This window comes from Peromyscus leucopus, chromosome X (assembly GCF_004664715.2).
Source record: "Peromyscus leucopus breed LL Stock chromosome X, UCI_PerLeu_2.1, whole genome shotgun sequence".
NCBI classification, from domain to species: Eukaryota; Metazoa; Chordata; class Mammalia; order Rodentia; family Cricetidae; genus Peromyscus; species Peromyscus leucopus.
Window position 1 is genome coordinate 8,399,165 of NC_051083.1, and position 72,089 is coordinate 8,471,253.

The window sequence follows — 72,089 nt, forward strand, 5'->3', positions numbered from 1 at the left end:
GCTTATGAAGTCATAGATGCTGCAACCCTTCCAGAACTATATTCATATCTTCTCAGGGTCTTCCTCCATGGATGTTCAAGCCTGGGTAAGGACCACTCAGGTAGCCAGCCTTAAAAGCTACTGCAACTACCTCATCTACTGGTGGTGTTTGGAGGAATAAATGTAGCTTTGATATTGAGGTGAAAATCACAATAAAAGGAGAGCAAATGGGAACATTATGAACAATATGCAACATATTGAAAGCATGCTATTCTCTAAACAGTATTTCCTATCTCAGTGGCACAGTTCAGCAGGATATCTTGAAAGAGATGTTGAATCACCCCTGACTTCTTAATATTCCTGTGGTGAACAAGAAGGGCACTTTTTGTCCATATGCTTGAAGACCCAAGGGTCCTCAACTGTGCCAGATCATAACAGGTTTTAATTTGCACCTTGCAACACTGCCTCCAACCAAGATGTCTTCAAAAGCCTTGAACCTTGGCACTGAGTTGGTTTCTTTGTGGATAAAATGTCTTTCAGACATTTGTATCAAGAGTAGAGTTGTCTTATTCTTACTGAAGATTTGCTCTGGTAAGTCATTTTCCTCCACAATTGGTTATCTATGGTTTGCAAAACTTCTTTGGCTGCCTTGACATCAACATTTGTAGTCACCACACACTCCTACATGTACTGAACAGCAATTCTTAAATCATTTCAACTAGCTAGTCTCATGAGCTGGACGTCCAGTTCAGTGGCAGAGTATACATAAGGCCCTGAGTTCAATTGCTATGACTGTAAATAAAAGTTTGTTTGGATTTCTCTGTGAACAAACAGCAGTAGATAGAATGATTAAAAAAAAACTTAGTATGGTGCCTGTAATCCTAGCACTTGTAGGTAAACAAAACAAAGCAAAATTGCAAACAAAGAAACAAAAATCTACTCAGACCTAACGATAAATTCAATATGATCATTGAATACATCCTTTTCTTTTCTTTTTTTTTTTTCAGACAGGTTTTCTTGTAGCTTTGCCTCTCTGAATCATTGTAGCCAGGCTGGCTCGAACTCACAGAATCCCTGCTCTCCATGCTGATTAAAGCGTGTGCACCACGCCCGAATACATCCTTTTCTTTCAACATGGCAAACAATTTTTTTTTGCCATGATAGTCATTGAACTGAGAAGGATATCCTTCAGTTTTCAGTTAAAATGATTGGAAGTTTCTCCTTCAGTATTTTCTAAAAAGAAAGAGAAAGAAATGGCATGGAGTTGGGTACATGGGGTGGTAGGAAGGATCGGGGAGGAGGAATTGGGGGAAGGGAAAAGCATGATCAGAATACATTGTATGAAAAAAATTAAAATAATTCTTTTTCTTTATAATTTTAATTTTTATTGAAAATAGATTTTTCCCATTAAATATATTTTGATCATGGTTTTCCCTCCCCACCTCCTCTCAGATTCTCCCTAACTCCCCACCCACCCAAATCCAAGCCCTTTCCTTCTCTCATTAGAAAACAGATAACTAAAAAACAATTTAAAAAGGCAGAATACAACAAAACAAGCAGAAAAAATTATGAGTCAAAGAAAAAGCATAAGAAACACACTCAGACATAAACAACCACACAGACTTGTACACACAAGAATCTCATAAAAACATAAAATTAGAAAACATAATATTTAAGCAATGACCAATAACATTTAAAAAATTGCCCAGACATTATGAGACAAAAAATCCTCCAAAAATGCCATTTAAATTTTCTTTGTGTTGGTCATTTATTTTTAGACATGGGGCCTTCCCTTACATGTGGTTTATATACCCAGTGAGACTCTGTTGGAGAAAAATAAATTGTCCTTTGCAAGTGGTTATCAATTGAAGAGAGCTTCTGGGTTGGGGCTGGGGGTTTGTGTTCACTTTCCCTCTCAGTACTGGGACCTCATCTTGCTTAGACTTGTGCAGTCCTCATAAAATTAATTAACTAATTAATTAAAAAGAAAAGAGCCTTAGAAGTTTTTCCTTATCTGGTAAAGGCCCTTCTTAAATTTTTCTTAGTTTCATAGCCTTCAATGAAGGCCATTCTTTAGCAGCTTGTGGTGGGATGAGTCATGTAATGTTTGATTGCCTTTAATTTTATGTTCAGGTCTCTCTTTCAACATGGCCTCTTTCTAGCAATATCCCCAGTAGATTTTGTATACTTAGCAGCTATGACAGATCAAACAGCATGAGATTAAATCAAGCACAAGAGAAAATGCTGTAATCGAGAACTATGGTAATCATGAAGTATAAGCCTGCTGCCAGAGTAATCCAGCATACTAATTTATACTAAACTGTTAACAAGTAGGAGTAACTTTAAAATAATGACCAAAGTAGTAAATATACAAGCCAGAAACAGTTACTTATTACTATCAAGAATTATGGAAGATACATAATTGCATATTTGCATATATGCATAATTGCATATCTGGCAGCATAGTAGGTTTGTGTACATGAGCATCGTCTTAAACACATGAGACATTAGGACAGCTATGACAACTTAAACTCCAGGAAAATTTCAGCTTCATTATATTCCTAGAGAACTGCCATCATATAGGTGGTTTATCGCTGATCAAAGAGTGATCATGGAGTGCATGACAACATCCAAGTCTATCATTTGTGAGTTCTGTCCTCATAACTTCAGGACAAATTTTTACTAGATCTCTGCCATGCCATAATTCCCTCCAATTTCTAATAACATGCGTCTTGCTTCCTTTGGAGCTGTTATAAGTTAGTTTCTTCAAAGTCCAGATTCCTAGCAATCCGTTCAAGCTGATTGAGGCATTCTCTGCCATGAACCTTAAAATTCTTCCAACCGTACTACCTAATTCCAATGCCATTTTCACAGTGTTCACAGGTACCTATGACAACTGTACCCACTTCCAGGTACAAAAATCAGCACTAGTTTTCTATTGCTGTCCAACAAATCAGCACACATTTATTGTCCTTCAATTCTGTGGGCTGGAAATCTGGGCATTGTTTACCTAGATGTTCTGCCGAGGGTCCCACAAGCGGCAATCACGAGGTTCACAAGGCTTTTAACCAGAGACTCATTTACTTCTACCTTTCTGTGCTGGTTGGCAGCATTCAATTCTGAGTGGTGATTATAGGAGTCACAGCAACTTGCTATTTGAAAGCAAGCAAAAGGAGAGAGTGCAATTCTAGTCTCAAGAAAAATCTGCTAGCAAAATGAGTTATATAATGAAACATAATCACAGTAGTGACCTCTGGTCACCTTAACCATAGTCTGTTAATTAGACAGACATCAGAGGCCCCATACACTCTCAAGGAGATGAGCAGGTACAGGAGTAAGGAGAGTAGGTGAGGGGGTGGATGTCTCTCTAAGACTGTCATAATTACAGTGAGAAACCAAAAGACATTAAACTTAGTCTATAAAGAGTTGTATATTTTTCTTTAAAACATCTCCAACATAAGAAAACTGGAAAATCAACATATACTGTACAAATATAATCAAACATCACAGGAATGAAAGAAAGGGAGTGCATCTGTGAGTGGATCTACTATTTAGGAAGTGAGATCTTGTAGCAATTCAAGGTCTAAGTTTCCTAATGTAGTTTATTAATGTGAGACATCTTTTATGTGTGCTTTTAGATTCTAACCCCTTTGATTTAGGGACTCTCTATGTTCTTCATTGCTATACTATTCCACTAGCAACCTTTCAGTAGGCAAAGCCATAAAGCAACCATATTTTGGATGACTTTCTACAATTCTTTCCAGCCTCTTGACTCCTAAATCCCCCATCTGTTTTGTGGGCCAAGCATAGATAAATCTACATGTGCATGTTATATTGGCCTAAAGTGTAGAATCAATTTTGTTTTTGTGTTTTAGTTTCATTTTTCCTTTTAATGTAAGTGCAATTCTTTACCCAAGTAAATAATTGTGTTACTATTGCCTTCTCTGAAGACAAATTCTTTTAATTTGTTTACCATTTAAAACTCCCAGTGACAAAATGGATCTTTGTATTTTGTTTATTGCTTCTGCTATTATGATGCAATCTGCATTTACTGAAAACACCAAATAACTTGTAGCAAAAGTGAAATAGCATGGCAAATAATATCAATTCTGAGTTAAAATTCTATTGTTGCCCAGTTTTCTTTATTAGTATGTTTAATGATTTTTAGAGAAAAGAGAAATAATTTTCACCTATCCAAATTTGAACTAGTTCTCACATAAATTGTCTTGGGAAGACTTGCATCAGGGAATGGGGCTGTTGGCAGCCTTCCAGTCTCCTGACACACTCGGGGCTGGCTGCTCAGTCTGTAAAGTGTCTTGGGCTATATGGAACCCTGTTTCAAAACAAAACAACAGAAAAAGAAAGAAAAATATGATTTAGATCCTTACTATGTGCTGAGTAGTATGCTTATAAAATGAACATAAAAGTTGAATTCTAGGGGCTTGAGATATGGCTCAACTAATAACAGCACATATTGCTCCTTCAGTGGACCAGAGTTCAATTCCCAGAACCCATGTCAGGCAGCTCACAACTCCTTGTACTTCCAGTTCCAGGGGAATCCAATGCATCTGGCCTCTGTGGATACCTGTACTCAGTGCACATATCCACATAATCTGAAAAAAAAAATCAGTTTAAAATGAGGTTCACTTCTGATGCCACTTGTCTTAGAGTTTCTATTGCTATGATAAAACACCATAACAAAAGCGACTTGAGGAGGAAAGGGTTTATTTCATCTTACATTTGTAGTCCATCATTAAAAGAGGTCAAGGCAGGAACTCAAGGCAGGAACTGGGAGGCAAAAACTGAAGCAGAGGGCATGGAGGGGGCTGTTTACTGGCTTGCTCCTCAAGGCTTGCTCAGCCTGCTTTGTTATACACCCCAGGACCACCTGCCATGTGTTGGGCACTCCCATATCAATCACTAATTTTGAAAATGTACCACAGGCTTTCCCATAGGCCAATCTGGTAGGAGCATTTTCTCAATTGAGGTTCCCTCTTCCCAAATGGCTCTTGCTTATATCAAGTTGACATAAAACTAGCCACTACATTACTTTATCAAGACAATAAATCAAGAGATAGAGCAACAGGAAAGGAAAACTCAACTCCAGGCTAATTAAGTGTCTTTTCTGGGAACAGAGAGACATTTTCCAGGAATTCAGATGCCACCTCTTTCACCTCTTTCACATTGTGATGGTTCCAGTCATGATGGCTATTGGAGCCAAAATAGAAGGTGGTAAAAGAAAGAGACATGAAAACAGAGATGTAAAGCCTGGTCATCTTGTTCCAGGCCCATAATGGACATCTGCAGGCCCAAGAGATGAGTCTGTGTCTTTAGTAAAAGTAAGCTTTAAGTCTCTGGAGAGTAACCTACATAACTGTTAGCACCATGACCCACCCGCCAGAGATGCTTGATACAGCAAAGCTAATGGGGAACGGCTGTGTGACCTCCCATTGCATGACTTTAAGTCAGCTAAGTGCACATGAAGCTAGGTTATTTAGGTTTATTGCCAGTAGCTCGTAGCAACTGTTTGTAAACTGGCAAACTTTTGACTGACATAATAATGCCAAGAAGTAGTCACAATAATCTTCCTTCTATGGAAGAAAACTGGGGCTCAGGAAAGTTTAAAAATACACCCCAAACCAAGTAGATAGTAAGTTGATGAATTGAGTTGAGTTGAGATCCGTCAGAATTCAAAGCTTGTGAGTTCTGAAGTGGTTCTGTTTCTTCTCATTGTGGCATTAATTTGCTATTTTGATTATTTATTAACTGGAAAGCAAACCACTCTCAAACCCAGTGGATTAGAACTTTCGATTTCTCCTGTCAGTGGGTTTGCTGGCCAGTCCTTCTCTTGACATTGTCTGCCTCACTTGTGCTGCTAAAGATCTCAGGTATTTGGAGTGTGTCGAAGAGGATGTTTCACAGAGACACTCCTCCCTCCTCACGGCAGCTGTTCACTTAAGGTTGTTCCTGCCACTTTGTGGTGACATCAATCAAGTACTTATTTATGATTGGTAAATCCTGTTGGCCCCCAAGCCATGCCATTCATGTATTCCTTGATATAAAGAAATAGTATATTCTTTGCTTAACAATTGGGAAAAAAAGAGAATTTGCATGGAGTACTTGGGAAATGTAAAAACCTTAGCTTATAAGTGTGTTACCAAGACTGGAAACTTTAGAAAGCTTTCTGGCTTACAATTCCTCAGGCATACTGCACATGTGGCAATCAGACTGGCCCTCAAGTGATAAATTGAGTCACCTTAAGAATGTGATTATTGCCGGGTGGTGGTGGCGCATGCCTTTAATTCCAGCACTTGGGAGGCAGAGGCAGGCGGATCTCTATGAGTCTGAGGCCAGCCTGGACTACCAAGTGAGTTCCAGGAAAGGCGCAAAGCTACATAGAGAAACCCTGTCTCAAAAAAAAAAAAAAAAAAAAAAAAAAAAAAAAAAAAAAGAATGTGATTATTTGGCCAGGTGGTGGTTGTAGCATGAATCTTAAAGAGTCTTATTAATAAGAACGAACCTGGGGCCAGTTATTGGGGTGAATGCTGGAAGGTCAGAGAGACAGAACAAGCCACAGCTAACCTCACCTGGCCAACTCCTCATCTGATCTTGTTTCCTCATACTGGAAGCCTCTGTGTCCTCATATCCGAATGGTTCTCAGCTGAACTGTGCTGCTCAAAACCTAAAAGCTTAACCAGCCAAATGCTTCTAGTTTCTGGTCCTCATACCTTATATACCGTTCTGCCTTCTACTGCCACTCCCTGGGATTAAAGGCATGTGTCACCATTCCTGGCTGTTTCCAATGTAGCCTTGAACTCACAGAGATCCAGAGGGATTTCTACCTCTGGAATGCTAGGATTAAAGGCTTGAGTGCCACCATTTTCTAGCCTCTGTATCTAGTGGCTGTCTGTTCTCTGATCCCAGATAAGTTTATTAGTGTGCACAATATTTTGGGGAACACAATACCACCACAGGTGGTGGCTCATACCTTTAATCCCAGCACTTGGGAGGCAGAAGCAGGTGGATCTCTGTGATTTCGAGGTCAGCCTGGTCTACAGAGCAAGTTCCACGACAGGCACCAAAGCTACACAGAGAAACCCTGTCTTGAAATACAAACAAACAAACAAACAAACAAAATGTGATTATTTGACTGAGGATGTACTATGTAAACAAGGCAGAAAGCAAATAACAGTGGGGTACCCAATCTCAACTGATACACCCACAATGCAATCTCGATACTTAAGGCTTAGGCAACACTGAGGAAGACAGGTATGCAAAGATTATAAGAGTCAGAGGACCACCAACACTTTTGAGAGGCTATGTCTTCTACATATGACAGGAAGGGGCACCCATGAAATCTCAGCAGTATGGTTGCCCAGATAAGACCTGCACAATGACAACATCAGCTGACATGCCAATGGGGATGGGGGATATACCACAAGGCCCCACCACTAGATGAAGGCTATAGGAAATCACTGACTGCTGAGAGAGAAAGAATCAGTCTTCTCCAGGGACAAACCTGCAGTAGGTTATCAAATACCAAGGGGTAAGCCCAGGACACATGTACATATGAACAATGCTAAATGGACTCTGTAAGTTATACATAAACATGTGTTCTATACATATAACAATAATAAAGAAGAAATTAAGAATTTTGGAGAGAAGGGACATGGAAGGAGTTGGGCAGTGAAGAAAGGGTGGGAATGATGACGATGTAGGGCTCATGTATGAAGTCCTCAAAAAGTTAAATTATTTTAAAAAAGCAAAAACAACCCATCTTAAATCATTCAAATAGCCCAACTGACATTGTCAATGTGTGAAAGAAATTATTTGTTCCTTCCTCATTTTCCAAACACTAGGCAATTTTTCTTTTTCCTGTTCCTGTGTGGGAAAGCAGACTTCTATCTTTTTATATACAGCAGTCTCTCCTATCCTAAGTTTTACTCTCCTCAATTTCAGAGCAGTTCCCTAGAGTTTAACAATCAGTATCACCCAAAGCATATGATCATCCCTATGATGTACAATCAGATATTCAATAGCTTCTGGACGATGCTTCATGATGCCTACATCATGTGCTTTACCTGGTCTCACCATTTCATTGCCTCAAAGCATCACAAGAAGTGTAAATGTGCCAGACGGTGGTGGCACACAACTTTAATCCCAGCATTCAGGAGGCAGAGGGCAGGTGGATTGCTGTGAGTTTGAGACCAGCCTGTTCTACAGAGCGAGATCCAGGACAGGCACCAAAACTACACAGAGAAACCCTGTCTTGGAAAACAAAACAAAACAAAACAAAACAAAACAAAACAAAACAAGAAGTGTGAATACAATATGGTTTGAAAAAGACCACATGCATATATCTTTCTTACAGATTACAGTTATAATTCTCTATTATTGTTGGTAATCCCTTACTATCTGTAATTTAGCAATTAAACTTCACTATAGGTATGATTTGTAGTAAAAACAACAACAACAACAAAAAGATAGCATAGATTTCATAGGGTTTAGTGTTATCGGTGGTTTCAGACTTGGGCTGGGGCCTCCCCATGGATCAGAGGAGACTGCTCTGCTACTCATTTCTTCACATGTGCCTCTGAAAAGCACACAATTTAATTATATGCAAAGCTTTTCACTTTTCTTGCAACCATCAATCAAAGTCAAGGGGTTCATTTCCTGAGGATTCTTTTCTGGGATTTGAATAGGGTGTGGATTGGCATCAAGCTGAATCTGCTCTATAAAGAAAGGCTGCTGTAGCTGAAGACTAATCCACATAATGTCCCATGTAAAACTTCGTTCTTGGCCAGGCTATATCATGGCTCCTAAAATAACCAGTAGTGAATAAAACATGTCTCCGATAGCATGATTTCTCATTATAATCAGAAAAGGGTGTCACCCAGCCCTTCCTCTTCATATATGTGGGGCATATTTGCTAAGTGCTGATTCATGCTTGCTACTTTGGTAATTTTACTTTACTGGAGAACAACACATCAACCAGCACATGATATTTTTTTACCAGTAGCTAACTGTGTTTTTCCTTTGAGCACAATATTGATCATTAGTTTTGAATGTTTTTTTGCAAGCTTCCAGAAGGAACAAGACTGATATGGTGTTTGCCAAAAGAAAGACAGTTTAAAGTTGCACTCCTTAGGTTGTTCTCTAATTTTAGTTAATAATTTTCATAATCAGAGGTATTATTTTATGATAATTTTCAATAAACACACCAAAGATACCTGAGAGGTCATTCTGGCTTTAGAGAGCAGAAATCTCAGTGCCTTCATCCTCTTATTTAATAAAGTTATATAACAGAATATACCCTGGAGAGTTTTAAATAAATCACAGGTCTAATAAAAATCTGATTTTCAAATATCAGTCATATTATTCCCAGTTTAAGCTTTTCTGCTTTAGAGACTTGTCAGGTATCTTCACAGATAGATTGGCTCCTACTTATATTTATAGACTCATAGTAAAAATTAGACTGGGACCCTGTTGATTGTATTTATGATATTATTTTACATTGGAACTTGCATGTCACTATTCTCATCACTATGTTTCAATAAACCACTTGTGAGTAATTTGCCCACTTTCATGAAGTACATATTCAACAAAACAATGCAACAGTAACTGAAAACGGTAAATTAAACCAGTGTGCTCAATAGCTTGGACACAATTGAGATAATATTAGTGGAACCCAATGACATTGTTAACTTAATGTTAACAGGGATGAATTGCTAAATTACAGGATAAGGGGATTCAAAGACATACAGTTCAGAGCTTGAAGGGAAGCATGGCTGAAGTGAGAGGAGTTTGGACCAATCTCTCTGAACTGTTGTTTGGATGTGATTTGACCACCGACCCCCAAACTTCATGTACTGTAAACTGGGTCCTCAGTGTAGAAATGTTGAGAGATCCTGGAACTCAAGAAGTGGGACAAAGTAGGAAGTAATAGGATTATTGGAGGAACAAACTCTTAGAAGAGATTAGTGTAGTTCTTATGGGACCTTTTCTAGTTCCTATGAAAGCAAGTTGAGGAATAAATGGTGCTATATATATAATATATATATATATAATATATATATATATATATTAAAACATCACATAGTATCCCACAAATATGTAAAACATGTGTGTACCAATAAAATATTGGTAAAAATTATAACAAAATACTATTTTTCCCACTCTCAGCATTCCTCGGTTGCCTGTAGTTCTTTGTCTAGGATTGAGGCCCAGTGAGATTTCCTTCTTCCACATTAGCATGTTTATTGATATCATTCTTGTTCAGGTCATGGTTAGGCACCAATGTTGGTGAGATTTTATGGGTACACAAAGAGCACACCAACTGTTTATCCAATACCTAATGGTGAGTCCTGAAAACATATACATACAAGTAACATTGTACAGATTGAGCACATTGTAATTATATATAATTAGGAGTACATACACACAACAACAACAACAACAATAAAAGAGAAAGAGCGTTATGTGAATCTTAAAATGGTCTTTTAATAAAAACCTGGAGCCAGATTGGTGTAAATGCTGAAAGATCAGAGAGACAAAGGAACAAGCCTTCTCTTACCTCTAGGATGACTGAGCCTGAAAAGCCTCAGCTGAAAGGCTTCTACTTCCTATCTCCTCATGTCTTATATACCTTTCTCCACCCAGCCATTAAAGGCATGTGTGCTTCCCAAGTACTGGGATTAAAGGTATGTGCCACTAGTGTCTGGCTCTGCTTCTTTTCTAGACTGAGTCAATCTCATGTAGTCCAGGGTGGCTTTGAACTCACAGAGATCCAGATGGATCTCTGCCTCCTGAGTGCTAGGATTAAAGGTGTGTGCCACCACTGCCTGGCCTCTAGGTTTAATCTAGTGGCTTGTTCTGTTCTCTGATCTTCAGGCAATTTTATTAGGATACATCACCACAAAAGAGGCAATGAATTTGAAGAGGAGGGTATGTGGGAGAGTTTGAAGGGAGGAAAGGGGTAATTTTATAACTATAACCTCTAAAGATTAAATTAGTAAAAAAAAAAAAAGTGACAAAAGAAAGAACAAGCCTGGCTCCTGAATTTCTCTGACTTCCAGTCTGAGCATGTGATGGTTCCTACTTGTGCATGATCCCACTATGATGGTAATAGTCATGTTGTAATGTAGCTAGAAGACCAAAGGCCAAACAGGTTATAACATCATGCTCTTGAATTACCAGAATGCAGAGCCAAATAACTTCTCTTCTGTCTAACCCTTGCTGTGGTACCAGGAATGGAATACAGGATCTTGTGCATGCTAGCAAGTGCTCTACAATGCATTTATATTCTCAACCTCAAACACCTTTTCTTTATATGTAACCCAGTCTCAGGTATTTTGTTATAGTAACAGAAATGGATTAAGAAACAATGGTTGGTGGGAAAGTGAGCACAATAATATGGCTTTGGATACCTGGTGTTTGTGCTGAGTTATAGCTTCTCTTTTTGCTGTGTCTAATTGCTTTTAATACAATTATCAACAACTGTCAAGCCAAGAAGGTACCTTAAATATTGCCAAGAAGTTAACTCCTGAAAGAATCAGGTTTGTATCCTCCCTCTCACTCTTTCCAACCCTGTACATGAAGCAAATAATCAAATAATGCTCATTAACATGATCGTGGGCAGGAAGGAGATTGGGAGTGTAGATTAATGGTAGATCATTCACCAGACTTGACTAGGATGTATGAGGCCCTGAGTTCCACCACCAAAAGAGAGAGAGAGACAAAATTCATAAGAGCTCTATGAAAACAACAGTTTCATATTTCAAATTTGACCAAAAATACCATATGAATAAAATTGTTTCATTCATTTTCCTTCTGAAGCCACCTCACCATTGACAGACATGTTGTCCCTTCTCCTGGTTGAGACTCAGAAAAATTCTTTGGAAGAATGGAAGACACTGGCAGACAAATATGAAGTGGTTATAAGATATGTAGAGACAGGAAGATGTGGTAGCAGAAGGAAGCCTTCCAGAGTTCATTCTCTCTATTTCTCAATCACAAGTGACAGCAAGACCTCAGAGTACCCAGATCCATCCCTTCACTTGACAGATGAAGAACTTAAACTTCAAACTCAACCTGTTACTATGTTTAATCATTCTGCAATGGCTTACTGAGTGCCAGGAATGATCTGGATGGATGTCCAGTACAAAATCTCTTAAATTCTTAGTCTTTGAGGAACACTGTATGCAGATGGGTGGCTTATATTGCCAAAGCAGTGACTATAAATTCTGTCACTGTTTTTTTCTCCCAAACTGTGAAACAAAGTATATCATTGAATTGGTCAGGGTTCTCGAGAGAAACAGAACCAACAGAACTTTATAGAACTATAACACTTGCTGGGGCTTCCTCCCTTTTCCACTTTTTATTCCATTGGGCTTCTATCATCTTGGATGGCACCATGTACACTCAGATCGGGTCTTTTGCCCTCAGTAATCTCTGGAAGCATCCCCACAGATGTACTCAGAGATGTGCTTTCCTAATTTCCTAGGTGTCTCTCACTCCAATCAAGCCAATAAGATTAACCATCATCATCATTTTTTCTGTGTATTAGGAACACATATGAGCCATTGCTTAATGGGCAACAGTATCTAACCTCTTCTGCTATAAAGGAAAGTCATGTCAGAGGACATGGAACCACAAATCAAGAATATTTGGAAGTCTAGTGGTGGTGGATACCCAAATAACTCATTAAAAGTGTTGCAAGTTGTCCCTTATAGTGAAATCAACTTGTGGGTTTGGGGGACTACTATTTTTTGCAACAATCCTGTTATGTACTATGCCATTATAATTTTTTTTTTTTTTTGGTTTTTTTTTTTTGGTTTTTTTTTGAGAACCATTATAATTTTTTAAGTTAAAAAAATCATTGTAGGAAATTTGGAAAGCAGTGAAAATTATAAAATAAAAACTCCACAGAAGAGCCCTAACCAACAGTAAATGGCTATATAAAGCCAGTAGATAAAAACAAATTGTGGTGGTACATGCCCATACTCCAAATATCGGGGGGGGGGGGGGTGGAGGTGAAGGTAGAGTCAGGAAAGTCAGAAGATCAAGGGCATTCTTGACTATGTAGTAAGTTTGAGGATAACCTGACCTAACTAAGAGCCTGTCTCAAAGAAAAAGAAAAAAAGAGGGAAAAAATACTGTTTTTTGTTACTTTTCTTGCTACTTGCAACTTGCACATTTATTCTGGCTCACAGCTCCAGGTCTATTACTATGGAGAGGAGCTTAAGCTAGCTGATCACATTGCATTTGCAGTAAACAAACAGAGATCAACGAATGCTTGTACTCACTTCCTTTTCTCCTTTTTGTTCAGTCTGGGATCCAGCCCAGGAAATGGTGCCACCCACAGTATTGCTTCTCCACACTTTAACTAACCTAATCAAGATAATTCCCAAGAGGCACAGCCAGAAGCTCATCTCCAAGGTGATTCTGGAGCTCATTGAATTGATTGAGATTAACCATCATAGACACTTTGTATATTAATATTTGAAATATTTTCCTGGCAAAAAGAACTAGTATTTGTTTTATTACTGTTCCTTCTTTTTCTATCAAAGTAGAATATCTGATTTAAAAAATAAGGTAACTATACTCTTATGTGTCAGTAAAAGATAATTAGATACTAGGATTCCTTTTAATGCCTGCAGTGATTTTTTTTTTAATTCCTTGAGCATAACAGGATATACATGGACTCCACTCATTGTACCTCATGAAACTGAGAGGTGGACATTTTCTTGAAGCTACCTTTCCAGCTGAGAGAATAAAGTCTGCATTGTTCAGCTCTTTCTTCCCACCAACTCAGCTTGCCACATCGCATTTGTGCAGTGTTTGGATCCCATTTTCCAAGTGAAACAGAGACCCTAGGTTATACCAATCAGTCGGTGAACTCTGCATCGTCTACTTTTCCTAGTGGAACTGACAAGCTTAAAAGACAGGACAGTTTGGGGAAGGGTTGAACTCTGAGGAAGTGAATAGTTATGGGTAGAGCAAGCTTCCCTGTAGTTCCAAACCTGGTAGCCATGCTAGAGCCTTTGGGGAGCTGCCTCTGGAGCCTCCCCTTAGCTTCCTGTCAAGGTCCTGTTTGCAATTCTAAGAGTTAATTCAAAATATTTAACTGAAACTCTGGCTGGGAATTGAATTGAAAATCAGTAGTGTTGGATAGTTTAAATTTTTTCCTCAGTAACCCAAAGTCATAATCAAACATTTGCCCAAAGCAGGAGAGCACAGCTGAGAGGCACAGTGAGAGGAGCAGAGGAATGATGAACTAATGTGTTATCCACTGGGATCTTGGTAAGTTAGCACAAGGTAAGTTATCACAAGGTAAGTTGAAGGAACAGTAAAAAGCCATTGAGATTGTTCACATTTATTTGTTCTGTCTTGTTGTTAATGGGCTTGATGTTCTGGATGCTTCTCTGTTGAATGTAGGACTCAAAACATTTTCAAAAGATGAGCTGCTAAAGTACCCTCAAAGAACCGGCCCATTTCCATCCATCCAAGAACTGTCAGCCTGCACTAGATGTTTTGGAGTGAGAAATGTTATTTTGAAATCTGCTTATGAGCAGGAAGGCTTGCATCAGGGAATGGGGCTGTTGGCTGCCTTCCAGTCTCCTGACACCCTCGGGGCTGGCTGCACTGGCCACGTGTTTGCTTTTCGGTCCCCCTAAGGAAGTGTGCTGAGTTATTTTAAAAAATAGCCAGAAAAGAGAAAGCCACAGAAGGATTTTTCCATGGACCAGCCAACAAGCTTTGGATACCCTCTGATAAGCCAGGTGCTGCAGCAAATTTTGCATGTGACTTTAAGGGCTTGCATCTGATGGGGTTTATTTCCTGTACTCTGCCATCTGACTAATGTGAACAATTTTCTCTCTGTGTACTCTTTAGTAAGAGCATGTTCACTGATCTGAGATGGGGACTGCTTTCTTTTTCCTTTTGTTACATAATTGGATGACATTATTACTAACCTCATCTTACTCCTGGGCCTTTCTTTGAAAAATGCATTGCCCCCCTCACAATCTGGGATGTGGGGGTCATAATAAGAGACTGTGGCCTCTCTTTCTCCTTCTTTCCCTTCCTTGCTTCCCTCCCTGTCTCTCTCTGAGATCATGGGGCATTAGAACCCTACTTTTTTTTTTGGAGGTATGAGGCAGTATGAGTTCAATTTCCGCAGCAATATTATTTATTTTGACAGAACTAAGAAAATTCTGTTTAAATTTTTCCTTTATGTCATTGGGATACTGACTTTTACAAGCACCATTCTGCTCCTATGGAGATTATAACCTGTAAAACAAGATAACATTATTGGCACAGCTATGCAATATTTAGATGAACAAGAACTGTCAGAACTATTAGGGATAAAAATCAGCAATAAAATGTGGCATTTTCACATATAGGAAAAAAGTAAACATTGTTCAATGAGTTAATTAAGCAACTTTTTTTTCTAGTGTTTTGAGAGAGGATCTTGCTATATAGACCAGGTTAGTCTGGGACTTGAGATTTTTCTGCCCCAGCCTTCCAAGTGCTAGGATTATAGGTGTGTGCCACCACACCTGGCTCTGAAAGTATTCTTTCCACACTTTGAATTTGTAAATACTTTACTAACCTAACAGTGGATAACTTGAGAGTCATGTCTTCTTTGCTTCTCTACCCTTCCCCATACACAGCTCTCAACTTCATTAATAGATCCTTTGATGGAAACTCAAGAATGGAAAATTAAGTTTTAGCTCACACAATACATTTAACAATATCGAATACTAAAACCATGAAAAGGTATACTTAAGAAGTTTTTCAATTTGTGTGGAAGCCCACAAAGGCTCCCTAGTAAGGCTTTACTCAAGGTCAGAAAGTTTGAGCTTGCTTTGCCCAGCAAGGCTGCATAATGGGATGATTTGGCCAGAGGCGTGGTTCCCAGGTATTTTGAAGGGTCTACACTTGGCTGTACATTGTGCTTTGATCTTGAAGGGGGAGGTCTTTGGCCTCTCCCCTTGGCATTGTACAAAAAGCCCATTAGAATAAAACTCAAGGCAACCAGGTATTTATTGACCCAGGGCCCTCCCAAAGCTATCCTGTGTCTCTGTCTTTCTCGTCGTCTCTGCCTATATTTCTATCTAATACTTCCTCATTCCTCCTTCCTCCCCCCAAGAACCCTTCAACAGGTGGGAGCTGGACTCCAACAAACTTGGTTATATTTATATTTATTATTGTGGGTGAAATGCACATATGCCACTGCTGTGTTGGATGTAAAGATATGTCGCTTTGGAAAGGAGGCTCTGCTTTTGTTTCCACAGAAAGCCAGAGGCTATGGATTTGTTCCAGATTAAGATACATCAGGTTTGACCAACCAAGACCCCCTGAAAGGTCTCTGATGACACCATGGCCCAGATGATCCAACATCCAGAATCGTTTCAAAGCAACTTGCTCAGACGATACAGTCTCACAGACTACTCCATGATCCTAAAATTTTCTTTGTGTCCCCATAAGATACAGCGCCCCCCTCCAGCAAAAAGTAGTAAGAGAAGCTACACCCAAATTCCCAAATTATATGTAATTTTACTATGTTAAGGTTAAACCCTTCCTTTAAAAAAAAACAGAAAAGGGGAAATGCTGTGGGATGGTCTGTATGTCAAATTGCTCTGATTGGTCAATAAATAAAACACTGATTGGCCAGTGGCTAGGCAGGAAGTATAGGCGGGACTAACAGAGAGGAGAAAAGAAAGAACAGGAAGGCGGAAGGAGTCACTGCCAGCCGCCACCATGACAAGCAGTATGTGAAGACGCCGGTAAGCCACGAGCCACGTGGCAAGGTATAGATTTATGGAAATGGATTAATTTAAGCTATAAGAACAGATAGCAAGAAGCCTGTCACGGCCATACAGTTTGTAAGCAATATAAGTCTCTGTGTTTACTTCATTGGGTCTGAGTGGCTGTGGGACTGGCGGGTGACAAAGATTTGTCCTGACTGTGGGCAAAGCAGGAAAACTCTAGCTACATGCTACAGAGGAGGACTGTAGTGGGTAGCCATTCCAGCTTTGACCTGGAAGTTCCAACCCTCATTGAGGCTTTGGTAATGGTCACGCCTACAAGGCAGGGCTGAGAGAGGATCCGGATATGTGGGCTCTCTTGGTTCCTGGACCCTGGACGCTGGAGCTAGACTGAGCAGAATTCTCCAGAGAACACCGCTGGACTGCGCCACACCTTTCCCAGACCCTGTAGCCTATCCCTTCACTTGTAAGTTACCCCACAAAATAAACCTCCATTTTAACTATGTGGAGTGGCCTTAATAATTTCATCAATAGAGGACTTTTAGGAGTCAGCCCTTTTCTTCCACCAAACTCTGGTCATCCAGATTATACAACAGGTATCTACCCACTGAGTCATCTCCCTGGCCCAAAGGAGTTATCTTAACTTTCCATCTCTTAGCCACTTTTGTTCATGTATTGTGTGTTCTTCCAACATTTCTGTAGACAAATACATGCTCGCTATAAACAAATATGTATTTGTTGTGACTAAATTACAAGAGTGATATACTGGCCAGGGACTTGAACAGTTCAGGATACTTGTATATTAGTGTTCATTTCAGGTTGGTGTACAATAGTCAAAAGAGTTTTTTTTTATCATACAAATATTTCAGTTCCATAGTAACAGATGCCCCAGAATACTTGATATTATTTGAGGCTATTGTGAAATGTATTGTTTCCCTGATTTCTTTCTGAGAACATTTGCCATTAGTATATAGGAGGGCTATGATTTTTATGGGTTAATTTTATTATCCAGCTACTTTGCTGAAAGTGTTTATCAACTGTAGAAGTTTCCCAGAGGAACTTTTAGGGTACACTTATGTATACTATCATGCCATCTGCAAACACGATACTTTGACCTCTTTCTTTCGAAGTTTATGTTTTTTATCTCCTTCAGTTGTGTTGCTAAAAGTTTTCCTGTGTCCTGCCTGGCCTGCAGTCAGGACAAATCTCTCTTACCCTCTGGTCCTGCAGCCACTCAGACCCAAATAAACACACACAGGCTTATATTATTTTTAAAATATGGTCATGGCAGGCTTTTTGCCAGCTAGTGCTTATATCTTAAATTAATCCATTTCTATGAATCTGTATTTTGCCACGTGGCTTGTGGCTTACAGTACTTTTACATCTTGCTTCTCATGGCAGTGGGCTGGCAGCATCTCATCTGCTCTGTTTTTCTCCTTCCTCACTGTTTGGATTTTCCACCTGCATCTAAGCTACCTTGCCATAGGCCAAATTGCTTTATTTATCAGCCAATCAGAGCAACACATTTTCACAGCATACAGAAAGACATTCCCATCATAGTTGTCTTATTGCTTTAGCTAGAACTTCAAGTACTGTATTGAATAGGTATGAAGAGAGTGGATAGACTTGTCTTGTTCCTGTTTTTAGTGGAATAGCTTTGAGTTTCTCTCCATTTAATTTGATGTTGGCTGTCAGCTTGCTGTAAATTGCCTTTATTATGTTTAGGTATGTCCCTTGTATCCCTAACTTCTCCAATACTTTTATTCATGAAGGGGTGTTGGATTTTGTCAAAGGTCTTTTCTGCATCTATTGAGATGATCATGTGGGGTTTTTTTCCTTCCAGTTTGTATATATGGTATAGTACATTGACAAATTTTTGTATGTTGAACCATCCCTGTATCTCTGGGATGAAGCCTAATTGATCATTGTGGATGATCTTTCTGATGTGTTCTTGGATTCGGCTTGTGAGTGTTTTATCAAGAATTTTTTCCATCTATATTTATAGGGGAAATTGGTTTGTAGTTCTCTCTCCCTCACCTCCCTCCTCCTTTCCTTCCCCTCCACTCCATCTTTGTTGGGTCTTTATGTGGTTTGGGTATCAGGGTAACTGTGGCCTTGTAAAATGAATTGGGCAATGTTCCTCTGTTTCTATTTTGTAGAATAATTTGAGGGGTATTGGCAGTAACTATTCTTTGAAAGTCTGGTAGAATTCTGTACTGAAACCATCTAGCCCTGGGCTGTTTTGGGTTGGGAGACTTTTAATGAGGGGAGGGAGGTTTCAGCAGGTAGTCAGCTGCAGAACTGGGATGAGACTGGGTGATTGGACTTAGAGGAGCAGAGGAAGAGGTGAAGGTCTGCAGTTAACCTACCTGCATCCTGGCCTGAGTCTGTCTGAAACATTTTAAAATAGTGACTTTTAAGAAGTACCTGGGTTGGGGACAGAATAGGAATTTGGGCCATTTGCACTATAACACTGAGGCATATTCCCAGCACATTTTTTGACTCTTTGTTTCGAGAGCAGGTCTGTCATTGTTTCTTCTCCTGTTGCTGTGATTAAAAAAATATACTGAGAAAATTAACTTAATGAGAAAGGGTTGAAAGGGTTTGTTTGGCTCCCAATTCCAGGTTACAGCCCATCATGGCAGGGAAGTCATAGCAGCAGGAGCTTGAGAGAACTTGTCACATTACATCAACAGCAACACAGTCAACAACAGAGAACAATACATATTTCTGTGCCAGTGCTCAGCTTGCCCTCTTCATTTTATACGATCAAGGCCCCACTGACAAGGTAAATGGTCCTGCCCACAATCAAGATGGGTCCTACTACATCAGTCAGTACAAAGCAAAAATCCCTCACAGACACTCCCAGAGGTTATTAGATAATCCCTCATGGGTGTGCCCAGAGGCCTACCTCCAAGGTGTGGATTTGACAATTAACACTAACCATCACAGGAGTCTCAATGTTTTCCAGGGTGGTCTTGAACTCAGTGTATAGCCTAGTCTGACCTTGAAGTTGTGATGCAAGCTCTGGCAGAGGACCTGAGTTCAGTTCCCAGCACCCAACCCATATCAGGCAATTTACAACTACCTGTAACTCCAGCTACAGAGGATTCAATGTCCTCTTCTGGCATCCTCTCTCTCTCTCTCTCTCTCTCTCTCTCTCTCTCTCTCTCTCTCTCTCTGTCATTCATGCATGTGCGTGCACACGTACACATACATAAATAAATACTTAAATATTTAAAAAAATGCCGGGCGGTGGTGGCGCACGCCTTTAATCCCAGCACTCGGGAAGCAGAGCCAAGCGGATCTCTGTGAGTTCGAGGCAGCTGGCTACAAGTGAGCTCCAGGAAAGGCGCAAAACTATGCAGAGAAACCCTGTCTCGAAAAACCAAAAAAAAAAAAAAAATTTAAAAAAATATTCTGATTTTTTTATGGCATGAAGATTCGAACCAGGGCCTTATAGATGCTAGGTGAACAGGCTACAACTGAGCTAGAGCCCTAGCCATAAAGGTTTATCTAGTCATTATATGTGGATTAAAAAACCCGCTTTTTTTCTTTTGGTGGGGGAACCAGCAGTGTGATGAACTTATGTAGTATGAATCCTAATTGATCTTAATAATAAAAACCCGGAGTCAGATATCAGGGTGAAAGCTGAAAGATCAGCGAAGCAGAGCAGCCAGCCACTAATTCTTACATCTTCCAAATCCTCAACCAAAAGGGGCCCAGTCTCCTCCTGCCTTATATTCCTTTCTCTGCCCGACCATATTACTTCCTGTCTCCACCTCCCTAGTGTTGGGATTAAAGGTGTGGCTCCCAAGTACTGGTATTAAAGGTATAAGCCATCACTGCCTGGCTGTTTTTCTTTTAGACTGGATTAACCTCATGTAGCCCAGGGTGGACTTGAACTCACAGACATCTGTCTGCCTCTGCTAGGATTAAAGGTGTGCGCCACCAATGCCTGGCCTCTATGGCTAACTAGTGGCTGGCTTTGCCCTCTGATCTTCAGGCAAGCTTTATTTGTTAGAGCATACACAAAATATCACCACAAACTTAGTCACCTTAGAATAGGTACATTATTTCAGCATTGATTAGACTATCTTATTTTATATCAATGTTTAAAATTTCCAATATCCTCTCCTTCCTTGAGGCGCCTTACCCTTGCCTTATATTCTCTTTCTGCCCCATGTTTGGAGTGTTTATCTTCATTCTCTTTCTCCTTTATTCCCAGCTCTGCAAACCCCTTCATGGACATGAAATGAATGCTTGTCATTATTGTCTACATGTCTTTATGTCTTGCTAGTTCTGTAGATATTGGAATCCCATTAGACCATAGCAGAGAAAATTTGCTTTACTAAACATCCTTAAAGGAAAGCAGAGTTGAAGCTAAAGGCTAATAATTATTTGCATAGATAAGGTAAGAACTAAGAAACACAAGTTACTTAATAGTTATTATAAATTAGTATTATAACATGAAGGGTAATGAAGGTAAGTAATTCAATTTGTAGGGATATTACCTGCTTAGAAGTATTCTATCCCAATCAACAAATAATTGAAAGACATTTGCAAGCTATATAAATGAAAAAATTAATAAGCAAGAGGTTTAAAAACTGCCAAGATTTGAAATATCAACTGCAAAGCTAATATTCTTAAATAATGTACTTTAAACTAGAATGTCTTAACTTTCCAGTAATGTTAATACAAATCAGGCTATTCATTTTAACTATACAGCTAATTCAGATAGAATTCATGTTTTAAATAAGTTTGGTGCTAATTTATGTGAACTTGGGTTAGCTGTTTGGTACACAACATGTTTTTACATCCTATAGAATTCCATGGATTTTCATGATAAAAAATTTGACTTTATCCCTATGTCATATTTAAATAATAACAACGATTCTAAAAATCTCAGCATGGTGGTGAATGTCTGTAATCACAGCACCAGAGAGAGTGAGACAGAGGAATTGAGCGTTGGAGCTCACACAGTGAGGACATGTAAAAACAAACAAGCTAGTAGGTCTTAGTGATACATGCCTTAATCTCAGTACTGGAGAGACAGAGATGGATCTGTACAAGTCCCAGGCCAGCCTGGTCTACATAGGGAGTTACAGTGAATCCTGGGTTCTGTGAGACGTTGTCTAAAAATAACCAATGAGGGAGGTGGTGGTACACGCCTTTAATCCCAGCACTTGGGAGGCAGAGCTAGGCAGATCTCTGTGAGTTTGAGACCAGCCTGGTCTACAGAGTGAGTTCCAGGAAAGGCGCAAAACTACACGCAGAAACCCTGTCTTGAAAAACCAAAATAATAATAATGATAAATTAAAATAAAAAATAAAAATAACTAACCAAACAAAAATACAAGCTAAAGAATTATGTATGCTTGACTATCTAACAATTCCATCAAAGCAGTCCTATACTTCTTAGCAATAGGGCACTAAAAAATTTTCTGTCTCTTGGTGAGCCTGTGGAAGTTTGTGAAATACATGGCTTGAAACAGGGAGTTTCATATCTTTTGCTGGTTTGGTGCTTAAGACACGTTTTTTACAAAACACCCTTTAAAAATTATCTTGACACTAGTTAAAATGGGCAATGGATCCATTTCAGTTTGGAATACAGAAAAATGCCGGTGATTTATAGTGCATAATCTGAGGGAGAGGGTCAAGTTGTGGAGTCCTACAAAGAGGAGACATCAGGGCAGGGGAGTTAATTACTAAGCCAACTTAATAGGGTTACTGAAGAAAGGTCTGAGTTATTAGATATCAAGCAAGGAGCAGGGGTGGAATTTTTGTTAAAGTCAACAGAATTTTTGCAACAACTGGAGACCAAAGATAGGACCTAACGAGGACATCTAATCAGAAAGACAGCTTCAGAAGAGTAACCTGACTGAAGACTGGTTAAGGACAGTCCGTCGAGCCAAACTGGTTGCCCTGTTCTATTGCCCAGCGCCGTTCCTCCACCCATCCCTTCAGCTTAAAGAAAAAAAGAATAACGAAATTTTCTCTTGGAAACTCTAGTGGGGGTTGGGAAATGCCCAGGCCACCCGGGAAGAAGAGCACGGAACTACAATTCCCATAAGCCCTCGTAGGGCGAGGACCCAAATAGTCCGCCCCAATCCCTAGTCTTGCGGCTGCGCACAAAGTGCTGATGGCGCTGTGCTGGGAAGAGTGGGCGGTGACAAGACTGAGTCTGGAGGAGGAGGAGTAGGAGGAGGTGGAGGCTGAGGAAAAAGAGAGACCATAGACTTCCACTTCGGCCTAGAGCGTCCTTTAAAGTGTTGGGGAGAGGAGGGCGGGCGGGGACCACCCCGAACTGGCCGCCGGCGGTATCATGGCGTCCCGGAACCCCCCTCCCCAAGGTGAGCAGCCAGGACCCGAAGTAGTCTCTGGGACGCGGCCCACAGCTCTCGACCTTGCTCCCATGGTGCTTCTCCCTTCCCCTCCTCCAGTGTTTGTGGGGCTCGGTCGCTACATAGCCCCTTTGAGCAACCCCCCTCCAAACCAGACGTCACCTTCCCCTCTTTGCGGAACTCACCATGCTCCCCTACACTTACCAATGCCGGACCCTGCCCTGCCCCCACCTCTAGCCTTTCTCCATCTTGCTACAGTAGGGGGGTTGGTGGGTTGATTGGTTGGTTCCGTTTCAGGCCTGTCCTGATTTCCTTGGCTGGCTTCCTAACCTGTTCTTTCAGGGGAGGAACATCCCTTCTCCCCCTTTACCCACTGATGGAAATGGACCCTGCCTTGACCTTATTCTGATTAGGCAGGTAACCACTCACTGCTTCGTAACTCACTTGGCTCCTGGCTGCATGTCCCTATGTCTTTGAAAAGGAAATGGGGATGCTATTGCTAAGCCTTTTTCTCTTGAGGCCCTAGTCTCAGGGATTGAGTTAATATTGCTCATTCGTTTCCATCTGGCCATTTTTAGTTATAGGCCAGACATGACAGTCACAGGTTTTATGAAAACAATTTGTTAGACGTTTCCGAGTATAGATTGATTTATGTTTTCGTTTTGTGTTTTTTAAAGACTATGAAAGCGATGATGAGTCTTATGAAGTGTTGGATTTAACTGAGTATGCAAGAAGACACCACTGGTGGAATCGAGTATTTGGCCACAGTTCGGGACCTATGGTAGAAAAATACTCCGTAGCTACCCAGATTGTAATGGGTGGTGTGACTGGCTGGTGAGAACATCTTTTTCATTGAATTTCAATGCGAACCTAGCTATTTATTGTCCTTTTGTAAATGGGTCAGTCACCATACATCTTCGATGGCTCTCCACTGTTAATTCCAGAAGAGCACAACTTTGGGGCTTTTCCCTGATGTAATTGGTTAGATCAACGTTTAGACACTCCTTGTTGGATTTTGATGATTTCCCTCTATCACAGGCCCACCATAGTTCCACTCTTCCCCCATTACCCTTCCTTTGATTCATTATCAAATTTCCAAATTCAGCAAGTTAATTGTAGTTATTTGCTATTCAGTGCCAACAATTGGAAAAACCCATGAGAACTCCCACTGCAGAACTGGCCTCTAGGAGTCTCAGCTCTGTACATAGAAGCATTAATGGTCAGTAAAAATTATTCATGATGATGCAGCGGATTCGATTTTTTTTTGTGTGCTAGTTCAGATTATGATAGTGCTTTGAAGATCTGACAGCATTGCTTCTGTGTTAAAATTAATGGACCGATTGCTTATTCTGCAATAATGTGGAGTACAATAAGGAGTGCTTAATGACCATTAACTAGGCAACAACTCAGACCACATGATTACACTGTTGTTACCATGTATTTTAGTTTTGTTATTTTTGGAATAAAAGATTAACCAGATAATAAGGGACAGAACCAGTTCAACATTTTGAAAAATGTTGATGACTCTTTTGAAGTGACGGTGCTTAAAGTGTAAGCATTTTTTTTCCCTTTACATTCTAAGGTAAATTCATCTTGTGTTAATTAAAATACATGCTTCCATGTGGCATGGGTAAATAACATTTCTTCATGTGTGTTTTACATGGACCTTGGAATAGTGATGGTTTCCTATGCCTGCTTATAAAAGCCCTTTTATAATGTAAAACAGTCAAAAACCAACTATTGTGAAGATTCCATGGCACACAGGCACGGTATTAATACTGCTTTATTGAAAAAGCATGCCGTTAGAGCAGAAATTTCTGCTGAGGACCTTGGTCACTTCAATGATTCACTGTACAATGATTACACCTCTGTCCCCCTTAAATCAATTCATAATTTGGTGCCAGAGGTGATTGGTTAAATGGAGTCATGGCCAAAAGCCCAATGTTAAAAGATATTTTAAAAATAATTGAGAAATAGAATTATAGGATTACTGCACATTTTCTTCTTGTAGACCAAACCTGGTAAGAAGGCCCATGATTGCCAGGTTTTCTTGAAAAGCCTAAAGGCAGAGCAAAAGTTAGTAGAGTCATCTTAGTGACTGTTGCTTGCTAGCAGTGGTACACAGCTTATGGAACATCCGACTTGGGATATTGTAGATACTTGCCTACTTTTTTTTCTCTTTCTAAGACTTTATTGACTCCCGTATGAGGAACATATTCTTGATAATAGTAATGCATACGTTTGGATTATCAGTATCTGCCAAGTGTTCAAACCAGGAGCTATGTAATGGTTTGTGGTTTTTTGTTTTTGTTTTTGTTTTTGTTTTGACACTGATCTATTTGTATGTGTGGAGGTCAGAGGACAGCTTATAGGAATCAGATCACTCTACCATGTGGGTTTTGAGGATCAAACTCAGGTCTTCAGGCTTGGTGGCAAGTGCCTTTACCTGCTGAGCCATCCTATGGCCTGAACTGTATAATAGAACACTAATACATAGGTGGCTTGTTTTTTATTTTTAACTAGTGTGGGAGTAAATTCAGGGTCTTGCATATAGCAGGCAAGGACTCTACCTCTGAGTGACATCTGTGGCCTTGCATATGGCATGCATGCACTCTGCCTCTGAGTGACATCGGCAGCTACATAGGTGATTTGCTGTAATGACTTGGACTGTAGTGTAGATTCAATGTAGTAATGTTTTGAAATATTCTTAGGATATAACATTGGTGTGATATTGTGGCATAAAAGAGGAACACAGTTAATAGGCATGAACCTAACTTAACATTTCAGACCTATTCAAGACATGAAGGACAGCCTGAGGAGATTGTATTTAGCTGTAGTAGGTAGTTAGCTGTGAGTTTTTGATCATAAGAAATGAAAACTAGTGTGATAATGGGTGGTTGCTAGGAGACCTGGAGGCCTTCAAGACTGATTCTGGTGCCGTTAGAGCATGGTCTAGAAGCACAGTTCTGGAATCCCAACATAACATTACCAAGGTAATGATGCCCTTAAGAGTACAAAGGAGGGCTGGCAAGATGGCTCAGCAAGTAGGCTTGTTGCCAAGCTTGGTGACTTGAGTTCTATCCATAGGACCATAGGGCCCACATGGTAGAGAGAATCAACTCATGTACGTTGTGTTTGGACATCCCTGTGTGTAAATGCGCGTGCACACACACACACAGCCAAAATATTAACAAAAGAATAGAAAGGAAAAAGCAGTTTTAGAGACAGGGTATAGACAACTTTCAGTTGAAGATGAGGAAATCTGAAATGAATGTTAAGTGGGAAATGGAGAATGGTACATAGAAATTGGAACCTTAGTAGCAGTTTATTGGTGAAATTATTAAGGCCACTCCACGTAGTTAAAAGGGAGGTTTATTTTGTGGGGTAACTTACAAGTGAAGGGATAGGTTACAGGGTCTGGGAAAGGTGTAGCGTAGTCAGGCAGTGTTCTTTGGAGAACTCTGCTCGGTCTACCTCCAGTGTCCAGGGTCCAGGAACCAAGAGAGCCAGCGCATCCGATCTCGGGTCCTCAGGGTCCTCTCTTAGCCCCACCTTGTAGGCGTGACTGTTACCAAAGCTTCAATGGGGGTTGGAACTTCCAGGACAAAGCTGGAATGGCTGCCCATTACAGCAGTTGTTTTGGCTTTGTTTGTGTCCCTGTGACATGACTCATTGAATTAAGTACCTACCAGTTCCAGTATGACCTCATCTTACCTAATTACATCAACAGTGACCTTATTTCCAAGTAAAGTCTCATGAAGGACAGTAATTTGGGGAGACACCAATTCAGCGCATAAGGCTAGGGTTAGAAATCTGGGATTCTTTGTGCTATTTTGATCTGGAATAGCGAGGGGGAACTGTGAGTTCACGCAAGAGGTATGGGATGACACTCTACAGTTAGATGAGACAAAGCAAGCTTTATACAGAAAATCAATGCTAGATAAGGGGGCTCTGAGAAATGTGGGCAATGTAATCGTAAAAGTGGAATGACACACAGGACAGGAAGGCTTTTCATAGGCAGAGCTAGGCAGGAATCTATAGAATTGGGAAGATTAATAGCTCAAATAAAGATGATAATAACATTTGAAGCTAACTGGATTGGAGCTGCTTTGGGTAGAGTATGTGTTGGCCAGATGTATGGAACACCTTGACTGCATTAAGCAAAAGAAGCAAATGATTTACTGTGGGAAATTTCAGCTTACACAAATGGAGAAGGAGTATCATGAACTCAGATACTCACAATTGGTTTCAGTAGTTGCTCTTTTTATTTTCCTTTTAAGTCTCCCTCTTCCCTTCTTTCCTCATTTTGCAGCAAATCTCAGACATTTTAGTGTGCATTTTTAACCACCCTGTATGACTGAAGGAAAACACTGAAGGTTTCTGACCAGGCAAAGGACATTATCAGGAGAAATGGGAGGACATTAAGCTTTTATTAGCAAAGCAATAAAATGTAGAAGAAATGTAGTGCATCACTGATTGTTCTCATTCTTTGTTATTTCTGTCATTAAAGGTGTGCAGGATTTTTATTCCAGAAGGTTGGAAAGCTTGCAGCGACTGCAGTAGGCGGTGGCTTTCTTCTCCTACAGGTATGCTGGGCCTTCATGTACTTGCTTCTACTTACATAGGTAGCCAATGGAAACAGAGAATGTTAACTCATTTCATTCCTGTTCATTTCAGTAGGAGGTAGAATTTTCTTTTAGGTATTAGTTCATGAAAAACTATAATGAGTTTTGAAAGCTTGCATCTGTCATAAAAGTAAACAAATTAAATATTTCTAGATTCTCTAATATATGCACAGCATGATGTGGTATCAAGTATTAAAAAGATAAATTTAGCTGAGCGATGGTGGCGCACACCTTTAATTCCAGGAATTGGGAGGCAGAAGCAGGCAGATCTCTGAGTTCAAGGCCAGCCTGGTCTACAGAGCGAGATCCAGGACAGCCAGGGCTACACAGAGAAACCCTATCTTGAAAAACCAAAGAAATAAATAAATAAAAAATAAAAAGATAACTTTGAACTAGATATGGTTGCATACATCTATAATCCCAGATACTCAAGAGGCTGAGACAGGAGGACTACAAGTCCAAAGCAAGACTTAGTCCTCAAACCAAATCAAACCAAACAGCTGGGACTGTAGTTTAGTAGTTGAGCCTTTGAATTTTACCGGTAAATTGGGATTATGGGTGTATACAACCATACCTGGTTCGTAGATCACACTGTGCATTCATTATATTTTTTCCATAAACTGATGCCTACTTATGTCAAAAGCTGAGCAACTATTAACATTTTCTAACATTTTTTTTTAAACTGAAGAACTAGAGGCAGGTATGGTGGTATATGGTAGGGTTTCTGTGGAAGAGTACTTTGGTGGATCGATTGGGGCCAAAGAATGGAATGCCACAGAGATCATATCATGTAACAGATCTCAGGCAAGAGATTTTTTGTGGGGGAGCAAAATGCTGCCTTGGAGTGGGGACGAGTGATACAGAGACAGAGACAGACAGTGAGAGAAATAGAGACATACAGAGAGCGAGAGATCTGTGATGGCCAGAGAGCTATCTGTGATTGTGGGGATGTTTTAAAGGGTACACATGTCGCATTTAATGGCTGGTGATGAAGTGGCTGCTGGCCCTGAGTTGCTGAAGGCAGGCTGTGGGTGGAGGAGTGCCAATTTCTAACAATATAGGCCTGGAATTCCAGCACTCAAGAGGCTGAGAGGCTAAGACAGAAGGATCTAGAGATCCAGGCCAGCCTTGGCCTACTTAGAAATATACTGAGACTTTAGGGGGAAAAGAAGAGAAAGGAAAGAAGAAAAGGAAGGAAGGAAGGAGGAGAGGGAGGGAGGGAGGGAGGGAAGGAAGGAAGGAAGGAAGGAAGGAAGGAAGGAAGGAAGGAAGGAAGGAAGGAAGGAAGGAAGGAAAGATACAGAAAGTAGAAAATTAAGTTTAAAAATATCCATAATCCTATTTCCAAGACAGGTGGATTAAAATTTTAATTTTGTTCATCCTCTTTTAGGGGTTAAAAATGCTTTGCTATTAGAGAGTGTTTATGAGGATATTATCTACCATTCATGTCTGACTGGTATGTATTTTCCTCAAAATAGTATTTCCTGAAGAAGATCAAATATAGTAAATCTCAGAATTGAAAATCTCTGAGAATGAACGTTAGCTACAGTCTTAAAGATGGGAGAACTGTCAGTTATATGAGATTTAAGAAATGATTACTGTTCATAGCAACCAAAATCTGGGTTTAGTACCTAAGCCATTGATCCTGTAATAACCAATGTAGTCACCTTAAGTGCAAAGAGATAGTACTTATATGAACTGAGCACTAATTTAAGTAGTGTACTAGCCAGCTGTTTTAAAGATGTATTTTATGTTAATAACAATATTAAGAGCAATATTTCTTGTGGTAGAGGTAAAAGAATGTGATTAATTTCTAATTTGGTCCTTTGGATGTATGCTAGTGTTTACATGGAAGAAAATTTTATTTAAGCTGATTTTGACTTGCATTTGTATAGAATCAAGGGCATATTTCTGTCCAGTGCAAAGGGAACTAGACTAAAGCAGAGTATACTAAAACTGTTAACAGAATTGAATTGTGTGTTTGTTTTTATCTATTTCTGCATGTTAGCCTCTCTGTCTATTTCAGTCCATTCAGTATTCACTGTTCAAACCCACATTTTATCATTGCTACTTCCTACTTTTCCAAGCCTGGTATTTTTTGAAGTGTCAAAGGCAGAAGGGCACAGGTCTTGTCTGCATCAAACCACTTTCACCCACAGATATAATTAGCCTTGAAAACGCAGTAGGAGGAACCTGAAAGAGAAACTAGATAAAGAAATGGCTTTTAAGCTAATTGCCTCATATTCTTAGGCCTGATTCCATATTTTATAACCTTTGCTTGTAATTAAAGATAAGTATTAGTTTGGGTTAGACTTAAAGATTTTCTACTAACATTACTAAATGTTTTTCAGTAGATATTTATCATATTGCCTTCTTAAAATAGACATCAGAGCAGGTCTGAGTACAGACTATTTACAACTAATGAATCATAACCAATTACAGATATTTCCACTCCCCCTGCTTACGTTAAAAAAGTAGACAATGACATATGAGTATTTCAGCTTTTTTTAAAGTTATATATGTTTATATAAAAGGGACAGATGCTTGTATAGGGCTTGTTACAGATTAATCCTCTGCCTCCTACCCCAATTTTCCCCTCCCTTGAAGCAACCATTTTAACTTCTCACAGAGCCTTCTTTTCCCTGAGTTGACTGACCAGTTTTTTGATCTTTCAGCAGCAGATTTTCACTGTTGGCGTCACATTATGGAATATTCACTGTTCCTTTTTGAGTTGTTCTGTTCTGACCTCACCTCCCACTGTGTTATACACCTGAATACTTTCTGTCCCTCCCCTATGCCCTCTGGCCCCATCTTGAGTATTATTTCATAATTGTATAAGATAAGTATCTATGATTAAGTGAGCTGCTCGAATTCTTGGTTTTTTTTTTTATTGAAAATTCATACAATATATTCTGATCATGGTTTCCCCTCTCCCATATCCTCCTGGATACTTCCCACCTCCACACCCATCCAACTCCAAACCTTCTTTCTCTCTAGACAACAAACAGGCAAATAAGCCAGAATAAAAAAAAATAAATGAATTTTCTTTATAAAACAGAAAAAGCGCAAAAAACACTGTTTGGGCCCTTGTTTCCAGTAAGAAGATTGGGATTTTTCTTTTTTGGTGTATTCTCATTATCTAAATCTTCTCTTGTGGGAATATGCATCAGCCAGCTAGTTTAGTCTTCTGGAGAGGGCTGTCCCAGGCTCCTCTGTCCTGCTTGTTTTCTAGGCCTAGCCTATGCCCATTAGCAGGGGATTTCTCTTTCAGTACCATTCTGAATATATCCTTTCCTCTGTCTTGGCTTGTTTCCTGTATCTCATGTTGTCTTGTTTCCTATTTTCAAGGGACACATCTTCCCATTATTATATCTTCAAGTATCTTAGGGTTTCTATTGCTGTGAAGAGACACTGTGACCACAACTCTTATAAAGGAAAACATTTAATTGGGGCTGGCTTACAGTTTCATAGGTTTACTTCATTATCATTATGGCAGAAAGCATGGTGACATTGAGATAGACATGGTGCTGGAGAAGGAGCTGAAATTCCTACATCTTGATCCGAAGGAGACTGCCATACTAGGCCTAGCTTGATCATGAGACCTCAAAGCCTCCACAGGGAGACACTTCCTTCAACAAGGCCACACCTACTCCAGCAAGGCTATACTTCCTAATAGTGCCACACCCTATGGGCCAAGGATTCAAACACATGGGTCTACAGTGGCCATACCTATTCAAACCACACATCAAGTAACCTGTGGAGAAAATAAGCATGGGTGGTACAATTTTGAGATTTTTGCATGTCTGAAAATTTCATTTTCTCTCACATTTGAGTAATAGTTCAGCTGGGTTTAGATATTTCTGTGTTGTCTTCCAAATTCAATGTTACTGTTAAAAGTCTAAAGCTGTTCGAATACCTGACCATTTGTATGCATACCTCCCTCTCCCTACCTCCTAGTAAATGCTTAGAAGATTTTGTTTGTGTGTGTCTCCAGTGTTCTGATTTGTCACATTGATAGTTATTACTGTGGGTCTATTCTTACCCACTGTGGTCCCTTTCAGTTCAGGAATTTTTTTTATATTAGTGAACGAGTTCCTACTTCGTGTTTATTGTCATTGCTGTCCCGTCCCTATATTTCCTGTGATATACATCTCCTGGACTGGCTGTCTAATTTTCATAGCCCGTCTTCCTGATTTTTAGTTCTGTCTTTTTGGTTTATTTTCTGGGAGATATTTTCACCTTAATCTCCTAGCTGAGTTTTTCCATTTTTGCTTATTTATTTGTTTGTTAATTTATTGGTATTGAGGATTAAACTCAATCCTTGTGCATAGTAGGCAAGCATTCTAGCACTGAGCTACATGTAGCCCCAGCCCTTGTGCTTATATTTTAATTCCTCCAAGCTATTTATGATTATTTTTTAAAAGAAATTAAGGAGGTAGACTGTGTTTATATGAAATTGAGTCTCCTATATCCCATTTGATCCCGTCACCCCATCTCTGATTTGAATTGAAAATAAAAGGTTCTTAAAAGTGACAGGGTCTGAAAATTTTTTTAATTGGCAGGTGGTAGTTTGAAGTAACTGCCTTTATAGGTTATAGGCCTTGAATGTTGTTTCAAATGGTCTGTCGTGCATGAAGTTCTTAGCATCTACACAAAATGTTTATCTACCAGTTGATTTTTTCAGCGTTACAGATAACATTGTAGTGATAGCTGTCTGTGATAGTACTGGAGATTGAAGCCAGGGCCTCATGTGTGCCAGGCAAGCCCTGTACCACTGAGCTACATCCCAGATCTTTAATTAACCGTTCATTTTCATTTTTCACATTCCTCTCACACAAAGCCTTTTGATTAGCAAGTGCTTCTAGTAAGTATACATCCATTGCATTTCCACTGTCCCTTTATGAAAGTACATACCAATTTTCCTTCTTTCCAGTCTATATTCTTTTTTTTTTTTTTTTTTTTGGTTTTTCGAGACAGGGTTTCTCTGCGTAGCTTTGCGCCTTTCCTGGAGCTCACTTGGTAGCCCAGGCTGGCCTCAAACTCACAGAGATCCGCCTGGCTCTGCCTCCCGAGTGCTGGGATTAAAGGCGTGCACCACCACCGCCCGGCTCAGTCTATATTCTTTAGAAGGGAATCACTAGGGCAGCCCTCACTTGAAGAGAAGGTGTGACCTCCCTGAGGACAAGTGTCTACATAAGTTGTTTTAAAAATTTCTGGTCAGGGGTAGTGGTTTGTATAGTCTGCATAGTTCCAGCTATTAGGGAAGCTGAGGCAGAAGGATTACTTGAGCCCAGCGGTTCAAGGCTAGCCTAGGCAACATAGTGAAACCTTGTCTCAGAAGGAGGAAAAAAAATTCTGAAGACTTGTCTCTTCTTCATTTATTAATTTTTATTAAATTATATCAGTATGGACTTAATTTTTATTTTATATTTTGGGTTAAAAATCTAAATACCATTTTCTTGATCAAATTGTTAGATTTAGCCATGGGAAGCTCTTTCAATTGTGCATTATTTCCTCTGATCATCAGTGTTCATTTTATTCATTTATTTACTCATATATTTATTTGTGCATCTGTATGTCTGTGGTGTATGCATGTGTGTAGGTTCACTTACCTATGTCTGTGCAGCTAGAGGTTGATGTGAGGTGTCTTCCTCAAGCTCTTGCTACCTTCTTTTCTGAGATTGAATTTCTCACTGAATGTGGAACTTGATGTTTCTGCTAGACTGGCTGCCTATTGAGTCCTGGGGACCCACCTGTCTCCACCCTAATGCTAGGACTACATATGTATGTAGTCTCATCTAGCTTTCATGTTAGTACTAGTGATCAAATTCAGATTTTCATGCTTGTATAGCAGACCTTTACCCCTGGAGCCATTTCCCCAGCCTGCTTGCCTGCCTTTCTTGGTTTATTTCCTTCTTTCCTTGCTTCGCTCCCTTCCTCCTTCTCTTCTTACTGGTTTTGTTTTATATTATGATATTAGGGGTCAAACCCAGGGCCTTGTACATACTTTACCACTGAGCTACAACTTCAGCTCTTGTTTTAAAACCTCTCCCTACAGTTTTTGCTCCCCTAATTTTCTCATTTAGTTGCTGTTTCTGTTGTTTTGTTTTCCAGTGTTAGAATAAAACATACTAGACAAGTGGTCAAACACTGAACTGCACCCCCAACCCCTTGTCTAAATGTGTACCCCCTTTCCTTGCTTGTTTATTTTGATCTCCTATTTTCATGTTAAAAGCCTTCCTTCCGCCGGGCGGTGGTGGTGCACGCCTTTAATCCCAGCACTGGGAGGCAGAGGCAGGTGGATCTCTGTGAGTTCGAGGCCAGCCTGGGTTACCACTTGGTAGTTCCAGGGAAAGGCACAAAGCTACACAGAGAAATCCTGTCTCAAAAAACCAAAAAAAAAAAAAAAAAAAAAAGCCTTCCTTCCTCTGTGCCTGATGATCCTTGATTGTTCATATTTAAGAACTAGGCACTAAAATTTAATGGAACTCTTAAATCCTTGATGGAACTGTCCATTTCTGGAAATCTAGCCAGTCTAAGAAGAATTATCAGAAGTCCTGAAATTAGGAGTTGGAGATCTTCCTAATGAAATAGCCAGTTGGATCCCTAATGGTGAGGTTCACAAGTGGGAAGCCCCATCTACCTCCTTACAGCTTTCAAGTAGCAATGAATCTTTGTAATGAAAGCTTGGTGCTATTTTTAACAAGTAATTATTTTTTATTATTGTGGTTCTGGGGAATCTAATCCAAGATGTCCTTCCTACACATCAGACAAGCAATCTACTACTGAGCTGTACCCTCAGCTCCTTATTTTTAACTGGGAAGCTTTTATTCGAATAAAGCCTCTTTATGTAATTTCATTAAATATTGAAATGCTGTAGGAAAGTCAAGTGTAGTTCAAAAAGTGGTCATCATTGTTCCACCTCCTCTCCAGTCTGCTGGTTTGAATTTCTTTATATGGATAAGTTAGATGTGAACAAGACTAACCTGGGTCCTGTATGGTCAGTTCTGAGGATGCACTTGCCTATTAGGTTAGATGTACTTCAATCTCACTGGGAACAGATAATTCATTCTTGATGATTGTACTGCAGCATGCTGCTCAGTTTAGACTGTTCCCCTTCTGTTTGACAGGTATCTCTCTAAGGGAAGAAGAGAGTGATGAACTTCTCAAGGAAATTCCTTCAGTGGTAGTGGGTCACATCCATGTCAGGTGGAAATCATCCTCTCGCTAGTAAACATGATAGGACCCTTTGGGTTAATCTAGCCCAGTTTCTTTGTTAGAGTATTCTTTGAACCAGGTTGATTAATACAATTTTGGAGATTTAGTATTTATTCATTGTCTTTACAATCATTCATTCAGTGTTTCTCCTTCATCTTTTTGCATGACACTATTTGTGACTAGGGACACAGAGATTCACAGTTCACTGGGAGAGATAGATAGTGGCAAACAAATCAACTGGTTGAAGCCAAGTTGGATGGATACTTGTGGTGGTCAAGACCTAGCTGGATGGATACCTGTGGTGATTAAGGCCTAGCTGGATGGGTACCTATGGTGGTCAAGGCCTAGCAGGATGGATACCTGTGGTGGTCAAGACCTAGCTGGATGGATACCTGTGGTGGTCAAGGCCTCGCTGTGGTATGGACAGAGTGCAGGAGGCTTGAATTGCTTGGAGGTGTTGGAGAAGGGAAACCTAGAGAAACATTTATGTCCTACGTATCTTAAGGTTTCTTATTTCCCCTGCAACTGTATGATACTTTACTTTCAGAGTATCTACAAAATCTTTTTTCTCAAATTAGCTAGATTTACTGACTTTGGTAGCACCTACATTTTGTTTTTTAAATTTATACATAGAATTATATTTGTGAGAATTTATTTCATCTGTCTGATTAGATGGCCTCCATTTTTTAGTTATGGGGTTGGAGTAGATAAGCAGTCAACTCCAGGAGATAATTTAAGGTTTGTTTGCTTGCTTTTTTGTTATTTTATCACCAATGTAAGTCATGGTACAAAGGTTTTATTACTCTTTTAAAAAAAAAAAGTTAGTAACTTACAATGGTGAATCTTGAAAAATGACAGTTGAATTATGGATTGCCAGAGTGTGGTAATGTGGATAGCATTTTGGCTGTTCTAACCAACATCAAAAGCCATGCACATGCATGAAATCTTTGTATTTCAGTAAGAAGATATGTTGAAATTCAACCTAAGGTTAAATACTACAAAAGTTTCCAAGTAATCAACTAGTGTGATTGCTTAGGCTCCTTTCTCTGAAGTTCATTGTTACTGCCGTGCCTAGGATCCACATCACTGTGTCAGGTTCTACTGGAAAAGCTTTCATATGCCGCTCAGTTTGATCCCCTCTTTTTAAGGCTGGAATCTGATGGGATGGCCGGTGAGTGAGTATAGGAAGAGCTGCAGATAAACCAATTGTGTTGTGGAGTTAGTCACAGAGAAAATAGAACCTAAGATTCCAGTCCTAATCTTTATATGAAATCAGATATTTTTGTTATTTCAAGTATTTTATATGTGGTTAAATCCTACAAAAAATGTGTGAGATTGATAGTCAAAAATTTACAAAGAATGCGTGAAATTGATAGAAGTGGTTTATAATAGTATATATAGTTCAATTATTTGCTTCTTATATGCTTATTTATATTTATATTTTCATTATACTAGTTACATCTTGTTATTGTTCTTGTTCTAATTTTGCAGTGGCTCAGTAATTTCATATTAGGGTTCTTAAGATGATTAAGCATTTATCTATAGTTTTATAAAAAGGATTTATAGTATGAAATTTATTATGGAAAGCAATTACTATAAAGTTTTTTAATTAAAATATAATTGCATCATTACTCCCCTTCCCTTTCCTACCTCTAGCTCTGTCTCTGTATATCCCTCTCTCAAAATTCATGGCCTCCTTTTCTCTGTTATTATTACATATATGTATAAATGAATACATATATAAATACATCCTGCTGAGACATTTAGTGTTGCTTGTATGTATATAGTTTCAGGGATGACAACTTGGAACTGGATAACCAATTAGAGGCTCTTCCCTGGGGTTGACTAATTCTCCCCATTTCAGCAGTCATTCGTTGCCTGTAGTTCTTTGTCTAGGGTGGGGTTCTATGAGACTTCTCCCTCCATTGTAGCATGACTGTTGGTGGTGGTGTTCAGGTCCTTTTTTAAGCAGCCATATTGGTGAGACTTCATGGGTGTAGCTTCCCTGCTATTTCTAGGAGACAAGATCTCACAGCAGACTTCCTGGTTCTCTGGCTCTTAGACTCTCCCCTTTTATTCTGAGATGTCCCCTGAGCCTTAGGTGCAGGAGTTGTGTTAGAGATATATCTGTCAGGTCTGGCTGTTTTGTAATCATATCCAACTGCTGCAAAGCAAAGCTGCTTTGATGAGGGTTAAAAGCTGTACTTATCTGATTATCAAGGTAAGTATTTAGAATGCAGTTAAGAATTATGCTGATTAAGGAAAGTAGCAATAGTAGGTTCACCTCTAAGATCCATGATCTCACTAATTCTGGGTGGTTGGCTAGATTTCCAGTAAGTACCAGGCATACTTTCCCTCCTGTTGAGGAAGCCTTAAGTCCAAATAGATAGTTGTCAGTTAATACCTAGATATGAGTGTCACTATTATGCCTTTGGGGATATCTTCTTATGCTGGTTGTTGTTGTGGTTCATATGCATAATGGATAGGTAGGACTATTGATTGCTTTCCTCCCTTGGCATTTTGTATAGTACTTTTCTGGTACTATGAGAGCTAGAGTCCTCAGGGAGGAGACTTCAGATTAGATCTAGCTTGGATCATCCAAGTCCTCTGTCTAAAGTGCATGGTGTGTTCAGCAATACATACTTACTTTCAATCTCTGGAAGACAACCAAAGGCAATAGCAATAGTGTATTATTTATTTTGGGAATCTCTTGGACTCCCTGGACCAACTCAAGATGGCTAGTACTGGAGATTTTTGTTTAACTGTCAATGGCTCTTGGGGTAGTATTGTCAGCCCAAGTGCCATAACTCTGTGTGTGTGTGTGTGTGTGTATACATATATGTGTGTATATATATGTATATATAGACATTAATTTGGTTTATATGTAATTTTTGGTAAAAAAAATTAATATGATTCCTTATGGCTTTTTCAAACATCTTTAGTGCTATTTTCCCCTCTCCTCATGCCCCTCATTCTGTATCCCCCCCCCCAGCCCCTGCTGTAGGCAGAGTTTTTCTGTGTCTTGGCAGCTGGTTCCCAAATAACCACACAGAGACTTAATATTAATTATAAATGCTTGCTCAATAGCTTAGACTTATTTTCAGCTAGCTCTTGTAACTTAAATTAACCCATTTCTATTAATCTATATGCTGCCCTGACACTCATTTACCTCATGTACCTACTTCCCATCCTGCTAGCTCTGCATCTCACAGCATCTCCTCTGACTCATCAGACTCCTGTAACTCCACCCTTCTTCCCAGTGTCCTCTCAGTTTGACTCTCCCACCTAATCTCTTACTGCCTAGCTATTGCCAGTTATCTCTTAAACCAATCAAAAGACACCTTGGCAAAGACACATCTTCACAGTGTACAAAAAGATTACTCCATAACACCTCACCTCTTGCCAATCAATTAAGCCTCATCCCCCATTTCCCTCTTTCATATTTCTATCCTACTATTCTTATTTCTAGGATACCCCATGCCTATAGTCCCTTTTTACCTTTTCTGGTTTCTGTATTTACTCCAGGGCATATACTCATACCTAAAGATTTGGAGTTAGGAACCACAGATGAGAGAGAACATGAAGTATTTTTCTGGGTCTGGGTTACCTCAGTCAATAAAATATTTTCTAGTTCCATCCATTTACTTGCAAATTATTTCATTTTTATTTTCTTTCTTTTTTTTTTTTAAGGATCTCTTGAGTGCGGGAGCTTAATTTATTTTCATTTTATGTACATTGGTGCTTTGCCTGCATGTATGTCTGTATGAGAGCATTGGATCCCCTGGAAGAGGAGTTGCAGACAGTTGTGAGCTGCCATTTGAATGCTGGGAATTGAACCCGGGTCCTCTGGAAGATCAGTCAGTGCTCTTAACCACTGAGCCATCTCTCCAGCCCTGTTTCATTTTTCTTTACAGCTGAATAGTATTCGTTATCCATTTGTCAGTTGTAGGACTTTTAGGTTGTTTCTGTTTCCTACTATTGTGATCAGAGTAGCAATGAACATGGATGGCTGAGCAAGTATCTGTACAGTAGGATGTCAAGTACTTTGGGCATATGCCAAGGAATGGTGTAGCTGAGTTATTTGGTAGAATTATTTTCAGGGTTTTTTTTTTTAAGAATTCTCCACACTGATTTCCAGAAAGGCTACATCAACTTGCATCAACTTGCAGTCCCACCAAGAGTGAATGGAGGTTCCCTTTTCTCCACATTATCTTCTTAAATTAAGTAGATTCAGAACTAGTGGAGAGCCGTTATCAGGCTATTTTAAATTTCCTTAATGACCTGTCAGCTGCCTACTATTTCACATCTATTTAATTAAAAGGTCTTTTTTATTCATATACTTTGGATAATCTGTCTTTTTAGCTGATTTCTTATTCTAAAAGGTAGGATGAAAGCAGTTATAATAGGTATAATACAGCTTTTTGAATCTTTCCCAGCCTGCACTTTTCTTAACCCAGTGTTCAATGCATCTAAGGAGCACTCTTAAGAAGAGTGGAGACTTAGGTCTTCTCTGTTCAGTGCCTCTTGAATGAGTAAACTGGTGAGTCAATAGCAGTTTCTTACTTCGAAGCTCCGTGAATTCCGGGAAATCTAAATGGCCTTCTACTTCTGGGATGATAGTCATTTTTATTGCATATTTACAGGTTGCCAGTCACAGTGGCTATGTGCAGATCGACTGGAAGAGAGTTGAAAAAGATGTAAACAAAGCAAAAAGACAGATTAAGAAACGAGCCAATAAAGCAGCACCCGAAATCAACAATATAATTGAAGAAGTAAGACAATGAGCAATTTTGCTTTCTGTTGTTTGGTAATATGTTTCAGTAGAAAATATGACTGAGGATTGCATTGTTTTAATGATGTTTTAGCTAGGTGTGGTTGCTTATACTTATAATCCCAGCACTTGAGAGACTGAGTGAGGAGGATTGCCATGAATTGTAGACCAGCCTGCCAGTTTGAGCTACAGAATAAAAACCCGTTTCAAGAAAGAAAAACAAAAGAAAAAAGTCGAGAATGTTACTTATATTGAGTTCAGTAATTAATAGTTTTTTTTGTAATTTGTGCATTTTTTATTGTTAAATATATCATAAAGTTTACCATGCTTAAGTATACAATTCGGAGGCATTATGCTTCTCTACAATCATTACCTCTATCCATTTGCAAAATGTAAAAACTGATTTTAGTAAATCTTATTTCCCCAAGTTTCCCCTCCCCTTAGTCCTCCAGTCTCCTTTGGGACTCACAGTTAAAGTGTACATAAGTAGAATTGTGCATTTGTCCTTTTGTTGTCTGTCTTATTTCATTCAATGGAATGTTTCAGGGTTCATCTACTTTGTAACATAATTAAGAGTATTTTTATTGACCCTTTGATTTTTAGGCAACAGAATTTATCAAGCAGAACATTGTGATATCCAGTGGCTTTGTGGGAGGCTTTTTACTAGGCCTTGCATCTTAAGGACTCGAAGGCTCTATCTTAGTGGATCCCCCAGTGAGAAGAGAACTGGTGGCAGCCGGGCAATCTCTGAACAGCACATGCCCCAGAATCTCCAGAATGAGCTGGACAATTGCAAATGCAACAGCTTAGCCTTTTGCCACCTGAAGCTTGACAAGCTAGAATCTGCTGTAAGACAACCTATGTGCTATGTAAACAATAGTATTCTTGAGCAAATCATGGCTTTTGTCAGTTTTTTAAATTTACATTTATTTAGAAACTTGCCTATGAATATAATCATTGGATATATGGAGACAGAAAAAAGCTGTTATGTGTACTGTCCAATGAAATATTACCCTGTTGCATTTTAAAAGTTCTTTGTGTTTTACTGTATAATGCCAATGATTAAAAACTGTCTTATGGCTGACTTTTTAAAAAAATGTGTTTGCAATAAACAAAAGAATTGTATTACCCCTTTGTAGAAGGATTTAGAAACAATAGAATAATTATAATATTAAACTCTTCTGGTGTATCAATCTTTTTTCCCCTCCTGTTTCTTACTTTGCTTATGTAGTATCTTTTCATTAAAGGCTTTTGTAAGGAAATACTACATGCCTAAAACATTTTTTCTTCTGTAATGTCTGCAGTTTTTAAAATGTTTCATTGTATGTTCTAGTTTGGCAGTTTGATTGATTTATTTATCCCTGATAGTGTAGACAGAACTAATTTGGGAGTATGTTATTAGTTGGGTCATTGATACATTTTATGAACTTCAAATACATCTCATTTTTTATTTCTAAAAATCCTAGTTATAATTTTGGCCTCTTTACCAAAAGGTACAGATTGCTTTAAAATGCTTAATGGTATAACATGAATTTATTGTCTGAAGAACTGTGATTTTCTGTGTAGTCATAAACTGATAGCTTAAATATAATTGCTTCCTTGATTGTGTGGCTCTCACGCATTGGCAGCATTATGTTGCTTGAATACTAGGCCAGTTTACCTGTTTCTCGGGGCCAGCATCACACTTGTTCAGAGCCCCCCTTGTCCAAGAACAACTTTCAGTATTGTTGTCTTGCCCAGAGTCCTATGCTGGCGTTGGGGAAAACGGCAGAAGAGTATAGGTTGGAGTCTTCAGATTGGAAAGATTGCAGCTATTCAGACTATCTCCTTGTGATAGGAAGCACCCATAGTATATTCTTTGTACTGTAAATGTGTCGTTTCATATTTCTGGTATTGGTTACAAGCTGTGTGCTTTTACTGTCTTGAAGTTCTTTAAAATTGAATGTGGGATTGATTTTTAATTTCTTTTATTCTCATTAGTGTCTCATAGAATGCTAAATAAAACTCAGTTTCTTAATATGAAGTGATTGTGCTTATAAGTACTTGTTCTTTGTTTTGAACTTTTCTCCATTTTTAACTGACTAAGCTAATATCTTGATTGTGGTCAAGTCATGTTGGTAGAACCATGAGAACCATGGCCCTGCTTCTGAGCACCACACCTGGGTGGTCCTGTGCAGCAAGGCAGTCTACATCAGGGAACTCCAGTCTCAGTTTTCATTTTGAAGATGTTTATAGTCTGTTTTGGGGGGTGATATGTTAGGAGAGTAGGGGAAACACAATCTGTCTGCTCTCAAGCTTTCAGTTAGAGGCATTAACATATTTCAGTATGAAGAGTTGTATACTAATATGGGGACTGTTTGCATAGGACAGTGAGTGGAGAGTCCAAATATACAAATGAAAATAAGAGTTAAAAATGGTGGTACACTGCAATAATTCCAGCCTACAGGAGGCTGGTGCAAGAGGATCACAGGGTCTGGAGGCCCGCCTAGGCTACATAGTAAGCTTCTGTCTCAAGAAACAACAGCAGGTGTGTGTGGTGGTGTTGACCTTTAATCTCAGCACTTGGTAGACAGAGGCAGGCAGGTCTCTGTGAGTTAGCTTGGTCTACACGTTGAATTCTGGGATAGCCAGGGATATATAATAGAGAGACCCTGTGTCTAAAAACCTAACTGTAGCTAGAGTTTTCCTGCCTTGCCCACAGTCAGGACAAATCTTTGTCACCCGCCAGTGCCACAGCCGCTCAGACCCAACCAAGTAAACACAGAGACTTATATTGCTTATAAACTGTATGGCCGTGGCAGGCTTCTTGCTAACTGTTCTTATAGCTTAAATTAATCCATTTCCATAAATCTATACCTTGCCACGTGGCTGGTGGCTTACCGGCATCCTCACATGCTGCTGGTCATGGCGGCGGCTGCAGTGTCTCTCTGCCTCAGCCTTCTGCTTCCCAGAATTCTCCTCTCTCCTTGTCCCACCTACTTCCTGCCTGGCCACTGGCAACCAGTGTTTTATTTATTGACCAATCAGAGCAATTTGACATATAGACCGTCCCACAGCACCTAACCTAACAAAACAACAACAAAATAAAGCCAGCCAACAGAAGGTAACACTTCTGTTGTACATTTCTAAATCTCTTGAGACATGTTTGAAAATATTTGTATGGAAGTACGTTATTACTTGTACTCTGTCATACTGTTCTCTCTCTCAGTCTCCTTGTTTCCCCTTCAGGCTATGCTGTTTCTCCCTCTAGGTTGACCGTTACCTGAAGCAACTGTGTTAATCAGTTGCTTAGCTTGTGTGGCATATGGTACTGGCTAAGTTTTTCTTATCTGAACCATTGGGGTCTGAAGTATTTCATATTTTGCGTTTTGGAATATTTCCTGTCTTAGGTTTTTTGTTTTGTTTTGTTTTTATTTTTCCTGTTCCTGTGACAAAATAACCAGATAAAAGCAACTTAAGGATGGAAAGAAAGGTTATTTTGGCTCAGAGGTCAAGGATATCCAGTGGTTCTCAACCTGTGGGTCACAACCCCTTTGCAATGTAATCCTGTATATCAGATATTTATATTATGATTCATAACAGCAAAATTACAGTTATGAAGTAATAACTAAAATGATTTTATGGTTGGGGGTCACCACAACATGAGGACCTGTATTAAAGAGTTGCAGCATTAGGAAGGTTGAGAATCATTATACTATAATCCATCATAGTGGGAAAGTCAAGGCTGCAGCAGCATGAAGCTACTGGTTACATCACATCTGTAGTCAGGAAGAAAGATGAATGCTCTGATCAGCTAGCTTCCTTCTTTGTGCAGTTTAAGACAGAAAGTCTAAACACAAAATTCACTTATCTTTCACTTACATTGTCTACATGTAGCCTAACAGGAATGGTAATTTTATATGATACCTTTTAATACTGCAGTTAGGAGGCTGGGGAGTTTCTCTTGGGGTTGCTTCATAAACTTTTGTGCCTGCATTTTGATTGTGACCTATCCCATGAGCTAAGTTATTTCGATGTATCATGTGGACACCGACAAATTACCTATTTGGTGAATGTTTGGGATTTTGGATTTCATTTTGGTTATATAAAAACTGTATAGTGCTTTGCATGTGGTGGGTGTTATGGAGTTCAAGACCACTGGGGGGGGAGGGGCACAGACTCTATTCAAATTATAATTATTTGAATTTATTAAAAACTGGTAGTAGCCGGGTGGTGGTGGCGCACGCCTTTAGTCCCAGCACTTGGGAAGCAGAGCCAGGTGGATCTCTGTGAGTTCCAGGACAGCCTGGTCTACAGAGTGAGTTCCAGGAAAGGTGCAAAGCTACACGCAGAAACCCTGTCTCAAAAAACCAAAACAAAAAACAAAAAACCTAGTAGTAGAGTGAGAGTCAACCATAAAACCAAGTCGAGTATGTGCTGCCCAGAAGGGTCTAAGGAAAGGGTTTTTAAAGGTGGACACCACAGTTATCTTTACTATGGAATTTGTAGCTCCGTGAGAAATGGCTTCACTCCCCTCAGCTACATGAGAAACTTTCTCCCCTATATACAGTGTTGAGTAGGTTTTACAGAAGGCAGAGCAAATGATTAATTATCTCACAGCAGTTACACCATTCTGGGGAGGGTGGGGGTTATTAGAAGCTCATCTTTCAGGAATTTTGGGGAGAGGCTAGTGGCTACTATAGAGGGTACCTGGTACAGAATGGAGTTTCCTTAGTCATCACATTCCCCACTGGCTCTAGATCACATGAATCATTGATTCATATGGTTCAGGTTGATACCAAGCCTATAGGGCTAATGTTTTAACAATTGATTTTTTTTATAAGATGGCATAATTATAGGTTAGTAGTCCATTACATTCCCCACCAGCTCTAGGACAGTGGTTCACAACCTTCCTAATACTCCAACCCTTTAATACAGTTCCTCATGTTGTGGTGACCCCCAACCATAAAATTGTTTTTATTGCTACTTCATTACTGTAATTTGCTACTGTTATGAGTTGTAATGTAAATATGTGTGTTTTCTGGTGGTTTTAGGTAATCCTTGTGAAATCCCCCAAAGGGGTTGTGACCAAGGTGTTGAGAACCACTACTCTTGGAGAATACATTGTATCTGGGCAATATAGTTTTAAGATCCCTGATATTTATAGTGTTTGACACTGATATTCACAAATTAGCATTAGGATGTATAAAGAAAGCAGCAAGACAGAAAAATAAATACCAGCTTTATCCAGGTAAAATTTGATAACCATGGAGTAAGCAATTCAATCAGATCCCAGCCCCACATCTTGAGTAGCCCTTTTGCTTTTTTTTTTTTTAACAGCTATTTGAGATACTGAGGGAGTTTGGAAACCAGCATGGGCCCTGGTATGTCAATAGGCACCATAGGTAGCCATTTGTCCCTTTTGCCTGGGAGAAGGGAAGCAACTCATTTTGGTAGAGGGGAACTGTGTGGGCTATTTGTACACTATGTGAAGATGTATTGCTGTGATTGGTGTCATAAGCTGAACCATCAATAGCTAGGCAGGAGGTAAAAGGTGGGACTTCTGGGGAGAGAACTCTGGGAAGAAGAAGAGAGAGTCACCAGTGAGACAAAGAGAGGAAACAGGAGGTGCAAGATGGAAGAGAGGTAACACCACATGGCAGAACGTAGAATAATATAAACGGGCTAATTTAACTTATAAGAGCTAGTCAAGAGAAGCCTAAGCTAAAGGTCAAACTTTCATAATTGATAAGTCTCTGTGTCATTATTTGTAGGCTGGCAGTCCTACAAAAAAGTACTACTACAAGGAACTTTAAACTTTAGACATGCCAGGCTTTTTTGACAAAGGAGCAATGTACTCTCTTCTATACCTGCTTCTCAACTAGAAAGTCATTGTCAGGACCCAGGAAGGTGGAACTGCCATTCAAAAGGAACAGGATACATCTGTTTTGTTGTGCCTAGATCACGACCTCCAGAGAGACCACCAAAGATGAGCTTACCAGAATGCAAAAGCAAGTTTTTATTGGGGAGCAATTCAAGCCTAGGCATGGACCCCGTCAAGCCATCTAACACAGTGGAGGCTGGAGGAGGTGCCCACCCCTCTGCAAGCTCAGTTTTTAAAGGCAAAAACCACAAGGTTACATCAGTTAGGGATGCTAGTATGAGTGCAATTCTGATTGGCTCACTTCTAGGGACTTTCCAGAAACCTTATCTTTATCTTACATCTAAGGGGGGGCTGTGGATGCCTGTCACCGTACCTCATTGGCTGCCCTCGGGTGGGGACATTTCTGTGGTTAAGCAATCACCATGGAGACTAGGGTTGGGATACTTTGTACATTGCACTTTCTAATTCCTGGAATCTGGGTCAACTGGTTCCAGTGACTCAAGACCATATACCCAAGATGAAGAATGTTTAGGCCTTATTTTAAAAATGGAGGAGTTTTGGTTCTTCAGTTTCACTGCTCAGGTTTTGCTGGGCCACCTGGGGCTAGAGAAGTGCAGGCAGCTTTGGAGCAGTCTGGAATGCTGGTTTACATCAGCTTTCAGCAAGTCTAGGGCTCCCTGGTTCTCAAGGACCACCTGAGGTTGGCATGTTTGAAGCAGTTTGCAGTCTTCAGTTGATTGGAAATGAGGGACAGATATAGACTAGGTACAGAGGGTAAAGTTCAGGAACTTAGGGGAAAATCTTACAATTGAAACTTCTGTGCCTGTGTTCTTGTAGTTGGGAAGATAGAAGTCCCAAGACTAGGGGTAGGAAAAGACCCACCCTCAGGAATAGGCAGTAGGCAGAGAAGCTTAGACTGATGGCTGACATGACAGCAGTACTTATCTGGAATTCACTTGACCTGTGACAGTCAAGTTGTGATCCCCCCAAACCTTACATAATTTTTTTCTGAGACAAGATTTCTCTGTGTAGTTTTGGTGCCTGTCCTGGACCTCACTCTGTAGACCAGGCTGGCCCCGAACTCACAGAGATCCACCTGGCTCTGCCTCTTGAGTGGTGGGATTAAAGGCGTGCGCCACCACCGCCCGGCTAAAGATTTGTTTATTTTGTATACAGTATTCTGCCTGCATGCCAGAAGAGGACACCATATCTTATTATAGAAGGTTGTAAGCCACCATGTGGTTGCTGGGAATTGAACTCAAGACCTCTGGAAGAGCAGCTAGTGCTCTTAACCTGTGGGCCATTTCTCCAGCCTGTTTTTTGTTTTTTTGTTTTTTTTTAATTTACAAAAAAAAGAGAGAAAGGTTTTAGATATATATACATTACTGCTGTTTGTAATCTGTACTGGAACCCTCGTAGAGAAAGCAGTTAACAAGTGTCTGTAAACAGCTGGAGCAGACTCATGCCTTTGAGCCATAGCGAAAGCGTGGGGATCCAAAAAAATAATTCTGGGTTAAAGTCATGAACATTTTCTCCTCTGTCCAGAGAGCTGTAGATATCAGACAGAATTATTTTCAGCACAAGGAGAAGTATCTTTAAGCTTATACTTAGAAGACAACCAAAAATAATTTAACATTTGAGCCTGCGACTATGATAATAGTAGCCAGTACTTTACAAAGGCTAAATAAATAGCTTATTAGAACTCTATTGAACAGTATGTCAAAACTCTGAACTTTTGAAGTCTTAACATCATGTATTATTTTAAGTCTTATTTTTACATACCTTAAATCAATTTTAAGACCTTTATAACTTGCATATAGATAGATAGATAGATCTTAAATTATTTCCTTAGACATCCAAAATTTACACATCTTTTTATCTAATTTACCATAAGACACAGATGGTTGTTTATTGAAAGCAGTCATTGAAAAGAAAGGAATAGTAAAAAGTTAGTTATATTGAAAACTGTTTTGTAAATATTTCTTTTAGTGTGAAACCTGTCAGCAAGGTAAACTTTCTAGATTGGCCTTTCTCAGCAAGTAGCTGGAAAAAAGCAAGGCCTGATTTTTACATCTAAAATGGACTGACTAGGCTGCTATAGCCTCAGGGAATATCTGAGAAGAATAAATTTGACCAGAGTGCACTCTGTATCTGATAAAACAACAGTCTCACCCACTACCTGGATGGTTACCCTAGGCTCCTCCATGGTGATTCCAATGGGGTTTTTTTTGGGGGGGGGGACAGGGAGGGGAGGGTAGAACAGAGGTGGTCTGTCTTTGGCTGTGACACAGGACAGCATTAAGTCTTCAGCTGCCACACAAGGCAGCAATGGCCTCTGGCTACCATACCAAGAAGTTCGGAGAGATTTTTTTTTCTGTGGATGAGGAACTTGGGAAAACTGACCTTACTTGATGAGGCAGAGTAGAGCAGTCAACCCAGAAATGTCCACAGTTTGGGCAAGGCCCTGGCAGTGGGCAAGGCATGGAACAGTTGGTTCTTTGTCCAGTGGTTACTGTTACCACAATCCAGGTGGTGTGCCCTATCATCTCCTCTGGAGGAGATCTTAGGGTTGCTTCCAGGAGTTAGCATTTTTGTCTATCATGAGAAGCTTTTTATTAAACATTTTAAACGCCATATTCAGCAAATTTTTGAGGAGTTTGAGGATAGTTATTTAATTAATTACATATACCTGTTTTTAAAAAACTTTATTTGTTTTTAGTTACTTATGTCAGGCTTAACCTTGAAACATAGATAAGAGGCTAAATAAGGCTTGTCCCTGTAAATGAATTACATTTGTACTTTGCATGACTACAAGTACAGTTCTGAGCACATTAAAGAATTTCATCATTTATAAGGTGACTGACCATGAATTTATGTGTCTTAATTATCTTTAACAGTTTACAATGAGTTAGCAGCTTTTACAAGATTAGGATTTTGAAGTCTTATCCCTGTTAAGCTTGATCCTTAAAAATTTGAATTCAAGATTTAATTGAAAATTCTTTAGCAGCAAAATAAAACTTTAATCCATAAAAACAATCCACAGAGAGACTGAGAACCTTACAAAACAATAAATACAGTCCACAGAGAGATCGAGAACTTCCTTTTCCTGATCCTTTTATAGTATACCATTGTATAATGTTATCGTTTCCTATATGACCCAGTTTATCCAAATAGCTAAAGCTTAACAAAATTAGCAAAGACGAAGAGGCTAGACATATATCTTCAAGTCAGTTTCTGCTAGGCTGAATAGACCTCAGGAATGTATAAACCTTACTTATCAAATGTTCTTTATTCATCAAACACGTGTTGTTCCTTATCTAAAATTTTCTAGAAGCCTGGTGTTGAACACAGCAAAGACATAAGTGGTTAGACCTTCATCTCTAAGTCAATTTATGTTAACCTGAGTAGACCTTTATAACCTTAGGAATTTATAAACCTTAAGTAAGTATACCTTATTAAACATATTTTTTTAATTTAAAATTTTTACTCCCAGGACAAAAATTATCATACAGAAATCCATCCTAATCCAAAATATCTTGGAGACATATTGTTTCCTCCTTATTTTAAAAAGGAGATTCAATGATAAGCAGAGGGCTCAATAGGACTAAGAAATTTTATGGGCACTGCCTTAATTAGTTTATACTAGATGGTCATCTTAATTAAGATGGTGAAGTCACAAGGCATGTCCTCACTTTAACCTTAGTAAAGATGGTTGCCAGCCACATGATTGCTTCCATTCTGATGGGGTCATCAGCCAAAAATCAGCCAAAATTGCAGCAAGCTCTTTACTCCAAGGTGTACCCATTAGGCACATATCCCTTTAAGATTACCTATGTATAGATTTTTAACTTTTAACACTTTTGTTACAAGTTTTAAGGTAACTTTTTGTTACAGATTTTACAGATTTTTAAAAACTTTTTCAACAAACTTAAAAATCTTGAGTTATGGGAAGTTTACACAGTAGTCTTGCAAATCTTGAGATAAAGTTTATACTTTAGCAAAAGTTTTAGAGAGTTAAATAAAACCAAAAAGCGGTTGAAATGCGTAGCAATAATCCCTATTAGAAATACTCTACTTTTTAGCTGTTTTAAAGCACATAGTGTTGGTTTTATGCGGTGGCATTAAGCGGTGCTGTTACCGTGTGAGAAAAGCCACGAGGCATGACAAAACCCACTATTTATTAGGGAAGGAGGTACAGAAGAGAATGTGCTTAGGCCTATGGAAGACATGTGCAGGGAGGGGGAGAAGAAGAGGAAGAAGAAGTGGGGAGGAGTCTGTGACCTGCTTTTTATGGATTCCCCTGCACATGTGCATATGGGCTTGTGGAGCTACACCATGCATGCACATAGATTGCATGATCACGCTGCATGCAAATTACAGGATCATGCAGCACAGGGATTACGCAGGATGTAAAACCCTGGAATGACTAATCATTTTGCCAACGCATGCGTGGTCATGTAGCTGGGGGAGTGGCCAGGAATTCCAACAAATAGTGTCTATTCCTGGGCTGTTTTGTTTTGATCTCCATCTCCCTATCATAGAGTCAGGTGGACTTTGGACTTAGAACAGAGATATGGAGAAAAAATTTAAACAAGTGTCCTTTGGTCAGAAGAGGGGAGAGCATAAACCAACTCCAGAACCAACCTGAAATGAGATTTCAATATTATCTATACAAAAGCCACCTACATATCCTAGAAAACTGAATCCAGTGTCCAGAGGAAGGGATCAGAATAAGCCGAGAGCACAGAAAGCTCAGAGGTAAAAGATTTTGCAAGGACTTAAACAGCTGGCTCCAGAGAGCCAACAATGGGGGCAGAGACAGCAAGCAGCTTCTAGGGGAGTTAAGGATAGATAAGATAGCCATGGCTAGTATATTGTCTATCAACTTGACACAAGCTAGAGTCATCAGAGTAAGGAGCCTCAGTTGAGGGAATGCCTCCTTGAGATCCAACTGTAAGGCTTTTTCTCAGTGATCAATGGGGGAGGGTCTAGCCCATGGTGGGTGCCAATTCAGGGCTGGTGGTTTGGTTCTGTAAGCAAGCAGACTGAGCAAGCCAAGGGAAGCAATTCAGTAAGCAGTACCCTTCATGGCCTCTGCATTAGCTCCTGCCTCTGGGATTCTGCCCTGTTTGAGTTCCTGTCCTCTTTTCCTTAAGTGATGAACAGCAATGTAGAAGTGTAAGCCAAGTAAACCCTTTCCTCCCCAACTTGCTTTTGGGTCATGGTGTTTTGTCGAAGCAACAGAAACCCTAAGACACCCCCTATTTTGCCTGAGAAATCTCCCATTTGGAAACCCCCTACCCTTGAGCTATAAAAGCATTGACTTCCTCATATCCAAGGCTGACCTTTCCAACCTGCCTTAGGGGGAGGCAGCCTGTGTACATGAATAAAAATAGCTTGCTTTAATTAATTACTTGCTTTAATTAGTTTGACCATGCTGATTTGGCTCGGTGGTCTTTCTCCTCACATCTTTGAGATTAACATGTTAAAAGAGTTACAGAAGCCAGAGCAAGTGGTTAATTATCTCACAGCAGTTACTTCATTCTGGGGAGAGTGGGGTTTTTTAGAAGCTCATCTTTCAGGAATTTACAGCAGAGGCCAGTGGCTACTAAGGAGGGTGCCTGGTACAGAATAGAGTTTCCTTAGCTATCACAGTAGGTATTCAGATAATAATTGAGAATGAGTGAGTGAGTATGCAAAAAGCTATTACTTATGTTAGATTTAGCATCAACCTATAGGAAACTGTTCTTTGTAGCAATCCGGTAAAATAAAGGCACCATCAGAAATAATTACTTGGCAGAGCTTGTTTGCAATGAAAAGCCTAAATAGCCTGTTTTGTCTGAAATGGGAATTTTTATATTTTTAAGGCAGAGAAGCTGTTTAGAAGGTTTAATATAACATGACTATATAGAATATTGCTGTTTTGTGGCTTAGGCTTTGAAAGATATATAGAGATATTTTGACTAATTTTTTTAAAAATGTATATATAGTTCTTCAAGAATAGCTGACTTTTAATATGTTTTCTTATTTCAGATACAATTTGAATGAAATGTATTCTTTATAGAAGACTAAATCAGGATAAGCTTTTATTTATTTAAATATTATACTTTAATATTTCATTTTTACTGACTTCAGGTAATATCACTTAATTCCTTATAATGAAAGATGAATACAATAGAATCTTTTCCCTCCTGATATTTGTTAAAATTATTATTAGAGCTAATGATATTTTCAGATGACAAAATTATACATGATTATTAAGAACAATATAGAGTTATAGAAATTGACCTAGAACGATACTCTCATGTTAGTTATAAAACTAAGTTACAATGTGATCTGATCTTTTTTTTTTTTTTTTTTTTTTTTTTTTTTTTTTTTCGAGACAGGGTTTCTCTGTGTAGCTTTGCGCCTTTCCTGGGACTCACTTGGTAGTCCAGGCTGGCCTCGAACTCACAGAGATCCGCCTGGCTCTGCCTCCCGAGTGCTGGGATTAAAGGCGTGTGCCACCACCGCCCGGCGTGATCTGATCTTTTAAATGCCCTCCTGAGTGAACACACAGATACTCATGTTCATTTTGGTTGTTACTGATAGGTTGAGGTACAGGATTTCTATTTTATGATGTTACCATTTCTGTGTTGTTTGAGGCCTTCCTTTGAATGCATGCTAACTTATAGTTTAAAACTAGTAATTTATTGCTACTTGAGGGAACACTTCTTTCCAACGTTTCTATTTTATTTGCTGAATTTAGGGTTTTTTTTATTGTTGTTGTTGTTGTTTTTTCAAGACAGGGTTTCTCTGTGTAGCTTTGTGCCTTTCCTGGATCTCACTCTGTAGACCAGGCTGGCCTCGAACTCACAAAGATCTGCCTGCCTCTGCCTCTCAAGTGCTGGCATTAAAGGCATGCACCACCACTGCCTGGCTCTGAATTTAGTTTTTAAATTGTTTTTACCAAGACATTGAAGATAGTTCAAGAAGTCAAATAGGACTGTGTAGAGGGTGTGAGGTCCTTGTGCTCACAGATAAGCACTAGGGAAACCAGGAATGTTAAACATGCAGCGTTGTCTGTTCAGGGGAAGAGATGTAGAATCTTGTTTTCCACCCAGAATGCTGGGAATGGACATAATTAATAGCCTGGTGACCTGTGCTATCTTGAGCATTATTTCTCAGTCAATAGAACCCATCCATATGGGAGATGTAACATGTACTTTAAAAATGGAAGCAGAGTCTAGGTGACCTCTGTGGTGTCTAGGACTAGGCCACACCTGACTCCCTCAGACTTTCATGTTGATCTCAGTCATTCTCCTTAGACCTTTATCTTGATCATTGTTTCCAAGGCAATAGTTCTATTCCATCTAGTTCTATTCCATCTTTATGGAAGAAGGCCCTATATACTTTGAAGAGTTTCAGTGTAAACATGCTTTAAGTTTTGGGTTGTTTGTTTGTTTGTTTGTTTTTGTTGTTTTTCAAGACAGAGTTTCTCTGTGTAGCTTTGGTGCCTTTTCTGGAACTCACTCTGTAGCCTGGCCTGGCCTTGAACTCACAGAGATCCACCTGCCTCTGCCTCCTGAGTGCTGGGACTAAAGGCGTGCGCCACCACCGCCCAGCCTAAACACATGGGATTGAGTTAATTATCATCAGGAAACTTTTTTCCAAAATTGTCCTGTGCTTAAATATACCTAAAATAAACTGCCCAGTGTCAGATTGTAGAAATTTGAACCAACACTGGCTCCTGAGTTATGTTGAACTGGATTTCCTTCCTGTGTTACATAGATAGTTAATCTGCTGGCCCTGATGGTCACAGAGACCCCCACAGGTCTGTAAGGCTTCTAAACAAAAAGCATATGATTTTTTATTCTACCTCTGTCCAACTCCAAGGCCTTTTCATTATAGAAGTTTCAACTTTTAAGATTTTTTTCTCTTGATATTTATTTGCTACAACTGTTGCTTCTTGGATTTTTTGAGAGACCCTAGACTGACCTAGAATCATGATCTTGCCTCAACTTCCCAAGTCCTAGGATTGCAGGTACACACAACTGACATACTTATAATTTATATTATGATGAACAACTTGACCTAGATATCCTATTATGGTACATGCAGCTTTAGCTCTGCAATGCCTTTCATTTTCTATGCTTATAATAATCATTTCTGAAACAACTACAAATTCTGTACATTACTTTGACAAATAACATTTACTGTTGAATGAGCATACAACATACCTCAGTGGTTCTCAACCTATGGTTCGCAACCCTTTTGGGTACCAAAGGGCCCTTTCACAGGGGTCACTTAAGATCATTTACATTACAATTTATAACAGTAGCAAATTACAATTAGGAAGTAGCAACAAAGTAGTGTTATGGTTGGGGGTCACCACAACATGAAGAACTGTATAAAGGGACACAGCATTAGGAAGGTTGAAAAACACTGCTCTTTAGGTCCTTTTATGTGTGCTCAGCTGGGCCTAGTCTTAGTTTGATCCCACAAATAGCTCTGGCTCATGGAGGACAGTGCACTTGGCAGAATATTGACATTAAAAGATATACACACCCTAATCCTGAGTCTGTGAATATGTTAGGTTAGATGGCAAAGAGGAATTAAGGTAGTGGGTGGGTTAAGAATGTTGCTTCACAGACCTCAAAAAGATTATTCTAGGTTGTACCAGTGAGCCATATGAAACACAAAGTTCTTTAGGAAGTGGGAGGCTAAAGAGAGATTTAACAACGAGGATGTAGAATGGGAAGATGGGGGCTGTATTATTGACCTTAAAGAGAAAGTTAGAAGAGCCACTTTCTAAGGAATGCTGGTAGCCTCCTGGAACTGGAAAAAGCAAGAAAATGCATTTCCTCCCATTGCTATATGAATATCTAGATTTTATCCTAGTGAGAGCCATGTCAGATAGCCTATGTCCTGACCTATAAGATAAGTACGTTTTTAAAGTTCATAATAATTCGATACAGCTACAACAGACAACTAATGCAAGCACCTCTGCATTCTCTCCCTCTGTAATGTGAGGGCTGACTTGTGTATCCTTGTGTCAGTCAGGCTACAGTGTGCCCACAGGGATTGAGGTTGGTAATTTTCCATTCTGGGAGGCCTTGACCTCATGCGAACAAGCTCTAGAGCTGGCTGATAGACGTGCCGGCCCAATGACAGGGCTATGGATGGGGCACGAGCTGTCTCTATTCCAGCTGGCAAACCGAAGGCACACTGCATGTGTCAAACAGTAGTTATGTCTACTTGTTTGGCTGAGGAAGCAAGGCAGTAAAATAAATGGAGAACTGAAACACTTGGAGTCCTTTATGATTCTTTTCCAAATATATGGTTAACTTTACATCTAAAGTTTACTTTTGCTTGCATGTTAGAACATTTAAGGGCAATCTCCATATCTGTTTTAGTTCTAAACAAATACATTAGAAACATAAGCAATCTGTCTTAGTCACTCTTCTATTGCTGTGAAGAGGTACCATGAACAAGGCAACACTTACAAAAGAAAACATTTGATTGGGGGCTTTCTGACAGTTTCAGAGATTTAGTCTGTTTTCATCATGGTGGGGAGCATGCTGATATGCAGGTAGCCATTGGAGCAGTAGCTAAGAGGTACATCCTAATCTGTAGGTGGAGAGAAAAACACTGGGCCTGGTGTGGGCTTTTGAATCCCCAAAGCCCACCCTTAGTGACACACTTCCCCCAATGTGGCCACACCTCCTAAACTTTTTCAAATAGTTCTACTCCCTTATAACTAAGTATTCAAATCTATGAGCCTGTAGGGGCATTCTTATGCAAACCACCATTTTATACTCCCTGGTAGCCATATCATAATGCAAAATGTATTCAGTCCAACTTCAAAAGTCCCCATAATTTATCACAGTCTCAACCTTGTTTAAAAGTCCAAGATTTAAAGTCTCTTCTGAGATTCATGCATCTCTTAACTGTAATTTTCTATAAAATCAGAATAAAAAAGGAGATCATATACTTCACAAATATAATAATAGCACAGGGTATAAATTACCATTCCAAAATGGAGGAAAGGGAGGATAGTGAGGAAATACTGGACCAAAGCAAGACTGAAAACTGGCTGGGCAAACTCCAAACTCTGCATCTCCATGTCTGATGTCAAAGCACTCTTCAGATCTCCAACTCCTCTCAGCTTTGTTGACTGCAACACACTTCTTTCTCTTTGGGTGGTTCCACTCCCTGTTAGCAGCTCTCCTTGGCAGGTATCCCATGACTCTGGCATCTCCAACATCTTGGGTTCTCCAAGGTAATACAGATTTCACTTTCTCAGCTTCACACAATGGCCTCTCTGGGCTTTCCATTCATGGACACTCCTCATACACATCTGGCCTCAATGGCTTTCCTTAGTCACTTAGAAAGATCTCACAATACCTTTCTTGTATCCTTGACTCCAAGGCCAGAATCACGTGGCCAAAGCTGCCAAGGTTTTCTGCTTGTTGGAGCTGAAACTTGGTTCTTCCATTCAAATACAGTTTCATCAGTCTTCTGTTTTTCATGGGTTCCTTCACTACTTAAGCTGTTCTTTAATTCCTTTCCACAAGTTGGAAGCTTAGTTGGGAGAGGCCTTGCCCTGAGGCCACCACTCTCTTTATTCCATTTAGCATCAGACTTTTCTTAGTCTATTATCTCCTTGAGCATGTGACTTAGCTCCATTACACTTCCTGGTGCCCCTCTTTTCCTCAATCTGTACATTTTGTATTTTTCCTTGCTCTGCTTGTTCCTTTCTATTATAGACCAGCATAAAAGTGACCATTAATAACCACAGGATGTCGGTCAGACCGACAGGTAGGGTGGAGGCAGGACAGGTCCAGTCTCTCCCTGGAGCTGAGCAGAATGGTGAGTATCAGACAGCCCAGACCCCCCATTCCACTGGAGAGATGCACACTGGGCTGGGAGTCTTGTCGAAGCAGGAACTCACTTTATTGCACCAGGAGTGAACTTATATAGGTTGGGCTGATGGGGGGGGTGGGGTGGGGTGAGGATAGTGGCCAATGAGATGATGCCATCTCAGCAGTTACTAGGCAGAGGCAATTCTAGGTCGGGTAGTGCTTAGTCACTCGTATGCAGAAGTCATGTCCCAGGACAGGTCACCAAACTCGAGCTAGGCTCGGGAAGTTACACTGGACCTCACGCCCAGGCCTTATGGGGCCCAACAACAGGACAGAGTCAATACTAGGCTGTCTTGAAATCTTTTCTGCCAAGGCCATTAATCTAAAAATTTTCAATTTAGCCTCAGGCAGATTTTTAGAACAAGAATAAAAACAGACACAATTTTTCTGAAATATCACAAGAATGGTCTCTAGGCCATATACTAACATATTTCCTCTCTGAAACTTCTTGAGCTGGGTCCCCAGAGTTCAGATCACCCTCAGGACCACTGTCTTCCATGCCCTAGTAGGATAGCCCATCAAGCCCCACTTAAGTGCCCAGTTGGTTTTCTAGTCCAAAGTCCCAAAGTCTTCCATATTCCTCCAATAAATACCATTGTCAGACCTGTGACAGCAATACCCACGTCCCTGGTATCAACTTCTGTCTCAGGTACTGTTATATTGCTGTGAAGAGGTACCATGACCAAGAAAACACTTATAAAAGAAAGCATTTAATTTGGACCTTGTAGTTGTTTGAAAGAAAATGGCCCCCAAAGGGAGTGGCACTATTAAGAAGTGTGGCCTTGTTGGAGTAGGTGTGTAACTGTGGGGGCAGGTTTTGAAGTCTGCTAAGCTTCACTCAGTGTGAAAGCACCATGCTTCCCACAATGATGATAATGGACTGAACCTCTGAAACTGTAAGCAAGCTACCTCAATTAAATGTTTTTTTTTAAGGGTTGCCATGGTGATGGTGTCTCTTCACAGCAGTAGAAACCCAAACTAAGATAGGCCTGCTTACAGTTTCAGAGGTTTAGTCCATTATCATTGTGGGAAGGAGGCAGCAACATGAGCAGTAGCTGAGAGCTACATCCTGATCTGTAGACAGACAGAGATTAGGTCTGGTATGGGCTTTTGAAACCTCAAAGCCCACCCCTAGTGACACTTCCTCCAAGGCTACACCTCCTAATCCTTTCAAATAGTACCACTCCCTGATGACTAAGCATTCAAATATATGTGCCTGTGGGGGTCATTCTTATTCAAACCATGGCACAGTCTAACCTAAATAAAGGCAGAAATGGAAAAATAGAGAAAGCAGGGTAAATAAAAAGCATTAAAAAATCAGTAGGGGTTGGAGAAAGGGTTCAGTGGTCACAAGTACTTGTTGCTTTTCCAGAGGTCCCAAGTCCAGTTCTCATCACCAATGTCTAGTAGTTCACAATTGTCTAATGCTGTGGGATGTTCTGTATGTTAAATGTGTTGCTCTGATTGCTTAATAAATAAAACACTGATTGGCCAGTAGCCAGGCAGGAAGTATAGGTGGGACAAGGAGAGAGGAGAATTCTGGGAACAGGAAGGCTGAGTCAGGAGACACTGCCAGCCGCCATGAGTACCAACATGTAAGATACTGGTAAGCCTTGAGCCATGTGGCAAGGTATAGATTTATAGAAATGGGTTAATTTGAGATATAAGGCCTGGCGGTGGTGGTGCACGCCTTTAATCCCAGCACTTGGGAGGCAGAGGCAGGTGGATCGCTGTGAGTTTGAGGCCAGCCTGGTCTCCAAAGCAAGTTCCAGGAAAGGCGCAAAGCTACACAGAGAAACCCTGTCTCCAAAAAAAAAAAGATATCAGAACAGCTAGCTAGAAGCCTGAGCTGTTAGGCCAAATAGTTTAAATAAGTGTCTGTGTGTTTATTTTATAAGTGGGCTGCAGGACTATGGGGGCTTGGCGGGACCTGGAGAGAAGCTCTCCAGCTACAAATGGCACCCACTGGGTTGGCAAGAGTTTCCACCTAAAACCTGAGAAAGAAGATTCTAAAACGAAACTAAAAACAGCTTCCTAGTTGTCTGTCTATGGCAGGTTCCTGGTGTGCACGTTTGACCAGTAGTATGACAGGAATGAGGTGTAACAAGCAGCACATTACGCTGCCTGCATGGTGGATTTAGTCTTTGCTAGTACAAAAAAAAAAAGGCTTCTGGGCTACATGCTGCTTTGATAGAAACATAGAACCACTGTTTCTAAGAGTTGATGGCTCCCAGAGCTGGTGGTAAAGGTACCATCACCATGTTGGGAAGCTGAGGTGGGTGGAGCCACCAGCCAAAGCTGCTATTTTAGCCCTGGTAATGCTGCAGTTTAAAACAATAGATTCACAATAAGACAGATTCAGATGGAACAAGACTTTAAATGCTTTACAGTGTGTGTAAAAATTCATGTAGGCTTAGAAGAAAGAGAAAAAGAAATATATACAGTTATATAAAGAGATGGTTTTTAAAAATAAAGTCTTTAAAGAGACAGTAAAGGTAGTATAAAAAATAAGGCACGTAAATATGGATATTACACAGAGAATCTGGATTATGTAGTCTTTGATATTCTTAACTGCAGAAAGACATTTGATTGTAAAAGCTGTTGAGTTGAGCCAATACATATATTTTAAAGGTACCTTGACTTCAAAATTTGGATGTAAGGATATGTTGTTTTGAAAAGGAGGCTCTGCTTTTGTTTCCACAGAAAGCCAGAGGCTATGGATTTGTTCCAGATTAAGATATATCAGGTTTGACCAACCAAGTCCCCCTGAAAGGTCTCCAATGACACCATGGCCCAGATGATCCAATATCCAGAATGGTTTCAAGGCAACTGGCTCAGACAATACACCCTCACAGACTACTCCATAATCCTAAAATTTTCTTTGTGTCCCCGTAAGATACAGCACCCCCATCCAGCAGGAACTAGTATGAGAAGCTACACCCAAATTCCCAAATATACCAAGCTGGCTTGGAGATGGAATTGGCTCACTCCTTCTCTAAACCCAAGTATATTGCCAAAAAAAAAAAAAGGTTAAGAGATTCTTGTGTCCCATATCAGAAGAGCCCTCTGGTGTGGGACAGAGAAAAACCAATATTTTTATTTAAAACAGGTTGATTGTGGGTGCAGTCTTTTTCTAGAGAAGAAAAGGGGATATGATATAGATGTGATAGGATGAAAAGGTGGATGGATGGACCTACTTTTAAAGAGCAACAACTTGTTTAAAAATGTTTTACATTGCTATGGATTTTAGTTTATTGATACAAATTTAAAGTTAATTTTGTTATACTGTATGTGTATTTTTACTCTTGTTTAAGGTATTATGTTTATACAACTCATTAAATTGTAATGGAACAATTAGTCTTCTATGATAGTCAAACTTACAGTCACGTTAAGTTTTCTAGGTATACATAGATATATTTCAGATAAATAGGTAGTCTTCAAATACTTCAAAGACCTACAGAATATGGCATTTAAAGTGCTTTAAAAAATTTAGACTTTCTGGACAATGAGACATGTCTGCTCCTGGCAATAGCGATTTACTTCAGAGAGGAGTTTATCTTCACCTTGGCAAAAAATAGCCATTTTGGCAAGAAACTGTTCTTGCCTGGACTGCTTCATCGACTGGATATACAGGACCCATAGGAAAGTGACCACTGAACTTTGCTTGGCAAAATGGTCCTTCAGGTTCCTGCTTCACAGAGGAAACTACCAGACATTCTACAAGACACAGAGAGAAGTGACTGAGAGACTCTAGGCCTGTGGGCTGAAGATAGATGCCCCAACTTTACAAAGGAACATTAGGTGACTGTCCAGGCTGCCACCTGTCTCTGTCTACTCTTGCAAGACTCCCAAAAGTTATTTGTGTCCTTCTCCCACTTCTCAGGTAATATTATATCCTTCTGAGGTCTTTGATGTAGTTGAAGACTAGATAGTTATAATTTTCTTTAGTTATGATAAAAGATAACTTAGATATGAAACCTTAGACTCACAAATATAAGATAAATAGGATATCTTCTTTAATTTTGCCAAATATAAATAGACTAGTTATTATAAATAGACTAGATATTTTAACTGTAATTCTTGCTTGATAATTGTTTTGTTATCTGTAATTTTACTATATGAAAGTTAAAACCTTCCTTTTTGAAAAAAAGAAAAGGGGGAAGTGCTGTGGGATGTTCTGTATGTTAAATGTGTTGCTCTGATTGGTTAATAAATAAAACACTGATTGGCCAGTAGCCAGACAGGAAGTATAGGTGGGACAAGGAGAGAGGAGAATTCTGGGAAGTGGAAGGCTGAGGCAGAGAGTTGCTGCCAGCCACCGCCATGAGAAGATGTTAAGATACTGGTAAGCCACGAGCCATGTGGCAACTTATAAACTAATAGATATGGGTTAATTTAAGATATAAGAACTAGATAATAAGAAGCCTGCCACAGCCATACAGTTTGTAAGCAATATAAGTCTCTGTGTTTTTACTTGGTTGGGTCTGAGCAGCTGCAGGACTGGCAAGGTGAGAGAGATTTGTCCTGACTGTGGGCCAGGCAGGACTGGAGAAAACTCCAGCTACAGTCTAACTTTGGTTCCAGGAGAGCCACTACTCTCTTCTGGTCTCCACAGGTGTCTACATTAGTGTGTACAGACTCATGCACATACATTATAAAAAGTCATATTTTTAAAAGATAGCAAAAGAAAATCAGTAATAGTGTCAAAAGACTACAGGAACAAACTGTAGTCTGTGATTTCATATAAACATCATTCTATGTATAATCTAGTTACTACTTGATTAGGTTTGACACCATAGAAAAGGAAATGTTTATTAAACTTCATCAAATTGTAGTTTAAAAAGCCTTGTCATTCAATGACATGTTCTCCACCCACATATTGATGCCTATTTATTTTATTTTAGTGCTCAGACTCAAACCCAGAACTTCACACATGATATTTCCATGTCTCTCTGTCTTTTAAAATCTTCCTGTCCCTAATTCCAGTCTGGGGGATCCAATCTGGGACAGACCTAGCATTTACTGATTATTGTATCTATCATCTTTCTTCGATTACTTATATTTCTAGTTAGACTATTTTCTTGAGAAATAAAGAGTGAGAGTGAGAGAGTTAAATTTGCATCTTATTTTGTGTCTTAAAATGTCTTGTTCTATGATTCAAGAGCTACAGTATTTTTCATTATTATACATTTTATTATTTTCCTTACAGAATAGCAAGTTTCCTTAAGGCATTTTCCAACATACTTATTTTTAACCGACCCCTCCACACTACTTTCTCTCCCTTCACCCCAGCTCTGCGCCCATTCTTGCTTTTACCTATCCATCCCCATATTCCCCCTTTCACTTTCATATCAAATGTGCTCTAGTTTCCTGTCTGCACTCCTTAAAGCCTCTTTTCCTCCTCTCAGGGATCTCATTCTGGTTCCCTGGTCAACATGCACACTTCCGCATTAGTATATATACATAAAATTAGAAGCTAGGATCCTGTGCTAGGTAATTCCTGACACAAGCTAGAGGAGGGAGCCTCAACTGAGAAAATGCCTTTGTTAGAGGAGAGCCTGGAGGGCATTTTCCTCATTAGTGACTGGTGTGGGAGGGCCCAGCCTATTGTGGGTGATTCCACCCCTGGGCTTGTGGTCCTGGGTTCTATAAGAAAGCAGGCTGAGCAAGCCATGAAGAACAAGCCAGTAAGCAGCACTCCTCCATGGTCTCTGCATCAGCTCCTGCCTCCATGATCCTGCCCTGTTTGAGTTCCTGCCTTGGCCAAATAAACTTTTTCTTCCCCAGGTTGCTTTTGGTCATAGTGTTTCACCATAGTAATAGTAATCCTAACAAGGACACATCCTCTTATGAAGGAGTATGTGCTTACATTGTCTTTGCTATCCTGGGCTACTTCACTCAATATTTTCCTGAAATTTTCATAATTTTCCTTTTCTTTACAGCTGAATAAAATTCCATTTGTATAGATATCACTTCATTATCAGTTGATAGACATCTAGATTGATTTCATAGAATTACCATATGGACCACCTATACCACTCCTGGGAATATACCCAAAAGACTATATCCTACTAACAGAGATACTTACACATCCATGTTTATTGCAGTTCTATTCACAATAACAAGGAAATAGAAACCACAATACTTTTTCTCTATTTTGAGGGGTGTCGTGATATTTTGTGTATGCTCTAACTGTAAGGATTCTGTATATTTGCAGCTGGGGTCTCATCTGGTGCTTTATGACGTTTGTCATCAACAGGCGACTGCGTCCCAGCCAAAAAGCCAGACATGTACCCCCATGCTCTCTCTCTCTGCACCTCTCTCGGTCTCGGTCTCTGTCTCTGTCTCTGTCTCTGTCTCTGTCTCTGTCTCTCTCTCTCTCTCTCTCTCTCTCTCTCTCTCTCTCTCTCTCTCTCTCTCTCTCTGTACCTCTCTGCTTCCCTCTTTCTGTTTCCTCTCTGCCAGGCCTGACTTCTCCTGTCCTATCCCCTCTTCTCTGTAATAAAGCCCATTCTAACTCTGGTAACCATGGCTTGTGACTCTTCTGCTTGTGACTCCTCCACTGCCGACCAAACCAGCACCACAGTGGCTACTGCAGTAATCAGTGTTAGCCAAACCAGCACCTGGTAACCAGCGCCCGGTAACCAGTGCCAGCCACCAGCACCATATACACTTTAACTAAGAAATAAAGCTTGCCTGAAGATCAGAGGGCAAAGCCAGCCACTAGTTAGCCATAGAGGCCAGGCAGTGGTGGCACACACCTTTAATCCCAGCACTTGGGATCTCATGCCTTTGCTCCCAGTACTTGGGAGGCACACAAGCCTTTAATCCCAGCACTAGGGAGGTTGAGGCAGGAAGTAATTTGGCTGGGCCAAGAAAGGAATATAAGGCAGGCAGAGACAGGAGCTCGGTTTCGGCTGAGGAGTTGGTGAGGTGAGAGGTGGCTGTGGCTTGTTCCTTTGTCTCTGATCTTTCAGCATTTACCCCAATATCTGGCTCCAAGTTTTTATTAAGACCAATTAGGATTCGTGCTTGGCGGGGTGTGGGGGTGGGGAGGATGTGCCATTATTGAGGATGGAACCCAGTGCCATGTATGTTCCAAGTAAATACATTACACCTCAAGCCCTTTCCATTTAATTGACTTATTTTCCACATGTGTGTTTGTGTGCATGCCTTGGCTTATGTGTGGAGATCAGAGGACAACTTGCAGGAGTTTTCTCCTTTCACCATGTGCATTCCCTGGATCAAATACAGGTTGTCTGGCTTGGGGACAACCACATTTGCCAGTTGAGCTGTCTCTCTGGCCTTCCTTTATAAAGACCTTGCTTCATTATACGCTGGTATCTTTGTAGCTGCTGGATCCTGATGTCAGTCTGATTTTGAGCTTATCTAGACAGTCTTTTTCTTTGAAAGCTTTAGGGATTTTATTTCTACTTTAGAGTTTGGAATCTTGTAGGTTTTTTTCTGAGTTTTAAAAAAACAAATTAGAGAGCTTTTAAAGTGCATGTTTGTATTTGTTTGCCATGAGTTCTTGTGATTACAGAGAATATAGATAGACACACCTAATGTTTAAATACCAAAGCATGAATTTATCCCTTTACTTTTGTGAGGTGGAGACTCCCCCAAATCTACTCTCAGTAGACCTGATTGAGAAGGATTCACAATCATGCAGATAAAACAAATAATATCACTGTAGTGTTATTCTTCCATGACACTCAGTGTACTTCAGATTCTCATTCTGAAGGGTCATGCCTTTGCCTCAAACAAATCAAACTTTGAAAAACAGAGAGATGGGGATAGTGCTTCATGCTTATAATAGAAGCCCTTGGGAGGCTGGAGCAGGAAAATTGCCATGAGTTTTGGGCCAGCCAAGGCTACATAGTTCCAGGCTAGCATAGGCTACAGAGCAAGACTATGTCCGGGAGAAAGAAAAAATAGAACCAGTGGCATAATCTGAACCCTTAGGGATTGAGGCAGTAGAATTGAAAATTCAAGGCCATCATGGTCAACACTGTGAATTCTAGGACATCTTGGAGCACATAGCAAGACCGTGTCTACAAAACAAAAGAAACAAAAAATAATTAAAGCCTGGCATGGGGGTGGGGAGCATGCCTTTAATTCCAACACTCAGGAGACAGATGTAGGCAGGATCTCTGTGAGTTCCAGTCCAGCCTAGTCCAGCAAGGGCTAAATAGTGAGACTTTATCTCAAAACAAAACAAATCCAGACTTTTTCATGGTAGCTTAAAGTTTATTCAAAACACAGGAAGATGGCTGAGCTGGTTAAAGTAACATGCCAACAGGCCTAAGCTGAATGGGATCTCTGGGGCCCCCTGGGATGGTGAAAGAGGAAAATCAGCTCCAGCATGTTCTTTGATGTCACACACACACACACACACACACACACACACACACACACACACAGAGACACAATCAAATAAATACATGTAATTTTTAAAAAAAGGAAAAAGGAGCAGATAGTTTAGAGACTTGTCATATGCCTTCCCTTAGATACAATTTTCCCTACTACTAACAAACAACTTACATTATCAGGATACATTTGTGATGATTAATGAGCCATTATTAACAAAAGTCCATAGTTTATTCAGACTTAGCCTTTACCCAATGTCCCTTTCCCAGGATCCCATACAGAAATCTGTATAGTTAGTTAAATCTCCTTTTTTTCCTCTTGATTATGAAGACCTTTTGGGATATATACATATATACATACATACATACATACATACATACATACGCACACATGCACACACATACACATATATCCTTGACCATTAAGAAAGTACTGATTAGACATTAGATATTATAGAATGCCCTTCTACTGGAATTTCTCTTTGTAGCCCCCTCAACTAGACTGTAGTTGGAGAGAGGAGAACCCCAGAAGTAAGGTGTCCTTTCTCTCATATCACATGAAAAGTGCACCTTAATATGTTTGGTCGTTAGCTTTCCTTCATCACCTGATTGAGGGCAAGTTTGTCAGGCTCCTACCATAAGGCTACTCCTTTACTCTTGTTCTAGTGTTCTCTGTTGTTGTGATAAGACACTGTCAGGAAGCAACTTGGGGAGGAATGAGTTTATTTGGTTACAGGTCCCTTCACAGTTCATCACTGAGGGAAGCTAAGGCAGGAACCATGAAGGGCCATTGTTTACTGGCTTGTTCCTTATGGCTTGCTCAGCCTGCTTTCTTATCGAATCTGGACCACCTGCCCAGGGATGATACCACCATAATGATCTGGGCCCTTCAATGTCAATCAACAATCAAAAAAATGTCTCACAAACTTGCCTACAGACCAGTCTGTTGGTGACAATCCCTCTGTTAAGGTTCTCTTTTCCCATATGACTCTAGCTGTGTCAGGTTGACAAAAGCTAATCAGTACACCCCTATTTTCCATTACTGTACAGTTACCAAAGGAAGTTACTATGAATAATTCATACTTAAGGAGTGTAGAATTATGCTCTACCTTAGTGTGGATGATCTGTATAAACTTACAATAAGGTTGCATAAAATAAAACCTTCATCATGATACAGAATTCTGTATGAGAGAGATGTTTCTACCAAATTAACTGATTTATTATTTCTCTTAGTAAGTATTCAGAGTTTGGGGGATTGTTTCTCTCTCTCTCTCTCTCTCTCTCTCTCTCTCTCTCTCTCTCTCTCTCTCTCTCTCTCTCTCTTTCATTTTTCCTAAGACAGAGTTCTGTTCTGATAGCTCATGCTATCCTGGAACTTACTATGTAGCCCAGGCTGGCCCCAAACTCATGGATACTTGCTTTGTGTCTTGAGTTATAATCTAATAGCACTCTCTTTTGATGTTCAAATTGTTTCAGTTTTATCTGGGAGCTCTTTCTTTGGTTCCTGGAGCCCTTTGACACATCCCTATCACTGTGTTTAGCAAATCACATTTCAGTTTTTGATTACCACCTCTTTCCCCCAGCATAGTGGCTATCTTCTACATAGAAACACCTAGTCTTTTTTCCACCATAAATTAAAAATATTATGAGTTTTTTGTCTGTTGTGTTTTGCTTGCTTGTTTGTTTGGCTTGCTCATTATATTTAAGTCAAGAATTGTTCATTTATTGTTCTAAAGATCCCTCTGTGTCTCTGGGATGTTTCTTTTTCAGTGCAGTCTTCATATTTCCTTTACTTTCTTTTTTTTCCTTTTAGTATGGAGACTCCAAACTAAAGCTCTATGCATGGCAGGTAAAGGTGTAGCAGTTCATGGTTTTGTTTATCCTTGTAGAAGGACTGTTGTGGCTAATATAGACAGCCACAGTAGATTTCCTTTGTAGCAGCTCTGATGTGTTTTCCTCACAGATGGATCTTTTTACTTTTTCCCTTTTGTTTCAAAATTGATTATATGTACACATATATTTAAAATGTATAATATGATGCTGCTTCATGCTATATTACACATTGTGGAATAGCTAAATTGAGCTAATTAACATGCATTATCTCACATACATTTTTCGTGATAAGAACACTTGGAATCTACTCTATTTGTAAATTTCAAGTATACAGTATATTGTTATTAAGTCTACCCAGTGTGTTGGTGTTGAATGTATATCTTCAGTCTGTTTCTCTGGACTGCAGTTTTGAATCTAGCCTAAGGTTTCTCTTTCAACTTATCCCACCTACTTACAAATGTCCCAAATTCCAAAACATTTTGGTCTGTTAATGGCACTTAGGATTTATTGCTGTTGTTATTTTGCTAATGGTGCTGGAGATCAAAGCTAGGGCCTCACTCATGATACTAAGTGCTCTATGACTGAGCCTCAGTCCCAGTCTAGTCTTATGGTTCTTTTAAAACATTTTTATTGTGTTAATGGTGACAAAGATAAAATCACCAACCTCCAAAATATAGGAATTTCTACATTATATGATTTCTTCAACAAATAAATTCTAAGGGAAACTAAGAAAGGAAATGGTTCCAACAAATTTCCTTTTTTTGGAAAAAAAATTATCAAACTTAACAGCAACCACTAATGTGTGTGTGTGTGTGTGTGTGTGTGTGTGTGTGTGTGTGTGTGTGTGTGTGTGTGTGTGTGTGTTGTTCTTAAAATATCTTCTGACTCTGAAGAGACTGAACTTTGCTGGACCTTGCAGCCAAGTTAATCATGTGCCTTGAGGTCCTTACCTTGCTGTCCTACTGTGTATCCAGACCATTTAAATTTAACCTGTCTTTAAAAGAACAACATAACCAACCTTACTATGCCTTGGATTTCCCATGCTTTTACAACCTAAGATGAATGCATAGCTTTAATGTTAAATTATGTACACTTCCAAGCCCCTGACCCAGAATAATATATGTGTGTGTTGTGGTAATCAGTTTTGCAAAACAGCCAACAGGTTGAAAACAACCTTAAAGAAAATAAATATCCACCATAAATGTTGGAAGCAACTTGTAGATATAAGCTCATTACATCTATATGTACTGTTCTGATCAGTTGGGGTCAGTAAAGTAACTATTTCCATTGTAAAACTCTGTTCAAGAGATCTGTAAAAAAGTTTCCTTCATTCTTTTCCCATATGGTGCTTTCTGTGCTGTTTAGTGTAGATGAAGTTCTGAATGGTCTTATTAAATAAGAAACACAGAGCTAAATGCAGAGTTAAAAGCCCAGGAGGTCAGAGCACTAGCAAATACCCTTTAGTTTACCAGCTACTGCCGTCCTTCCCCTGAGAAAGAGACCTACTTCCTGTGTGTCTGTATTTTTATTGACTTTCTGTTCTGCCTTCTCATTGGTTCTAAACCCAACCACATGACCTCATCACTGTCTGTTTATACAGACCTCCAGATCTTTTATGGTTGGTATTGAGATTAAAGGCATGCGTCTCCATGCTGGTTGTGTCCTTGAACACACAGAGATTCTGCCTGTCATGTGATCGGGATTAAGGGCGTGTGCTACCACTGCCAGACTTCTGCTAAATGGCTTGCTATTAGCTCTGACCCCCAGGCAACTTTATTTATTAACATAGGATAAAATCACATTTCAGCACAAATAAAATATCACCATAGTTTAGTAAATACTGAGCCAATCCCCTAGGGACAGATATAGGCTCAGCAAAACACACCAATATAACAGATCAGATAGGCAATAGGGACAGATCAAACTACACAACAGAGGGGCCAGTAATGAAGGACTACATACAGATGGAAGACAGGGAATAAAGTGAGAGTTCCAATTTGAGCTCACTCTTGCTCCAACTAATCCAAGAGAATTAGTGTTTATCTTCATTCTTTATTACAGCAGTGATACATTTCCTCCTCTGAGATTTCTTTAATGCATTAACGAACTCTGTGTGTGTGTGTGTGTGTGTGTGTGTGTGTGTGTGTGTGTGTGTGTAACATAGTGAAACACCATTCATTTTTTAGCTTCAATAATTATCAACACATGATCCATCTTTCCATCTTATTTCAGCTATGGTCTCCTACTATTTCTAACCAACTCCTGTTGTGAGACCAAAATGAGCCATCTTAGAAATAAGACCAAAATGCTTTCACCCTAAAATTAAGGCCTAAGATTTCTCCTTTTGAGAACAGGCCAGAAGTTACTGAGACCAGTCAGTTCAGATTCCAGAAACCAGGAAGTGTAAAAGTACAGAGTCACAAGGTAGTCAGGAGGTGATGGCTGCCGGACTATGGAATGTCTTCTCCCTGGCCCCCTAGGCAACTGCTTGACCATAGAATGTCCCAACCCTAGTTTCCATAGTGACTGTGTAATCACCAGATGCCCCCATCTGGGGGCAGCCAATGAAAAATGGTAGTGGGCAACTACTTCCTTAGAAGGAAAACTGAATTGTGATTTCTGGAATTCCTAGACACAAGCCAATCAGAATTGTACCCGTACTAGCACCCCTAAATGATATAACCTTGTGACTTTTCCCTTTAAAAACTGAGCTTGCAGACAGGTGGGCACTTCCTCCAGCCTCCACTGCGTTGGATGTATTGCTTTTGGATATCCAGAATTAAACCTTGCTTTTGCATTCCGGCATGCTCGTCTTTGGTGGTCTCTCTGGGGGTCACGATCTGGGCACAACACTGTAATTATCTTAAAGTATATTCTAGATATATCTTACTAATGAGTAGTTTTTCTTTGTATCTCAGAAAGCTAAGAGCATTAAAAAAAACTCACCTTACTGTCATTAAGCTAATTATTTAATACAATAATCCCTTTGTGGTATCAGGTATCCTCAGTGTTCCAGTTTTCCCAATTATCTCAGGGTTTTCTTCCCACCCAAATCAGTATCTAAATGTGGTTCATGTATTATATTTGAGTACTGTTGAGTTTGATCATTTTCTTTTAATTCATTGGACTCATTTTCTCTTTTGAGTTTTTCTTAGAATGTATTTGTGAAGAAACCATGTCGAGTAAAATTCCTGTGGGTTTTTTTTTTTTTGGTTTTTCGAGACAGGGTTTCTCTGTGTAGTTTTGCGCCTTTCCTGGAACTCACTTGGTAGCCCAGGCTGGCCTCGAACTCACAGAGATCCGCCTGGCTCTGCCTCCCGAGTGCTGGGATTAAAGGCGTGCGCCACCACCACCCGGCAAATTCCTGTGTTTTAGACATTGCTGATTGTATCTCTGTGGTGTTAGTTAACTTGTTCTTTTGTCCCTTAAACTGGTAGTTACATCTATAGGTAATCAGATTCAGGTTTCATTTTTTCCCCAAGAACATTTCATAGGTAGTAGGTGTTATTTATTAAGTGGCACAATGTAAGCAGTACTGTTTACCATGTGAGAGAAGCCACGAGGCAAACACACACACACACACACACACACACACACACACACACACACTATAAGGCTGGGCGGTGGTGGCACATGCCTTTAATCCCAGCACTTGGGAGGCAGAGGCAGGCGGATCTCTGTGAGTTCAAGACCAGCCTGAGCTATAGAGTGAGTTCCAGAACAGGCTCCAAAGGTACACTGAGAAACCCTGTCTCAAAAAACAAAAACAAAACAAACAAAAAATAGTTTATTACAATAAGGGAATAGAAGGGATGTGCATAGGCCTATGGAATAACCATGCAGGAAGAGGTAGAATCCACTTTTATAGGTTCCCCACCCCACCCCTGCACATGTGCATATGGGCTTACATAGCTATGCCACACATGCACATAGATTGCATGATCACGAAGCTCATGGATTATGTAAGATGTAAGGCCCTAGGATGACTAAGCATCTTGCCTGGCTACTGGACAGTACGTGTGCAGTCATGTAGCTGGGGGAGTGGCTAGGAATTCTAACAGTAGGTTATACTTAATGTTGTATCACAAGGAGGAACACATATTGGATGGTTATTTCATGTTGAAGGAAATGTTGATTGAACAGTGTGTTAGTTAATTGGCTGCATTGTGTTCTTACCCTGCAAGGAAATGTCACGAAACACGACAGAATCCGCTAATAAGAGTTTTATTAAAGATAAAGGGACACAGAGTGCGCAGGCCTGTGGGAGAGACACGTGTGTGGAGAAGAAGAAGGAACCGGGAATATGGCACTTGCTTTTAAAGGCTGGGCGTGCCCAGGTCACGTCACTACTCCACGCGTGTGCGTAGATCGCATGGCCACGTTGCACGCTTACATCGCCATGAAACGTCACGGATCCTGGTCATGCGAGATGCCTTGACTCGGAAATGGCTATCTTGACCTGGAACTGGCTAGGCGGAGGTGTCCAGGTCCGCCGGGATTCCCGGTTACGAGAGACGCCCTGACAGGGAAATGGCTATCCTGACCTGGAACTGACTAGGCGGAAGTGTCCGCTGGGCATATCCAAACACGCCCGACTGTGGGGGCGTGTTCTGAACCCTTCACAGTGGCTCCTGGTGATGTGAGTCTAAGTTAGCCATTATAAAAACTTTCACTAGTTATAACTTAATCTTTTGAACAACCATTAAAGATCACTGCCTGGACCTTGTTTTATTTGAGGTTATAAAATAACAGGGTTCTAAGGTATACATTACTGAAAAAGTAATGTATAAGCTTGAATTACTTTAGAAAAAAATCCCCCCTCAACTATTTGTTAGGTCTTTTAGCACAGGAAAGTCAGAATTTCAAAATTTTATGAAATAGATGATTTCTCCCCAAAAGCCCCCCAATTTACCAAATATTATTCATCAAACAGAAATTCTGAGTAAAATATAAACATCTGTATACCTATTATTGACCTGGACTCTGTAATTTAAAATCTCTTCTAATTTGTAGGCCCAAATGGCTTTAATGGTCGAATTCTTCCAAACATTTAAGGAAGAAATAATGCTATTCTTATTTTAAAATTTTGCAAACATAGCAACATCAGAAACATTGCCAGACTTATTTTATGAGGCCATTATAACTTTAATAGCAAAACCTAACAAAAATGTTACCAAAAGAAAATTAAAGACTACTGCATCTCATGAATATAAATTCCAAAATCCTAGAAAAAATATTACAAATGAAACCCAGAGAAACGTTATTTAAAACAATTATATTATAACCAAGCAAGATTCATTTCAGGAAGGATAGATCCATTTAACATTAGAAAGTCACTACACCTTACTGCAGTATAACAGGCATTTAGAAGTCACACTTGGGGCTGGCTCAACCATCTACAGAAAGCCTGCAATG

General features: G+C 39.8%; 1 protein-coding gene across 1 annotated transcript; it reads left to right on the top strand.

The window, feature by feature from the left end:
• The first annotated feature begins 22,908 nt into the window (after positions 1-22,908).
• On the top strand, positions 22,909-41,728 carry Fundc1 (FUN14 domain containing 1). The gene is made up of 5 exons (XM_028875895.2): positions 22,909-23,100; positions 23,769-23,925; positions 27,602-27,677; positions 39,578-39,706; positions 40,309-41,728. Exons 1-5 carry the CDS (start codon positions 23,073-23,075, stop codon positions 40,384-40,386), a joined length of 468 nt encoding a protein of 155 aa, XP_028731728.1. The 5' UTR covers positions 22,909-23,072; the 3' UTR covers positions 40,387-41,728.
• Positions 41,729-72,089: the final 30,361 nt, after the last annotated feature.

Excerpts from the sequence above, each read along its gene's own strand:
- Fundc1 (XM_028875895.2), top strand. The coding sequence starts at position 23,073 with ATGGCGTCCCGGAACCCCCCTCCCCAAG. Across the intron at positions 27,678-39,577 it reads GTGGCTTTCTTCTCCTACAG|GTTGCCAGTCACAGTGGCTA; the intron begins GTATGCTGGGCC and ends GCATATTTACAG. Across the intron at positions 39,707-40,308 it reads TCAACAATATAATTGAAGAA|GCAACAGAATTTATCAAGCA; the intron begins GTAAGACAATGA and ends TTTGATTTTTAG.